This window comes from Scleropages formosus, chromosome 12, assembly GCF_900964775.1.
Source record: "Scleropages formosus chromosome 12, fSclFor1.1, whole genome shotgun sequence".
In the NCBI taxonomy this organism is placed as follows: domain Eukaryota; kingdom Metazoa; phylum Chordata; class Actinopteri; order Osteoglossiformes; family Osteoglossidae; genus Scleropages; species Scleropages formosus.
Window position 1 is genome coordinate 6,869,579 of NC_041817.1, and position 53,746 is coordinate 6,923,324.

The window sequence follows — 53,746 nt, forward strand, 5'->3', positions numbered from 1 at the left end:
CCGAAAATTAGTAAACATCCATCTATTCAGACTGCGATTCATCAGGGTAAATTCCCTGAGCTCTCGTTCATTTTCAGCTGTGGTTCATTTTTGTGCCTGTCGGCGTAGATCATTTGAAAAACTTAAAATAGTGAAGATAAACAGAAAAACAGAAGCATTTTGTTCTCTGGGAGCTGTTAAAGTTCTTGCGGTGAGAAGGTGGGGAAGGAGTCTTGCTGGATTCTGGCTCATTATGGGATGGCTGTGTGTGGCCCCTTGCTGGCCAGGGACACTGAGACCTGGCGGGAGACCCCAGTGGTAAAGCCCAGTCTCCGAGAACGGTTTCTTCTGTTCACTGCGGCGATGCTTCACCCAGGGCCTTTGTCAAGCTCATTCGACGAGTTCTGAATAACATTTAAAAGGACACAGCTTTCTGATATTCGCAAGAAAACGTTGGCTTAGCAGAACAGCCTGTTTTGTTGAGAAGCGTTTCCTCGGCATTTTGTCTAGTCTGTAGTATTCAAGCTTTCTAGAGTCCTGCGCACATGCATGATTTATCTATGACTAATAGTTGCACTTTCAACTAAAGAGCTAAATCATTAAAAGCATTTAAACACTAAATAATTTATTTTTACTGTCAGGCAGGAGAATGTAAGATGTCGTACGAACGTGACGTTTTACACTCTGACACACTGCGCTGCTTTAAAGCACTTTCAAGTGTAAAATCGAGAATTGCTCTTGATTTCTGTCACTTTCTAAAGAAAGCAATTTACTTGAATGATGATTTTCGGTCTGAAGAGCCCTTGCACTTAAATGCCTGTGTCAGGGCTCGCATCGCTTATGAATATAGTGCTCGGAATAATTCACACTTTGCAGGACTGTAATTTCTTGCTCAGCTCGAGAAACAGGCACTGCTTGTTTTGTCAGGTGGACTCTAGAAGTTAATTTCAAAGCATGCTTTCCTTGTCATATGTAACAGGCATTAAAAAAGCACGGAAACATTGATTTCATATTTCCCCCCGGGTGTGTGGTGTTTCTCCTTAATCGAAAATGCCACCCATTTCATTTTTTTCAGCGGCTGCACAAGGGAATGTGTTAAGCTGTAATATGACAGGACTATTTGGAGGGACTGCTTAGTAAGAAGTAACACTGCAGAAAACATTTTCAAGACAGGCATGTGCAGAAACAGCAGTCGCTGAAAGGCTGGAAAATTAAAAGACAATCAGTAACGCTGCATTTCGTAATATTTTGACGATTTCTTTTTCCTGCCATGTAAATATCCATTTTAATGTCGTGTCTAACATTGTTATAATTCCACACAGAGTGAGAGCTGCTGTGGCAAGTAGAACTCCTTGTCCTTATTAGTTTTCTCTCTATGGTAACTTTAAACCATTTCAGCTCAGAATATAGATGGCCTAAGAAGAAAAGCCATTGCAAGCATCATAACTGTGTCAACATTAGTGTGCCCGTGGATTCTTCTTTATCTGTCAGTTACCACAACAATAGTACAAGCAGGGAAAGTGAGGCAACAGGAGATATTTTTCACTAAATTTGTCTTACTATTGACAAGTCCTCGTCGCAACCATAATAATAACACGCTGTTCTCTAAAAATGTGTTTGCAGAAACATCGATTAGTGTGTTGTAAGTATACTGTCAGTATTCTTTCATTTTTTTTCCCAAGAGGTATGCCAAGCTGTGAGAAATTGTTTCACCGTGAATGTGTTTTCTCTTTGGTTCTTGTAAACGGTTTTTTGAAGGGTTTTAATTCCCATCAATACCACCCCAATCATCATGTTGCTAGGAGGATTGACCTGATTTTTGTATAACAGCGTTAATCCCACCTTCATTTCCGCAAAGCGGCATTGGCCTTCCTGGCTCTGACCATTATCACTTGGCTCATTGTTTAGTCTGTCACAGTGCTTCAGACCTCCATTTACTGGTATTGAGTCTAAAAAATCACTTGTGTTTTTCAGACATTTTTTATTTTAAACTGACAATTGTTTGTATGGGTATATGTCTATTGAGGCAAAGGCTTGAGAAACTTCAGGCATGTCATTTTTTATTTTGAAGGACTGTTTTGTCTGGCTATATTTTTTCCCCACACGTAACTTCCTTTATTGCATCCTCAGAACTCATTCCATTATTCTCTCCTCCATGCTGCTAACCTTTATTTCTCTTTCTACAGTGTTCCAGATAAAAATGATTTCTTTTATATTGTCTTCCGCTCAGTGTTTAGTCCACAGGATTATGCTGTCAAGATATACTCATTTAGACCTTTAGCTTGCGGTACTTGCTAGAATCTGCTATCTTATCCTACCAATGACTACTAAAAATACCGGGTAATCCACAGATTTTCATGGCCAGTCTTTGACTCTGTTATTGATCCATATTAACTTGGGTTCTTATTAGGGCTCAGGAGTACCTTCTTATGGATGTACAGCTGCTGTGAAAGACATGGTTCTTGAGAACATCTCTTGGTGTTTCTGCTGCAGTTTTTTTTCCACTGAGTCAGTTTTGCTGATGAGATGGTTTCACTGAAATTTGCTGTAAATTTGAATTTCAGATGAAGCATTATTGTTGAATGACTGTACAAACGTATTCATCATTTTAAAAGCAACCTATAAGTTTAATTTTAAACTTGAGGGATTGTGTTCGAAATTAAGAGATACAAATTAAGATGTGTGTGATAAATGCTTGGGGACGGTTGGTGGTGTCATGGATGGAGCGACTGCCTTTGGTTCCAAAGGTTGCCGGTTCCATCCGTGCCTTAGCAGTAGTGCCCTTGAGCAAGGTACTTGCCCTGCAATTGCTCCAGTGCCTTCGTCCAGCTGTGTGCCTGGCTAACTAGTTGTGTCCTTGTGATGAACTGGTGTCCCGTCCAGGGTGTGCCCCCCCTACCCCTTATGCCCAATGTCTCTGGGATAGGCTCCAGCTTGCTGCAATCTTCCTCAGGACAAGCGGTTGTTGAAGTTGGTTGGTTGGTAAATCCTTCATAAAACAATTTGAAGCATTCCCATGATCCATTAGGTACTGGCAGTGGAAAGATTGTATAAGTCCTTCTGTTAGAAGGAAGCCGGATTTAACTCTGATGTGGAGGATTCAGGTGTGTATTTGGATTCTTAAGGTGGAGTCTGTCCTGAGATACAGCAGCTTTCAAGTCCGTGAAAGTTAATGTTAATTCAGAGTGCTACACAATATGATTGAACAGTTAATTCAACATATTGTATTTTAAACTACTTGACAAACCAATTTCAAGATTTCCACTGAACACTATTTATTTCTCAGCTGATGCGTCCATCAGAAGTGACCCCCTTAGTTGACAATTTTACAGATGAATACTTTTGCTGATACAGTGTTGATTAACCACCCTTGCTCAAGGTCTCTGCAGGGACCTGAAGTGGCAACATTGTAAAATATCCAAGTCCCTAATGACTGTGCTACCTCCTGGCCTTTTTTTATTTTAAGATTTATGACTCCTCTGAAAGCTGTCTATAATATTCTCTTTCCTGAAATTTCTTTTCAAGTTAACCTGCTGTGACACAAATCCACTAAAGTGTCATACTGCACATACAGGGAGATGACTGCACATTTATGTCCCAGGAGGGACACTGCTGTCATAAATTTGAGTAAGATGAAACTGAATTGCTCCGGTAAAGCAGCAGCTGTAAGGAAAACAATAAGTTTTTAAAAAAGGTCACCCTGGGTAAGAAAATCTGCCAATGAAGTAATAGCAAGAACATTGTCCGTGAGCCCTGCGATAGAGCCTAGGGCTCATTTTTTTATACAGCACAGTTAGTAAAAGATTCATGTGTCTCACATCCAGTGAATCATGTCTAAACTGTTTTGTTGACTATTCTTTTATTGTCACTGGTGTTTTCCTTTTATAAAATCAAACAATCAATCAATCAATCAATCAATCAGTCAGTCAGTTTACCTATCTATCTATCTATCTATCTATCTATCTATCTATCTATCTATCTATCTATCTATCTATCTATCTATCTATCTATCTGTCAGACACCATTTTTGGGATGTACAGCCCCCTCTACATTTCCTGTTAGGAAGTGCATCAACAGAGCCCTGCTGGTCTGCCAGGGATCTTTACCTTCTGGATTACCTGCAGCCTCACAGTACACTGTCACGTTTGCCTAACCAGCACACATACTTGGACACAGTGTCTACTTGAGTACCCTTGGAATAATGCTCAAGGGTTAACTAACCATCTCAAAAAGTTAGTTTAGATCTAAATACAGAGTAAGGAAAATAAGGATGCTGTGTGAAAAGATCAGACCCTGAAACAAATTCATTGTTGGCAACTCTCCAAATTTTCTCTGGGTTTATGAAAAACAAAATATCATTTACTTGTATAAGGAATTTGTCTGATGCCCTTGACAACAAGCAGACATGCATATATACTAGTACACTGTCGGTTTTGCCTAACCTACAGACATTTCAGAACCGCTTGTCCCAGAGGGGGTCACGGGGGACCGGAGCCTACCCGGCAACAGAGGGCGTAAGGCCAGAGGGGGAGGGGACACACCCAGGACGGGACGCCAGTCCGCCTACAGACATAGTACATTCAATTCATTTTTCAATTCATTTTTATAGAGAGCTCTTCTCACACTGACACGGAGTGCTGAACAAAGGCAAAAGAGCAAAGAAACAAATACATCTGGCAAAGAAACAAAAATAACTGTTGTTTACAGACTAGAGTAACATTATCAATGCATTTATTAAAGCTATAAGTGTATAAGTAGCAGAGGGTGTGGTGGCGCAGTGGGTTGGACCACGGTCCTACTCTCCGGTGGGTCTGGGGTTCAAGTCCTGCTGGGGGTGCCTTCCGACGGACTGGCGTCCCGTCCTGGGTGTGTCCCCTCCCCCTCCGGCCTTACGCCCTGTGTTACCGGGTAGGCTCCGGTTCCCTGCGACCCCGTATGGGACAAGCGGTTCTGAGAATATGTGTGTGTGTATAAGTGTGCATACTGGCCATGGAGGAAAGGAATCAAAAAGACTCCCAACTGCAAGTCAAGGGAGGAAAAAAACTTCTGGTGGTCCAAGTGCCAGTGGCTGCCCACCCCTCCTGGGCATTCTACATTAAATAAGACTTCTAAGTTAGTTTACAGGTAATAATGGCATTGTTGTTGTATGCTGACTTGATTTCCAAGTTCACCAAGGTATGTCTTGTCCATCATGGCTGTTAGTCATCAGCATGGGGTGCTTCTGTAATGGCTGGCCTCCACAGGTCTTGTTGTAGGAAGACAATGCTCAACAAGAAGAAATTGTTAGTAATTTATAACTTAAAGAAATTAGACTGTTTAATACAGAGGGGAGAAAACAGAAACACAGCCAAGTGGAATGACATTTCTTTGTGCTATGCCCAAATGAACATGTAAGTCTTTAGTCTGAATTTGAAGGCTGAAAACAGATGGGGCATTTCTGACAGTAACTGGTAGACTATTCCACTGTTTAGGTGCTCTATAGCTGAGGCGTGGCCTCCTTCTGAGATCTTATTGCTCACGGGTACTTTAAGGTAACCCGCATCCAGTGAATGAAGATATCGCCCTGGAATGTAAGAATCAATAATTTCACAATGGTAAGATGGAGCAGTACCATGTGCTGCCTTATAGGTCAGAAGGAGGATTTTAAAATCAACTCTAAGTATAACCGGGAGCCAGTGCAGTGATTTAAGTATCGGTGTTATATGGTCGTACTCCCGAGTTCTAGTGACAATTCTTGCAGCAGCAATTTGTACCAACTGTAGCCTGGATGCAGTCTGGTACGGACAGCCCAATAATAGATCATTACAATAGTCCAGCCTACTTGAAACAAAAGCATGAACCACTTTCTCAGCATCTTGCCTACATAGGCATAATGCTTACAAACACCGTATCACAAACTGTACATACTCACAAACACTGTATCAGTACCAGAGCATCTTGGATATGGCAAATAAATACTAATCATTTACACATCCATTCATAACCTTTACTAATCATTGCAACTGGTTTTCACAATTATGAATGCATTTTGCAGAAAATTAGAGTGTTCAGAGTTAATGTTTAGGGGCTCTGTGAACCTGGTTCTAGTACTTATGAAGTTTTACAAATGATATTCCAATTATCACTTTAGCTTGTTTTCTCAATCTTCCATACAGGGTCAGCAGTCGCAGCCCAAACGGTGCTTCCCTATTTGGTCAAATCCATTACATGAAATAATTTCTGGAAACCTATTATCAGAGGATTTAGCAGAAGGTTGAATCCCACTTAAATCCTCTAAACCTTTGTCATAAGTCCACATCTTTCTCGCTATTATTCTGTGGCTTTCTTATGAATAGTAATAATACCGCTTTAACCCTTTCACCACACGTCCGTATCAAGTTGTTTTACTAAAATCTTGATCATAGTAATAGCATAAAAATAATTTGATCGGTATTTGTTGTTGTTTCACATTTAGTCGGTTCTCTTTTCGTTGCTCACAGTATAATTTTCGGTGTAAGCGGGATTTTCCTGAAAACAATAAATAAATAAATACAGAAACAGTGAGCCGCCGTAGCATTGTCAGTATAAATTTGTTCAACATGGTTTTGATAGCCAACAAAAATGTTGTTCATGTTTTTGGTCGACGTGCTCGTACATGTGTCTTCTAGGGGGGTAGGGGGGCAATAAGCCAGGGGAAAGGCAAGGGGCTCGTGGGCGGGGATCTCATCTTTCGCTCGTTTTTTTTTTTTTTGCTTCTCAATTGCCCTTTGACAAGCTACACACACACACACACACACACTCACTCACACTGGTACAGCGACACACGCACTGCAGGAGTGGGGCTTCCCGCACTGATCTGACTTTCCGAAGAGGCTCTCCAGCGCCGCGGACAGTCCGCGCGTGAATAGGGCTGTCCACGCATCGTCCCGCACAGCCCATCTGTGGCAGAGAAGGAGTGCGTGCGTGCGTGTGTCAGCGTGTGGGTGTGTGTGTTTTGTTTGGAAGTGTACTTCAAGTGCTCCTGCCCGCGTCTCACATTACAACGAGTGCGAGAGTGAATGGAGGAGAGTCGGGGCGCAGCGTAGCGTAGCGGCTCCGTAATTTCCCGCACGACGAGAGAGACGAGCGAGAGGCTGCAGACGGGAGAGCTGCGAGTTTCGGGGCCGTGAAGTCGCGCGCGGGGCTCCGCGCAGGGTCTCGCGCTCGCAACCGTCGCGTTCGCGGAGGATCCCGGTTGTCGAGGGGCCGTAACGAGTGAACTGCGGAGGAAGGTGAGTTTCCGAGCTCGTCGCAGGCTTTCGGTAACGGTCACTGACTGATGTTGTGGAGTTACCGCGTGAGTGACGGCTGTGTGTCCGGCCGACTTCAGCGGAACCGGGCTGTGTCCCAACTGTTGCCGGACCGTGAGGTCCTAAACTGAAAAAGATCCGCAAAATGAGACGCATTTCGCGTTTTACGCCCGTTCGGACTGTGTGTGCGCTGCAGCGGGGACGCGATGCGATGCGACTGCAGCGGCCGTTGCGTTGTGTGGAGACTCGAAAGTGACGGACGTTCTTTTACTGTCAAATACAGTTAAATGACGTTTAATCCCATGACTGTGCACTGTGACTCTGGTCACGGGCAAACGTTTTACTGCAAATTGCAAATTAAACTTCTTTTTATTTGTAGTTTTTTATCCGGGCTATTGGGAACTGCCAGAATTCGATAACTCCACTTCACACTTCGGATTCTGTTCTTCTTCTTGTTGTCGCGTTTTCACAGGCGTACTGTGGTAAACTAATGGAGATGTTGTTCAGTCGCCGAATGAATTATTATTTTATTTCCGTTTGCTGTCCTCCTACTTTCGTGAACCGGTTCTCAGTGAGAATCAGAATGTGGTCCACTTTGTTTTCAAAAATGGAACATCACGTTCACTTCAGTTGCTGTTTTTTCCCCAAACATTTGAATCAAATTTTGATGCTGGTCGCGAAGTTCAGGCCATAACTTAAGACAACAACAAGTTAGTACAGTAATCCTCATTCTGTGACTTTCACAACAGATACGGCCTGTTTTCCTCCTCCTTTCTCCTGCAAACGTTGATGAAATAAGTGCTAGCAGCAGCTGCCTCATTACAGTAATGGCAGCGCGAGCCGCCGGCGCGGGGAGGACGGGGGAGGGGGGAGGAGGGGGTACAGTGGCGGGACCTTGACTGGACCCGTGACTGTACCCTGATGAACCCCTTACTGTACCCTGATGAACCCCTTACTGTACGGTTAGGGTCCAAACGATGTGTTTCAGGAAGAACGGCTCTGTCGCACTCATGTGCCTTCAGTTCATAACTGTCTCCACTAGACTATTTACTGATGCAATAGGAGGTTTTCTTTTTTTTCAAGATGTTCACTTGTGTCCATGAATGGGTCATTGCTGTTGCTGCCTCTGTGTGATTTTGTGTGCTGGGGTAGCGGGTCACTGGAACCATGCTCAGCCTCAGCGCCTCTCCCCCCAGATGTTAAACTGTACATTGAGACTCAGATTGGATTCCTGCTGGGCTGATCTCTGCATTGTTGTTGGCACAATAGCGCTCATCCTGAGGTCCTCCCTGCCCTGCTATGCAGTGCTTCAGCATGCTGATTCACACACAGAGGGGCTTCTCGTGTGGAGCTCCACAGGGCCATTAGCACTGAATAACAGAGCTAAGTAACGGGTGTTACATGGGGAATTATATGGTAATTATATACAGCCAAGGTGCAATTGTGAAAAGCAAAAGTGTGATATGAGGTGAAGTCATCATTTCAGTGTCATGATGCTGCTGTTTTCTTCAAGGTGTATCATGCCTTAGCCTTCACTTGGAGTATAAGAGAATCTGTGTTCTTTTGCTAGTCCTAAAATGAGCGGCAGTTGGGGTTGTACTGGAAGCCGTTCTTTAAACAAGAAATCAGACCAGTACTTAAGTTTTTTTTTTTTTTTTTTTTTTTTTTTTTTTTGTTAATTCTATTTATATTTCATTGTGAAGATAGGACCATATGAAAAGAGTCCTTGTACAGAACGACTTACTTGCCACGTGGTATGATCCTGTTTCCATATGTGTAGCCACATAAATAAGCACAACAGAAATATGAGCTGGGCTGAGCCTTTGTTCTTGGCTCAGAAAATTGCTTTTCAGGGTAGTATTATCCTAGCATTGGTACGGTCTAACCCAGGCCGGGATTATCTCATAAATTCCTCCCCACAGATCAGAGATTGAAGGCAAAATATATCCTCATCAGTTTTCTTCCCTTACCTCCACCATTCTGCCTGTATTTCCATTCCCTCTGTCCCTTATCTGCTCCATTTCTGTCCATTTCCTCTGAATGTTTTTTTTCTTCTCCTAGTCCTCATGGATAATGAGCAAAATGACCCTCCATCATCTCTGCAGTAGGCCCACCAGCAGGGCTGAAGTCTCCATGTGGCACTAATGGTCCTGTTCAGTTAACCAGGCAAGAGAGATGAGGACTAGGCGCAGCCATTTGAGGTGACAAGGTAGGGGAGGGACGTCTAGGTTCACAGAATGACATTGGTAGGAGTGCAGCACAGGTACATTTTTGGCCTTGTGCAAAAGCCAACGGTTTTGATCTTCCTCTCTCAGAGTACATGGGTGCAGCTTGGGGGGAACACATCAATGCTTAGCTGTAAAGCGTGGTACCTGTGCAGAACTCCAGTCCTGGACCCAACCCCCGACTGAGAGTAACGGCTTTCCCGGCACCGTTTCTGTCCAGAGGGGTCTGCATTCTGATCTTTGGTTGTGGGGGAAGGAGCTGCGTTCGTTATGTTTCTGACGGCATTTGCTGTGGGCCATTTTCAGTCTTATGACTGTCATCATTGTAAGACACCCAGCTAAAGAGAGCGAGGAAGAGAAATATAAACAGAAATGAAGTAAAAGCAGAGGTGTGAGGAGCATCAGCCTTGTTTAAACTGAGCTGCAAGGCAGGATTCGCAATGAACAATTTTTTTTTTTTTTTTACCAGCTGACCAGTATTGACCATCTGCTGCTCTCTGTCCTCCCTGAAGGCTGTTAGTGATTTCTGAAGCGCTCTGTGTGTGTGTGTGAGTGAGTGAGAGAGAGAGGGTGGTCCCACTCTCCCTAGCATTAATGTATTTCTAAACCTACAGTAGATTTTTTTTTTCACTGCCTGCTGCACACTTGATATGACCACATACACATAAGCATAATCTGGCATAGATTGTAAATGCTGGACAGTTGCAACTAAACCAGTCAACTTGGAAACCACATTAAGAGAGGGTGTTTTAGAATGCAGTTGCCCAACTGTGTTTGCATCACAGATCTTAGTGTCTCTGAAGTGTCTTGTCCAGATGCTCCTTCAGCTTCTGCCGCACATGGTCTATTGAATCATCTCTCATCCTTTGTGTCTGATCCAGTGTTGTGTACACACAGCCTGTGGGGAAATTACAGACTATGGCCGTCTGTGCTGTAAGCATGACCCTCTCCTGTGCAAGTGACTTGGGTCGCACAGGCTCCCCATGCCTCCGGTGTTCCTGAGCTGGCTGTGCATAATTCATAACTGAGTGCTCCCAGCCTGTGGGTGCTCCGCTGTGCGTCGTGTTTGTAGGCCATTGGCAAAGGCGAACAGTGGGGGACAAGCACATTTTCTCCCATTTTGGGATCACAGTTTGTTTGTGTTAGTGCCTTTTTTGGCATTTGCTTTGTTCTGATACAGCGGGCCTTCCCGTGTGACCACACGACAGAACTGTTAGCAGCAGGAAGTGCTGCAAACAAGAAAAGTTTTTTTTTTTAAAAAAAGGGAAAAAACCCTGAGGACAAAACAAAACAAACATGCCCTCATAGCTGGGACGGAGGGGTACAGGGCTGATGCCACATCCCTGCGTGTTCCACTCAGGCTGGATCCACTTCTACCAGGACCAACCGAACCAATCCTTTTTCTGGGAGGAGCCCAAGACTGCTGAGAACCGAAACCCCATGCTGACGGCCATGGTGCCTGGCCCAGTGATCCCAGCTGCGCAAACTCCTGACCCCAGTACAATGGCGGGATTGTCAGGAGCGCCAGGCGAACTGCATCAGAACACTTCTGCATTTACCCCATGTCCCCGCTGCCTGCAGTGGCTGACCCCTGACCTTGGTTGGCTGCACTTGGTGGACCCCCTGCTGGTGCCTTCCAGCCCACTGCACCCTGTCTGTATGAGAAAGCAAGCAGCAGACAGAGGCGGCGGGAGGTGGCGGGCTGTGGGGGAGTTGGGAAAAGAGAGTAAGAGACTGCACACCTAAATCTCAACCTGAGAGGCAGAGATAAAGCTGAAGCAGCGGTCTACAATTACACCATCAATCTCCACCCTCTCCTTCTTTCTGTCTGTCCCCTGATATCCCACTAGCTCTCTTTTTCCGACAGCAGCGTGTTCGCTATCCATTCCTCTGCTCTCTCGCTCTCTTTCACCTCTCCCTCTGACCCTCTCCCACCACATATGGAACAGTTTATCTAGGAGCTTATTTTTTGCGCCTATTAAGCGGTCTTTTTTGTTTAAACAGCTTGAGAGAAGCAAACTCTATTATGGGTGTTTTTTTTGTTATTATTATTTTTTTAAAAAAACGTGCAGACCTGCCCAGTGCAGGAGAGATAGTGTGGTTGCTGGGAGTGAACTCCTTTGTCTTTGCCCCCTCCTAAGCTTTTAAACCTTGTGCTTTTTATGCATCAAAAAAATCAATAAAGCATCTCTTTAAAAGGTCTGGGAAATAATGGAATAAGACGGATAAGGGGAGAGGTAGAGATCCAGACGGATACATCCAATTGCTTTCATCTCTTTCCCTCTACCCCTCTTCCTCTCTCCATCCTCACTATACAAAGGGGGGGGGGGGGGGGGGGGTGTGTTCTGTAATGCTAATAAATTCACTTGGCTCCCTTTTAAAATTCGCAATCTTCCAGCTTTTTTGTGCCCTCTTTTTAAGTGCTGTGATTTATGTTTCTTGGAGTGAAACCCTCAGGGTCATATTCATTTTCACCTTCCTGGAAGCTTCTTCTGTTAGTCAATTGATTTTCTTCATTAAACTAGTTGTATAGATGTTTGCATCTGTTCATGTGCAAAGTATGCCACATCATGCAGAAGAGTGGATCTGAGCTGTTGTGCGCCACGTGTTTATTTTACTCAGCGGTGCGCTATATGCTAGTGTGGGCCAGTTGCATTTACATTTATTAATTTAGCTGATGCTTTTCTCCAAAGAAACTTACAGTTGTTTACCCATTTATACAGCTGGGTAATTTCACTGTAGCAATTTAGGGTAAGTACCGTGCTCTAGGGTACTGCAGCAGTAGGTGCGATTTGAACCAGCAACCGTAGGGTCCAAAGCACTACACTATCAGCTGCCTCCGGTTACCTACATTAGACTGTGCTTTTTGTGTTATGCTGAACCTCTCCAAACTGTTATATTTCAGCCTGAGTATGCCGCTGTTGCTTTTATGGTCTTCCTGTCGACTCGACACTGCGTGCGTGTCCTGTGCTGGATTTTATTGTGTTCTGGCATTGTTTGGAATGCATGCCTGTGCTGCAAAGTACTGCACTGTTCTGGGAGGGTTTTACACTCCAGGGTAGCGCAGCGCTCAACATTCGCTTCGTGACTGCAGTCCAGCTGCCAATACGGCACTATTGACGGATCTTTTTTTTTTTTTTTTTTTTACAATTTCTTTTTATTTATTTATTTTTTTGCTGTTTGTTTTTGTTTAAATTCAACAGTCTGAGAAGTGAAGTTACTGATTGAGTTACGCTGAGGGTGGGAAGTAGGATGTACCCCCCCACTACAATCACACCCCATTCTCCCTAGGCTTTCCGTGATTGACCTGGGGTGACGCTCCCCTGCAGCTGTGTAGCCCAAGCCAGCTGGCTTGCTGTGAACAGCGCGGTCTCTTCAGGGTGGTGGAGATGATCAGTGGACCGGTGCCCTCCTCCAATGGCCCACCTGGCTGCCACTGGAGATGGATTCACAGATTTACAGCATGGTGAGAGTGCACGCACTTGGCCTCTCCCTCTCTGCTCATTTGCTTAGTAGACTCTTCAGGTGGACCTCCCCTTCCCCCCCACCCTGTGCTCAGCTGTCCAGGTCCTCCTTTCAGCTTTTGGCTCCTCAAGCAGTGGTCCTAAACCATCCTTCCAGCCATTAAGCCCTGTTCATTAATGAATTTCTGAATTCACTAATGAACAGGGATCCCAGCCTGTAATATCAAAATATATGTTAATTTGAAGCCACCGAATGTAGTTTTTATATTCACCTCACATGCAAGCCTTGCCCACCAGCCCTTCTCATTGTCTTTTATTAAGTTGGTAGGAAACCGTTCATTTCAGGATCCAATTTTCACTGCTGTATTCCTTAATTCCATCATTGATCTATTTGCCAATTTAATGGAATAGAATTTAATAGCTGGAATTACATTTCGCAACGTCTCTAATTCCATTACTGTACCATGTTTTCTGGACTTGTATAAATGAATTAAGTTGCTCTCCACGTGTTGGAGCTAATGTTGAAACTACTGGAAACGCCACATTTCCAAACGTTGCCACTCGCAGGCCCATTACATTCAGGTCTCATCTTTGGCTTGTATCATACCTCCTCATTAACAGCCCTTCAGATCCTATCACACCCTCTGAAGTTCCTCGGTGGGTCCCATAAAGCCAGTCCACGCCACATTACCCAAACCAGGGCCGGAAAAATGTAATGGGACTTATTTGGGGAGTGTAATGGGGCACTCATAGATGGTAATTTCATTGCCGTTAGGTGCCCAGTGTGGTAGGCTGAGCAGTCTCTGTGCCTGTGAATTGCGCACCCTGATACCTTTCAGATTTTGTGATCGTCCGTCACTTGGCCTGTTTGTTGCTGTGATGATCAGACAGGCCCACCCATGACACCTGTTGATGCTCACCTCTTCCTATACTTCTGTGAGCCCACATGCTCAACAGGCTGTGCCCAGGAGGGATCCCCTGCTTGTTCTGCCTGGTCAAACACTAAGGAATAACCACCTCATCCAGTACAGCACTCAGGCATCTGTGTAATACAGGGGTTGTTGTTGTTATTGGCATTATTAATATAAATGACTTCATCGAGGTCCTTCGAGTGCGGGCGGGCATGCGCGCACACACACGTGTGAGCGCTCTGCAGTCTTCGTAACGAATAATGAGAACATATCCCTTGCCACCTTGCTGTTGAGCTAGTAATCTGTGTGATAATATCCTGAGAGACTGCTTTAAGGGCTCAAATCTGGAAAAATAGCATATTACTTAATTATCTAGGAGAGAACAGTATGGGATTATGTCAGCATGTCAATTGTCCAGAGGTTTGTCCTACTGTGACCAAGACTGTATAAACACATGAGATCACCTTTATTCAAGTGTCTTTATGTCCTTGTGTGTGTGATGGTTTGTGTGTGTCTGTGTGTGTCCGTGTGTGTCCATGCACTCACATGCATGTGTTGTTAAAAGATTTATACCTGGTTCGCATCATGCTACAAATGACTCACTGGACTGCACACATCCAGTGCTGCGTGCATAAAGAGGCAGTATGTGTGTCAGATATGTATGTGGTAGAACATTATTTCCCTGGTGAAGAGGAAAAGGGAACCGGAGAATATCTGATTCTTCCTGTCTAGGACAATAGTCTACTCAGCAATTGTAGAGAGGATGAAACGAGTATTGACCTTGAACATGTCGGATTTACACTAAATTTTCATCTTGCTGTAAACGTCTATACCATGCGAAGGACAGTCCTTGTAATCCTTCCAGCCAGAAAGTACTACTTTTTTTCAGGGTATATATTGGTCCTTTTGGAATTCATCATGTTGGACCCTGTTTCTTCGAGCTTTCCAGGAATGATGGCACAGGAGGGCGAGAGTAACTTTTCTCCTCCTTAGACTGGAGTACTGGAGAAGGCAAGGTGTTAATATTGGGGTGTTTTTATGCATCTGTTTGGGTTTACTGTTGTATATTTTTTTTAATCACAGGAAGAGTACAGATTAATGTCATGCAGCCTCAGGGTATGTTATGAAGAGGCTAATGCAGAAGCACCTGCATTAGCATAATATCTTCCAATTTATTCACACATAAACACACAGAGAGACTTGCACAGATATATACTTGTTTGTTTTAGTAAGGGTTTTACATTGAATTCAACTGACTGTAAATGATTTCTAACTTCGCTTCAGTGACAGTCAAAAATATATGAAAGTAACAAATAGCGTTTGCACTTTGGGTTTATAAAGCTGAAACGTTGGAAAGGCATTTTGTTTCGTCGCGATATCTGCACATCCGGCGTACTTTCATTGTGAGGACGTGGTTTTCAAAAATGTCCCCTCGAGATACAGGAAAAGAGAAACATAAGCAGGCATGTGTATACACACACACACACACACACACACACACACACACACACACACACACACGCAAACCTGCCCACCGTGCTCTCAGAAGACCGGAGCATTGTGAAGCAGTTAGGCTGGCCCAGCGGTGGGGTTTTGTACACATGCCAGCACTGACACCAGGTGCTGAATATTTCGTGCTTCTGTCTCCTCCATATCGGCGCAGGAATAACATCAACAGCCGTGAGCACTTGTACCCGGGTCTGGCCAGTGTCATTTAATGAAATGCTATGACTTTGCACATGAATCATTATTGGTGGCAATAAAAGCAATGGCACATATGGGGTTTCTGTGTCCGCACCACCAGGGACACCGAAAGCTTGTTTTGTGTGCTCTTCAGGGAGGATGATGGTCACAAACTGCCAGGGTGCTTTTGGAGCGTGCAGCCTGGGGTCCATCTGTGTTCAATAAACATGACTTGTCTGTTCCCGCAGATAGTTGTAAACACCCAGGTGCGAGAGAGGTTAGAAGTCACAACAAAAGACCTTTATAGTCACATCCCACCTCTTCGCCATGGTAACCAGAATCTTTTGTTGACCTGAAAGGATTATTGGATTTTTTTTTTTTTCCTTTTTAAATTTGACCTTAGAGAGGCTGCAACAGTGTTTGGTGTGATTGATTATTGTGCCTTCAGTGGAGGGTTCCCATGCATAGAAGACCCTGTTGTCAACCGACACCCTCAGTTTACTCTAAGGTTCTTCATCCTGGGTTTTTCAGAAATTCGGACTGATACCTGCAGTACAGTGATGTGTAAGAGTGACATGGCCTGTTTTACACTCCAGAAGGTATTTCATTTTTTGTTGTTGTTGTTGTTGTTGTTCTTGTTCTGACTATAAATGGAATGTGTTCGATTAGCTGTGCTGCATGACAGTACACCGAGCCCTCATACACAGCACATGAACAGCCTCTGGAAATGTACACCTGTTTTTATGAAAACTGCATCTTTGTAAGTGGTCTTTTTACTTCCACATCAGGTGTTTCATTAACTACCCGCTGTGTCGTGTGCTCTGCAAAGCACATGGACGCTGTGTTTCTTCCACTGCAAAGCCACTGCGGGAATTTCCTGTGACATTGACGGTCTCGACAAAGCAAAACCCTCAGTGAGGTAAATATAACATCCACTGAAACAGCACATTCAGTTCTATTTTTCCAATTTTCTAACACTTCTCCAAAGCAACTTCCAATATACAGTGGTTTTACTCATGTGTTGAGCAGGGTAGTTTTTACAGGAGAAATTTGATGAAATTAACTTGATCAAAAGTGCCACAGTAGGAGTGGGATTTGAACCTGGTTTCTCTAAGTCCTTAAGTGATGATTTTAAAAGAATTCAGAACTTAGTATTGAATTATAATGTGGATTTGACTCAAAGTAAGGGTATACTCTTAGTAGAAAAAAAACGATGAATCAAAGTAGGCCAAGTAGAAGTTTAATGTTCTTTCCAACTTTTGCCATTGTTGTAAGACTGACAGGTTGTACGTCAGTGGTAATGAAAGTGTATAAATTCCATCTTGCTTAAACACAGGGCACACTAAGGTTAACTCACGCTTAATGTCTTTTTTTTTTTTTTTTGCTACCGCATGCGAGAAAAGCAAGGTCATGAAAATTGGAGGAACTCAGGTGGTTTTTACATCCTTCTCCTTTAACATCCCCCTCCTTCTCCGTTCGCCACTGGTGTGTGTACTCAGAGTGGGGGTGGCATTTCTTCAGAGGAGGAAGGGGAGCAGGAGGGGAGAGAGGAGAGGAGAGGGTAGGGTAGGGGCGGCAGCGGCGGTGGCGGGGGGGTCTTGGATGTGCTGTTTGTTTAGGAAAATCCTCCCTGAGCGCAATAGCACATGTGCTGTGGCTGTAAGGGAGTGTGTGCATGTGTGTCGATGTAGTAAAGCTGTAGCTCATGTTTTTGCTCACTTAAAAATACATTAGATTCACCACACACAGTACGTTCTCAACACAGCTGCGGTGTGTTTGGACGGGGGATCGACGGTGCGCACACAGGTGGGATACCTGATGAATGCTTCAACGTACTTCCAGAGCAGCGCAAGCTCTTCCCCGATTGTTTAGTACCACTGGGCCTGGATCTTTAGAATAAGTTCATTGGTGTGTGACCTACTGGTTCTCCTGTTTCCACTAAGCTTCATGTTTTCTTGGGCTCTTCGATTGGATACAGGTTTAAACACCGTTCAGCCCGTGTGGAGTTTGTTTGTTCTCCCTCTGCTCGTGTGGCTTTCCCCCGAGTGTTCCAGTTTCATCCCGCTGACCGAAGATGCGTTTCAGGTGCACTGCTGCCTCTTATATTGCCCTGTGTGTGTGTGTGTGGGTGGGTGTGTGTTGCGTTGCTCTGCTGTATAAATGGATGAATGATCGTAGCGAGTTCAATGCTGTGTACGTAGAATTGAAAGTCACCTTGACTAAACGCGTCAGCAAAAAAGTCGTTAATGATATTTTATGTCCCTTTGGAGAAAAGTATGTGCAAAATGAATAAATGTATACGTTGTCTTGCAGTTACAATTTGGACTTGGCAGTATCTGACACGAAGGGATCTATTTTGCAGTTGCATCAGGACAGCAATGGGCACATGAAACCCTTCCTTTCCTGAGACTGGAGTGTCAGTGAGCACTGAGGCCGGTCGAGAGAGAGAGCGCTTGTCACAGGAAATCGGGCCTTTGCTCCTTTTTTCTTCGTGAGTGTCAAGAGTGTGCACGCACACGTGTGTGTGATCTGTCTTTTGAGCAGGATATTAATCTGATTGAAAGCAGATCGCCCTCTCTGCCAGCACCTCCTCCAAAAAGCCCTCTGCCACGAGGGCCCCACCCCCGAACAGCTGAATGTGACCTTCATTTGGGCTCATTGAGTCCGACTCCCGAAGGAAGTCTTAAAGCAAAAAAGAGAGCCATTTCACAGGCGAGAGCGAGAGGCTTCCCCTAAGAAAGGGGGCATTTTCTGGAAGGAGGAAATGAGGGCGGAGAATAGGTGGAATGAAAAGAAGAGCGAGAGAAAGAGATGGAAGGACGGGTATCGGAGGGGAGAGGAAAGAGTGGGAGCGATCTTGTAGAGATTTTGCACATCATCGGAACAGAAACAATACATCATAATAATTGGTTTTGCAAGCCAAACTGGAGAGGTGATGAGTCCATTATTATTTTTCTCAGCACGTGTTGTTATTAGAGAAGGTTGTAAGGAAAGTTGTGATCAGAGTGCATAGTTACTGAGCAGACAATTATGGATTCAGGGCCGCTGTGCTATTTCCGTGTGCTTTAATTGCAGGGATACAAGATGTTTCAATAGGTTCCTGATCTTGTAGATTGCTGTAGATGACAGGGACAGGCAAACAAACCAAATAATTTGTATCCTCAGCACCTCCTGAATACAAAGACAAAAGTATTGGAACACAGCTGGGGAGGAGGAGCCTGAGGCAAAAAAAAAAACGTGACCAATTGTGTGTCTGTACCTGTGTGTGTGTGTGTGTGTGTGTGTGTGTGTGTGTGTGTGTGTGTTAGGGTTTGCATTGGGGGACAAGACTGTACTTAACACAAGAATAGTGGGTGCTGGTCATAAATAGCTCCGTGTTGTCTGGACGCTAAGAAGGGGTTGGGGGAGGGGTGCATGGAAAGGAAATGAGCATGGGGCAGAAAGAGGAGAGACCAGGAAGGGAGAGGAGAGATAAGGGAGATTTGGAGGAGAGGAGTCGGAAATGAGGAGGGTTAGAGGGGGGAGGTGGGGGGGAAGGGGTGCGTGACACGGGCCAGTTTTTCCTTTTGCTGGCTGGCAATGTGGAACAGCGGCCCCCACTTGGCTGCCCCGTGGTCACACCTGTCCGTGGTGCCGAAGGGTAATCTGACCCGCAGCTCCAAGGCAGTCGCCAGATAATCTCATTCTTGTTATCTGGCACAGACTTCCCACAGTAGTCTTTCAGCTGTATTGATCGGAGCATATTTTAAAGGGAAGGAAGGGTGGTTTACATCTTGTAAAAGTAATGTCGTGGGAGTGCTGGAAAAGTGGGGGAAGGTGCGGGAAAGCACAGGTGTAATCCAACAGGATTAGATGAGAATGCGTAATGTGAATTGTCAGCAGGGCGAGGGGAGAAGCCGTGACTTCACCGCGCTGCTCGCTGCTCCTTCCTCTGGGGGAGTGTGGGCACTGGGGGCAGGGAGAAGGAACCTTCGTCTCATTACCTTCGTATGGCCCCAGTCACCTCGCACTGGACTGCCTGAGCAGCAGCAAGAAGGCCGAGGTGTGTAGGAGGGGGTTTAGGGCCATTAGCGCCCCCTCCAAGGAGACTAGTGGGCGAGCATCTTTTCTTCCATCAGATCACTGTTCAGTATTTGAAAAATAAGATGAATGCAAACATACACACAGGTCACCCCATGCAGCACATGCGCACGGGTGTAACGTGTTGCTGCCTGTGATGTGGATGTGGCAGCAGTGAGCACTATGGGAGTGGCAGTATGAAAGCACCAGCAGAGCCCCCTGCTACATCCTGGGTCAGAAAGAGGCACACAGAAATGCACACACTGCTTGTGAAATAAATATGAACATGTAGATGAGTTCTTGTCACACCGGAGTTGGATCTCTTTCAGGTGTAAGGAATTGCTGCCTTGGGGCTGATGAACAACAGTTGCGGCCTTGATGGCACCGATGTGTCTCCACGTGAGCGAGCGGGGCCATGGTCGGTCTGCTCCCTGGGACTGGGGCAGCATGTGGGCCCGCTGGGGGATGGAAGGCTGGTTAGCTTCGTTCTAGCGTCTGCCTTTCTTCTCTCAGGTGTTTTTTCCATAGCAGCCTGCAGCTGATTAAACTCCATTTGACTATCACCCCGATGCTGATTGTTCCACAAACAGCACAGCCTGCCAACACACACACACACACACACACACACGGAATAACCCAGCTGGTGACAGTGCTGCGGAACACATCACGCGAGCACCAGTGGCCCTGCCGCTGCCTCAAAACATCAGCTGTGGAAGGTTAGCTGGGCCCCCACCCTTTCATCCAGCCATGAAAGCTGGGATGAGAGACACATGGTCGGGGGTGGGGTGGGGTAGCACCCCCTCTTCCTGCAGGGCTGTCTCTTGGACCAGACAGGGCTGCGCTCCTGTGATTAGAGGCCAGGTCTCTAAGGGGCACAGCTGCCACCGTACCCCCCCAGCCGTCAGTCCAGGGTCGGATGTGATGGATAGGTGGGTCCGCTTTGAGTTGGACCAGTGTGTTCCTGGAGCTCGGTCATGTGTTTGTGCTGGACAGGAAACCTGGAAACCAGTGCTGCATTGACCAGGTGGGAACATTCTGTTAGTATTGATTTCAAAAGAGCATAATTTGATTAGATCGCTTTCCCATCCCCCATTTCTGTTACTGGTGTGTGTGTGTGTGTGTGTGTGTTCGTTCGTTCGTTCTGAGGGAGGTGACTAAAGAGTCAGCCTGTCACTGCCCGCATTCGACTTCCCTTTGGCCAGACACCTGTGACCTTTGAAAGGTTAGGAGATCAGAAGCAGGAAGGGTACTGCGCGCCCTTCAAACGGGTGCGTCAACAAATGGGCCTTGACTGGAGGAGGGAGGAAGAAAGAGGCCGAGGTGGAAGGCAGCAGGCAGACAACGTGGGAGTGCAGAGAGGCAAGAAAAGAAGCACAGAAAATTGGGCCGGTCGGTACTCTATCTCTGACCTTTCACGGGAGTACTGTTAAAACAGGATGCAGTTTCGAATCACCATGTATTTAAGATCTGCCATGTTGAAGAAGTGTGTGTGTGTGTGTTCATTATCATGCACCTTCACGACTTGTGTTAAAGTGCACGCAAGGAACCCAGAAATATCACACCGGTCTGTTTTGTGTGCTTTCGTTGTCTGTCTTCTCTCCACTCGTAATCTTTGCTGTTGACAGTGTCCACCTACTTGTTCCACTAAAAGGGAGAAGCGGTTCCTATTTTGCGGCGGAGGGCATTCTGTTTGCCTCAGATAAGGTCCGGTCTGCTCCAGGTGCGCAGGTTCGGGTAGCTCCGGACTCGTATGGTGTTTCCAAGCAGGCCGTTTTTTGTGTGTTTGCCAGAGGCACTCGATTGATCCAATAAAGCGGAGTGCCAGCTGTGAGTCATCAGACCCCTGTATGAAAGCCAACTCATTTTGACAAAATTGCAGTGATGCTAGGCTCCAGAGCTCTCCTCCTTTTTACAAACAGAACTGGCTGATGTGAATACTCTCTGTCTCAGACGCTGTCTCAGATGAGCAATGAGTAGGCTTTTAGCTGCACCGCTGCAAAATACGGCTTTGTTGATGTGGGCAACGAGGAAAAAGGTAATGCAAAGTCAGGATGGACATTCGCGCCTCATAAATACATTTAGAGTGCATGTCCCAGTGCCATTCAATTAATTTAAGTGAATTTTCCTTGGTTTTTGAAAAAAGACTGTTGCAGAAATACAAAGACCAAGAGCAGTAAGACAAGAGTACTTCCACAGTATTTTAAAACGCTCTTGAGCATATAAAACATTAACCAAACATTAACCATCTTCATGTGTTTTCAAGTTGCCATGAAACATAAAAATGGCTTAAGTTTGTTTTTTATGCATGTGTATCCTTCATCAATATATTTATTAGAAAAATTATGCACATGCTCCTTTTATCTCTTTTTAGTAAGAGATGTTTAAATATTTTAATAAACAAAAATGCTGAACCAAAATGTTATAAACAAACTAGATAAAATAGCACAGAAGGAAAGGAACATTTTGGAAAAGTTCTGAGGAGGAAAAAATACGGAAGAATGTATACATACAAGAATACACGTCTTAGCCGTTAAATGCAAAAATGAATCGGAATCTTGTTCAACCCAGTGCGTTTTTAAGATTGTGTAGAACCATTTCAGTCCAGAAACCAGCGCTGGACCGAGCTTCTCTGTCTTAGTATGAATTGTCACAACCACAGCAGACCACATACTGTACTCTAGCCTGTTCAGTGAACACACGGAAGGGGTAGAGGAGGTTCCTTGAAGGGGTTAACTTGGCATAGTTCAAGGAAAGCTCTGTTCTCCACCATGAGGAGAATTTTGGGGCTTTAAGACAAAGACTGATATTTTTCAGTGACACGAGCTGCCTTCCTGGTTTGAACTCTAGCAGCTGATGGTGATGCTCACAGCAGGAGCGCGTGTGTGTACGTGGACAGCAGATGACCGTGTGACAGCTGAGCGAGTGGTTCTTACCTGCTGTCATCCAGAGAGCGCATTATACACTGCCTGGCACTGTTCTTCTTCAGACTGTGATCTACATACACTGCATAATGTGTATGCTCATGTTGCCGAGGCCTCTGCATGGTGGCATGTTAGTGAGGCTAGAGTTAGTACTAGTTACAAATTCTAGTTAATTAGAGTGGAATGGGTAACAGTTACTTGGACTGGATTCAATGACATTGGTGGTTTTGAAACCATGATTTATGTTTGGATATATGGAAATATGCCAGTTAAGAGTTTTTTTTTTTTTTCTCAGGGATCTGATAAAACAGCTTTGTAAGTGTCATGAAACACATGGCCAATCTTTTTTAATTGGGCATATGCTCAGTTATCTGTAACAATTCACTGTAAACCTGAAGCAGATTGTCAGTGGTCGACCAACCATATTGTGAATTAACTGTTTTTCTGAGTGTGTGTGTGTGTGTGTGTGTTTTTCAGCATGATTAATTTTGGTGGGAAATGATGGGGAAAGCTACTGTATGAAAGGGTAGCTTCCTATTGCCCATTTTTTGTTATGTCTTGGTGTTTCTTGAGCAGGCTGTGTTTGTAAAAACTGTCCATATTCAAAGGGTCATTTTTCTTCCCTTTTTCCAGATTGCCAGTGAACCCGGGTCCCAGGGGTGGACCCAGCATCTGTCTCGCCTGCATCTTCTTCTGTAATCATCTGAAGTCTTACTGGGTAGAGTTTGGACCAATGGCAGACACCAGGGTCTTGCTGCTGCTGCTCCTGATTGGCTGGGAGAAGGTCATGTGTTTGAACTGGAACCCAATCCCACGCAAGACTGTCCTCCATAGTGGTGGGTCACCATGCCTTCGGCAACTTTTCAGTCTTTTACTGGTCTCACTGGGACCTGGTCCTTATCAACGAAAATGGTGCCGCCTGTTCCTTTATTCTTTCTCCTTTTTTTCCTTAATTTTCTTTTCGTGATGGAATTGTTCCCTTTCTTATCCATTTTTATTTATTCCATTATTTTAAAGGTCTTTTCTGTTTTCAGAGATTGCATTTCCTTTATGCGAATTTAGTTTTACTCCATAGCTTTGTTTTCCCCTCTCTCGCTCTCTCACTCTCCCCACTTGCCTCGGTTCTGTCCCGCCCTCACTCTACGATGGTGAAGGGCAGGGAAATGGAAAGGGAAAAAATATACTGACACGCAGTCAGTGGTGGACGGGAAAAACATACGCTCCAGATCTGTTACTCCTACCGCAGCGGAAACATACAGTCAAGCACAGACACTGACTGCACACTCGTGACCAATGAGTGCATCTCACACACTACATTTTACACACACACACGGACATTAACTCTTGCAGATGCGCGCACACGCATTATGTACCGTTCTCTTGTTGTGAATAGCAGTGTGTGAGAAGCAGGACACCAACTGCCTTAGAAGGGCAGGGAACAGATCCAGAGTGAAGATGGAGAAGTGGAAGAGGCGAAAGAACAAGGAGAGACCGTCCTGTATGCAGTCCTTACTTCCGTGTTCCGCTCACTATTCCAAATGTGTTCATCAGCCGTATAAGCCATAGCCGTGGATGCGTGTGAGTGTGTGTGTGTCTGTGCTACAGTGTGTGTGAGAAAGAAAAAGACTGCACTGTGTGTATAATGCTTAGACTTGCAGTCTGAGGGATTTAGTGCTTTTGGTCCATTGGGGGTGGGGGAGATGGGAGTGTAGATAATATTTACTCCCCCAAAAGCCCCCTGCGCAGGCTCCGCCTCTATAATTATGTGTGGCTTAAAGTAATTTGGGCTGTGAAGGGGCGAAACAAAAACATGTTTAACTACTTCCTTCTCTCTGTCTTTTTCACTCACCATTTCCTCCTCTCTGTGCTGTTCTTTCTTTTGCTCACTGTCTGCAAAAAGTTATGACAAATAGCCTCAGTGAGTATGCAGTTCTTTTTCCAAATGCTTTCTTTGGAGGGGAAAAAGTGAAAGGCTTTTAGGTGAGCTTCACTAACTCATCATGAAGGGTTAAAATGTAGCAGGACCTCCCTCTTTCTTGCCCCTCCACACCACCTCCTCACTGTCAACAGCCAAAAACACGGTTCCAGGCCTTAGGAGCTCTTCGGGGCCGTGGTTGCTCTGCAAAGGACAGAGAGAATTGGGGGGGAGAAAACTTTTATTTTGTTTTGGACTAAACAAAAATGTTTCCTTAAGTACACATTTGTGCTTTGATCTGGAGAGCAGGGCAGTGGATGAGAGAAACAGTCGAAGGAGGACTTGGAAGGACAGCGAGGCCTAGATTGAAAAGGGGAGAGTAACATGAGCCCGAGAGAGCACACAGCAAACTTAATAAGGAGGGAAGGATGGAAACAGAGGCCTAGCGGCTCTGTACCCCATCATTACCATAATGACTGGTTGGCAGGAAAGGGCGTGGCCGCTGGGGGCGGGGCCAGGAGGACATGACACGTCCGTGGAAATAAGCAAGTGTTTTGGGTACCCCTGCAAACCCATGCTCTCCACATCATCTTGTTTTATTTGGACCTATTTCCTGGGTGATTCCCTTACCTAGATGGCTGATCTCTAGACCCTTCAGGCCTAAAAAGTATTTACACAGCTGGGTTTTAATCAGAAACTCTTTTTGCATTTCAAAAGCTGCCACACCTGCCATTTGAGCCCAGGAGCCAGAAGAGACCCTACTCTGCCCCTTACATTTCTGTGAAGAAATCATTCATGCAATAAATCGATTTTTCTTTTTCATTGTGTTTGAACTGGGAAGCGTCTCTGACTCATTTTATTATGTCTCTGTCCATGCCTGTTGTCTTGCAGTTGCTGTCTCAGTACCATTCTCTCACAGCAAGCCTAGTTTATTAGCCATCCATTGTTGGTTCTGTTTTTAACCTTTTCCTCTCTGTACCTCCTTTGCCATTTCATCTCTTTCTCACACACCCCCTCCAGCTCCCACCGTGTCTATTCATCTGTCTGTCTGTACCTCGCCTATTCTAGAACTGTCTCAGCCTTTCAGCACTGACTGATGTCTTCTCACTGATACGCTTTAAAGTTGTCCCAAATGCAGCAGTGTCAGTTTTTGTTCATCTTTATCTCTCTGTATTCGTGTCTTCTCTGTGCCTGTCTGTGGGTGGATGCATGGATGGGGTTTGTGTTTGGGAGTGAGTGACATTGTACAGTGTGTGTATGTATGATCTGGAATGTGTGTGTGTGTGTATGTGAAGGAGTGTTACCCAAATCTGCTAGATTTTGTGTCTCGCTTGCTCTATTGCTGCTTCAAAGGGCTTAAAATAGCTGTTTAATTACAGTGCCGTGTGTGAGCTCCACCGTGGCTGTGAGCTATAAGGAGAGCCCAGCTGTATTTATAGTTGAACGTCTCAGAACGGTGCAGTAAAATGGCCCAAATTGTACCCAGGCTGGGACATCAGAGCAGCTAAAAACACGATCTGCTCGCCCTGCTGCCCACTTATTTTGAGAGCCGTGACCCCGGTTTTCTGCAGCCCTCGAGGTTTCCGGGAGGAACTTTTTCAGAGATTTTAGCCGATTCCTGAAACGTATCGGGGCAGGGAACTCGTCCGTTTTTGATCAATGCAGTTAAAAGGAGGTGCAGCCCAGCTGATTTTTTTTTTTTTTTTCCTATTGTGCCGCAGCCTTTGCCACAGGGCCCGGCCACTCGCTGGCTATGGGAGCAGCGGCTGAGTGAATAAAATGTCACTGAATTCCTCCCTTTGTTCTCCTGGTTTTGTTCAGCTCTGCCTGTCATCAGATTTCTTTTTAGGATTTTCCTCTTTTTTTCCTATACTGTTTCTAATCCCTTTCATCATTATATCATATTTCAGTGTTCTGTTTCAGCAGGTCTCTGTATAGTTTTACCTCCGCATTTTCTGGACAGAATGAAGAGCGTGATTGGAGAGACAAAGGGGGTAAAGTGATCTCACTGCTGCCTCCATGTGGATATGGATGGTGTATCTGTCTCTTTGTCTCAAATTTACAACCACATCTTAACGCCAGTTTCAAAATGCCGTGCTCATGCCACAAATGCTGGTACGCGGGCTTTTTATCCCCGGTTCCAGAGAAACGCTCTGTTTGTGGGCAGGTGCCCAATGGGGCTGATGGGGAGAGTGTAGCGTGTGCCTGTTTGTCTGACTCATCTGGCAGAGTGGAAGCGAACAGATGTGCGTCCTCCTCCCCGAGGGCCTTCTTTCCTCTGCATATTCAAAACTGTTAACACATGCAAGCGTTAATCTTCATCTTTTTAAATAGTGTATAATTCGAGAATGGCACCTAGAAGTCATGGGGGGAAAAATCTTTTTGTTCAAATCTTTTGTTCCCACCACTGGTTCCCCAGAAAACTTAAAAAAAAAAAAAAATAAATAAATAAATAAACAAAATAATTCTGACAAAATGAGTGCAGAAAACGTTCCCCTTTCTGGGTTTCTACACTGTTTGTGTCTTCCACCCACTCATTGTCTCTTTATCTTTGAAGCACACACTGAAAAAACCAGCAGTGTTTATGTTATGGGCAAACCTTGGCAATGTCTGATTCCTTGGGCTGCCTAGCTTTCTCCAGTACCTTTCCCCTGCATTTTACGTCATTTAAACCCTACCTTGCATCTCTATCGCACGGAGTGTAAAACTTGACAGTGTACAGCAAAGTAAAACCGTTGATGGAATGATAGATTAACAAATCACAGTCATTGCTGGGCATAACAACCATCTAGCTTGTTAAATAAAAAGCTTGTTTGGTGTATCCTGTTGACGAGTAAAAGCAGCAAGCGCAACAGCTGGCTTCGCCCAGGTTTATAACATAGCTGGAGATGGGTGTCTAACATTGCACCAAAAATAATGCAAACAGTTGGTATCCACAATGGAAGACTTGAGCAAAGACTAACGGTGCAGCGGCACGAAAGCAGCATGTGGGAAGTTGGGTACTGCTGGGAACCTGTGACCATGCAAAATTGATAGTGGTCATCATTGACTTGTCCTGATCAAACAGCGTTGCTAGTCCTGTGAACAAAACTTCAACTGTCCTCCAGCTGCGACCATTCGCTCTCATTAGTCTGACACGCAGTACGGCTCGACGCACGCTACGGTGTACAGCGTACTCTTCGTTTCCTACTGCATTTATTCCTTTCATTCTCTGCCTTTTCCTTCTTCTCTCTTTCTAGCCTCTCCGTTTTTCCCACCACAGACGTTTCTCTTTGAGTCACTTCTTTGCCCAGCCTCTTTAATCCCTTATCCTTTCTCTTAAATGTACTGCGTTAGTTGTTTTGCTCAGGAAAACTGCAGTCTAAGTCACACATTAAATAATGAACACAGAAGATCAGTGAAGTACAGCAATATAAATTATGTATTCTGTGTACTGAGCCGGCAGGGAATGTTCCCCTGTTAGTGGGGCAGCAAAATAGAGTAGTTCTTAGGGCTGCCGCCCCTAACTCTGTAAGGATCCAGGTTCAAATCCCACCTCCTTCTCTAGTTCCTTTGAGCACGTGCTTAAATACTTACCCTAGTCTGATACAGTTTAAAAAAAAAAAAGTGTTCAGCTGTATAAAAGGGTAAATACTTGTCCGAGTTTATTATTGCCATGTTGCCTTTACATTTACATTTATTCATTTAGCAGATGCTTTTCTCCAAAGCGATGTATTTTCTCTGAGATGTACAATCTGTGCATTACATTAGAAGAAAGAGAGACATAGTTATAGACATGTTATTCTTAGTAAACCTAGTTTGTTGCTTTCAACTTTATGCACCGACCTCCCCCTCTGGCCTTACGGGTGTTACCGGGTTGGCTCCGGCTCCCCGCGACCCCGTATGGGACAAGCGGTTCTGAAAATGTGTGTGTGGGTGTGGGTGTGTGTGTGTGTGTGTGTACTTGTAAGTTGCATTGGAGAAAATTGTCAGCTAAATAAATCAGTGTAAATGTTGTGCCAGAGAGTGGACAATGGGGACCAGTGTTTAAGTAGCCTTTGTCTCTGTCTGGTGTGTGTCAGAAATGTATGACAGCGTGGCCAGGTTCCGGGCCGTGGGGGTGTGGAACTACACCATGCTGACCCTGGCTGAGCACGAGAGGGTTCTGTACGTGGGAGCCAGAGAAGCACTCTTCGCCCTGGACCCGAGCAACATCAGCAAGCAGCTCAAACCACAGGTACCAGCATTCGGCAGGGGAGCACGACACCTGTCTATACAACACTACATCCTGTGGCAAAGCTCTCCTTCACTGTTTTTTCGTTTCTGGAAATAGATGAAGTTACATCTTGCGAATCGGAGGGGAAAAAGTTCCATTTTTCTTCTATTTCTGGGTACACTCTTATGGGAACGTTGTATGCATAATACATAGGTGGCTCCTCTGACTGTCTGTCCCCTCCCCCATCAGATTGAGTGGCAAGCTCCCTCAGAAAAGAAGAAGGAATGTGTTTCAAAGGGCAAGAACAACCAGGTACCGTACATGTGTGTTTGTGGCAGCGAATCTGTATAATTGCGCACCTTGGAGGTTGCGCGAGCCACATTGCGCTTCCTCTGGGGACGGCTGCAGCTTTCCTCAAAGCCTTTGTCCTTCACAGACCGAGTGCTTCAACTACATCCGCTTCCTGCAGAGCTACAACCACACGCACCTGTACACCTGCGGCACCTACGCTTTCCAGCCCAAGTGTACCTATATAGTGAGTGTTGGCTTCGGACTCCACCTCACGCACCACCAATGTTCCACAGCCCAGGATGCTCCGCAGCTGAGCTCACTGTCTGTCTTCATCTCCCAGAATGCAGAGCTCTTCACTCTGAACAGCGCAGCCCTGGAAGATGGAAAGGGGAAGTGCCCCTACGACCCGGCCAAGGGCCACACAGGGTTGATTGTTGGTAAGCGTTTGTCTATTTCTGCATCTGTATCTGGCTGCTGTGTTCGCTGTTTTGCTTTCGTGCGTAGAAGGGAGGAGAGGCGACATACAGAGCACCCTTTTCTCACCTTCTCTCTGTCCCTCAGACAAGGAGCTGTACTCGGCTACGCTCAATAACTTTCTGGGTACGGAGCCGGTGATCCTGCGCAACCTGGGACAGCAGCACTACAGCATGAAGAGCGAGTACCTGACTGCTTGGCTCAATGGTGAGGGGGCGAGAGAGGGTGGGCGCACAGGGGGCGTTTCAGAGCTGGGGAGGCAGTGCGGTGCTGTCCCTGCCCACCTTGGTCTCTCACAGCCTCCTTTGTGTCCCTCACAGAGCCTGACTTTGTGGGCTCAGCCCTTGTGAGGGAGAGCAGCGGGAGTCCAGAAGGGGATGATGACAAGATCTACTTCTTCTTCAGCGAGCGGGCGCTGGAACTGGATTGTGACAGCGAGCTCATTGTGGCCCGAGTGGCACGTGTTTGCAAGGTGAGAGCACATGCGCTTACATACGCTATTCTCAGTTTCGCTCTCATTTTAATGTAATGCATCGCGTCCAGCTGATTCCAAAAAGAAATTGGGAAAACGTAGCTGCTTATAATTCTCAAAGAAGCAATCTTAAAATAAAAACTATTTTTTTTGTTCGCAGGAAAGTGCATTTTTAGGAAAAACACAGAAATTGTAATAGATTTCTGTACAGAGGAAAGTGTGCAAATATAATGTATCGTCTCACATGCGCAGTCATTGAAATGTTGACAAGACAGGCTCAAGAACACACCCAGCCAGTGTAACTTGATGACCACACACCTGTCCTGTCAGGGGGATCTCGGTGGAACAAGGACCCTCCAGAAGAAATGGACCACGTTCCAGAAGGCCCGGCTCGTCTGCTCCCTCCCAGAGCGCCATGTGAGCTTCAACAACCTGCGGGCCGTCTTCACGCTGCCCGAAGCTGATTGGAGGACCACTGCTTTCTACGGCATCTTCCACGCCCAGTGGTAAGCGGGATATTGACGGCGGCCCCCACCTCTCCTTCTTGTACCCACAAGGAGCGGCATATGACTGACCTGCTCTTTATCCGTCTTTCCAACAGGGGAGACGTGGACGTGTCAGCGGTGTGCCGGTACCAGATTGACGAGGTGAAGAACGTGTTTGACGGGCCTTATAAAGAGTACAGGGACCCCTCCCAGCGGTGGGGACGCTATGTGGGCACTGTGCCAAGTCCCCGCCCAGGAGCGGTAAGTTAGGCATGGTGCGGGGGGTGTTGGGCAGCAGGGGGCTTAATACCCACAGGCAGGGCGTGCATCTGCTGAATGGCCATGACTAACACCAGCCCACCTTGTTTCTCCCTTTGTGCGTGGTTGTGTGGGTACGTGGGTGTGTGCACATCTGTCTATCAGTGTATCACCCGCTGGCACAAGGAGAATGGTTATAACAGTTCACTGCAGCTGCCCGATGCCACGTTGAACTTCGCAAAGAAGCACCCGCTGATGGACGAGCAGGCACAAGCTCGCCCTCTGCTGCTCAAAAAAGGTGTCAACTTCACCCAACTGGCGGTTGACCGTGTCAGCGCACTCGACCAGAGGGCCTACAGTGTGCTCTTCATTGGCACAGGTATCATGACCCTCTTACCTCACCATCTTTAGTGCCTGGAGGTAGCATTCGCACTAGCAGCACACACCTCTGCTTCTCAGGCAACACACCCACACACTACAGTACTTCTCCAGCGCTCCATGTGGACCTGCACCTTCTGCCCCCAGCAGTCCCACCAGGCCACGTGGGTGCGGTACTGTAGAAATAGTAGTGCCTCACCAAATATGAAAACATTTGTGAAACACATGGAGTATTTCTATGATACACACCCCTTCTTATTACATTTAAAATATGACAAATGTATGCTGTATTATAATTGAAGGTCACTTGTGATGAATTATTTATATTAACAGAAGATATCAAGCTTCTTTGTTCCCACTGGCATAGAGAAATTTCCACATGGCGTAGTAATGGTCATTTATGTAATCGTTATGTAGACATGTTTTATTATAATATTATAATATTATAAATATTCTCTTTCATGAACATGATTACATCAGTGTACCTAATTTAATAACCTTGCTTGTGATGGTGACCTAAATAACTATGATACTATTAGTAGTACTGATTTCATTTTTAGCTGCTTGGTTCAGGTCTTATCGTTTGTGTTGGACATCTTTCTTGTGGGTCCTCCTTAGCATATATAAATCAGTGTTATATTTGTATTTTTGTCCTGCTTTGGGTACCAGTGCCTGTGTTTGTTTTAAATCATTTTAGGTTAAATAGCTTTTTTCAGTGCTTTTCCTTTATACTAATTAGTGACAGGTTATTGGGTGACATTGTAGTAATTTGTGCAGTGAGTTGCATGGAAGCGTTGACTCTTTCTGACGGTTTAGACCCCACGGGCCCTCAAGGGAGCACCAGGCATTGCCTCTTTTGTCAGTTTAATTAGCCAGTAACTGCAGGGAAGGCACTGATGAGGGAGACCACATTATTATTTTTTGATGGCTTCTCAAAAGTTATGGGATTGCCAAAATGAGCTGGGCTGGAAGCTGGCTCTCTTTGTCTGTGGCATTATCTTCTTAAGCACTCGTGGGTCTCTGCTCGTTCTGCTCCCTCGTTCCCACTGGACAAAGCTAGCCGGTCTTACTGGTTTCACTGTGTCAATGTCGAACATCAAGGCAACAACGTGTGTTTCTGTAACAGTGTCCACAAGGACTTCAGAACTTTATTTAGCAGTAAGAACACTGACTGCACACTTACTAATTATCTAGAAAATTGTTTCCACAATAAAGCAGGTGTTCATTAATAATCTGGAGCTTGCACAAACTTTGTGCTAACCTTTGGCGCTGTCTGCTGTCCTCTCTGCTCTTGCACAGCGAACGGATGGCTGCAGAGAGTGGTCATCCTGGGCTCGGAGGCCCATGTAATCGAGGAGCTCCAGCTTTTTGACACGCAGCAGCCTGTGGACAGCCTCACTATATCCCACTCCAAGGCAAGCCCTCCTTCCGAAGACTGAGGTGTCTGAATGCTGCTGACCACATCCCTCATCACGGTTACTCGCCTTCTTTGCAGAAGTTCCTGTACGCTGGCTCTCGCACCGAGGTTCTCCAGCTACCACTGGCCAACTGCAGCCGCTATCAGTCCAACCCAGACTGCCTTCTGTCCCGCGACCCCTACTGCGCGTGGGACAGCGAAGGCCGGGCCTGTGTCCGCGTCGACCTACACCGCGGGTGAGCTGCACCCCTGTCCCCTCACCCACAACTGCATTCCAGAACCAGCAGTTCCTAAAGGCTCATGCTGTATATCTAGAGTGGTCTACAAATGACCTGGGCCTCAGGCACAGTAACAGTTCCTCCTCCTGCTTCTTTGTAGGTCCACTTCTACACTCACTCAAGACCTCATGCTGGACAGGTTCAACTGGGGCAAGTTTCCTGTGCCCATCCCAAGCCCTGGTGAGTCACTGTGGTATGGAGCACAGTGTATAGAGCTCAAATAAAGACTTTAATGCAGTAAACATGAAGTCAATATACTTTTTGTGTTATAAATGCATGCAAACTTGAAAAAAAAAAATAGTTGTGCTGATGAATTAATGAATACTCTGCCTTTTCTGTTCAGAACACTCCCCACTGCGGAACATGACAGTGGTGGTGGGATCCGACTTGGTTTTGCCTTGCCAACTGGTGTCCAACCTGGCTCAACCATCATGGCTTCTAAATGACCGAGAGCTGGTCCTGGGTCCAGAGGGGAGTACAGGGGCCCGTTTCGACAGAGCTCTGCGCGCTCTAGTTATCCCAGGAGCTGGCGCTGCGCAGGCCGGTCGCTACACATGTTACTCGGAGGAGCAGGGTGTCCGCTTCCAGACAGAGCGCTACCAAGTGATGGTGGTGGCCAGCGCCCCCGTGTTGATGAAGACTCATGCCCCTGATGGGAACATGGGCCTCTTCTGGGTCCTGGTGATCACCCTGGGGGCTGCTTGCCTCCTGCTGATGGGTGTCTCTCTATACCTGCGCCGCCGCCTAAAGCTGGCATTGGGCAAGGGGGCAGAAATGAAGCCCTTGGAGAGCACCTTGGTGTACCCCATCACCTTGCCAAAGGAGCCTCCCACCTTTGTACCCAGTAAGATGTCCAGCGATGAGGACCGATTCTGGGAAACAGGAGCCAATTACTACTATTCTGATGGCTCCCTGAAGATTGTTCCAGGCCACGCCCTGTGCCCCAGCGGCAGCTCAGCCTCACCCAGCACCATCCCTGGCCAGCCAATCCACTCCCCGAGCCGCCTCAGCTTGACCAACATCCGTGGTTCGGGCAGCAACGGCTACATCCGCCTCAATCTGAGCACGGCCGGGGAGGAGAGGGGCGTCGGGAGTGGTGGTGGGGGGCATGCTGGAGGTGGGGTTGGGAATGACTACTCCAGCCCCTTCAAGGAGGAGCTGCGTAGGACCCTGCAGCAGAGGAGTGTGCTGCCAGACGCCAACCCAGAGGAGTCGTCTGTGTAGCCGCCCCCGCCAGAGACTGCGGGTAATTGCAACTTGACTCACCTACCTCCCTCCTTGTGCGGAGGCCTCTGTCCACAGCCCACTCTCTCGCCAATCCTTGTCTTGTTCTCTCTCGCTCAGACTTCCATCGATCACCTTGCGACGCTACTTCTCTGAAGAGTTTGCACAAGGCTGGTTATGCGCTACTGTGCTTAAGCACCTTTTGAAATTTCCAAGCATCGCGGTAATTTTCCTCAACAGTCTCACATGACGCTGTACATTTTGTATTTAAAAATGAGTATTTATCCTGGAGGACAACATCCGAAGCATGGCAGTCAAACAAATGGAAGCTTGAACACTGAGATGGTCTGGTACTACTTTGCACTAGGACTGGAGTGTCTAAGAGCCAAACATGAAAAAAACTGGCACCAGTACGCTGACTGCATGGGAATGGGCCATTTGCCCATGTGCTGAGGTTCATTCTTCTTGCACTTGAAAGATCGTTTCGACGTGCAGGTTCTTTTGTGAGAGAGACAAATGCTGAGAATGAGTGAGAAATACAGTCAAGACATAAACAAACAAAAAAAATGAAACGACAATCACATTCCTTTTTCCTGGTGTGAGCCAGTGGAGGAGCAGAATGTTGGAGAGGACCCAAAAAAAGAGTTCCATGTGAAAGATACTGAGATGTTTTTTTTTTTTTTTTTAAATTTTATTTTAAATGAAGGACATACATTTTACAGACTCAGAAGTTTAGTTTGTACTTTTTCATGCTGTCTTCCCTGCAAGATCTTCTATAGCCTTGTGAAAAATAATATATTGTGATTATGGAGATTGTGATTTATTTTTTTTTTTTTTTGGACAAACTGCTCTTTCACTCATCTATAGAACAGAGGCAGTAAAACTCTTAATGGCTTTAAAGTGCTGTCATTCTGTATGAGCATGTGGTGGCGTTTATCCCACGACTCCTGCCAGAAAAGCCTGTTGTTAACCTGCCCCAGAGAAACTATTGTTTTGTATTGACAAAAGTCATATTGATGAAAGGTGGGATGGGGGAACAATATGCAGAGACCAACCAAAATTACTGAAAACATTACACAGTGACTGTGCTGGATGTATCGGTAAGGGGCTTTTCCATGCATTAGTTGTCAGGGGTGAAGGTTTATGTTGCCAAAAATACATAAGCGCTGTTTCCAGACTGCCATGGATACCATGCCAAATTATGCAGCCACAGGGTGGCCAGAATGGACAACCTTGTATTGCGGTTTGCACAGCCCTGCCCCCCCCCCACTCATGTGATGCCAGCCTCCAAAGTGATTAAGTTGATGGAATACACCTTGGACCAAAGAGGAACAGAAGTATGCTCTTCAAAGGGGGCAACTGGAGACCTGCCTGGATTGATATAGGATGGACTCTCCGGCAAGGATCATGTGGTTGCAGGTACTGCTCTTTCATCAGTTGTGGGTCCTCTCCGTGGTCAAAGTGATGCATGGTGATTGGTTAAAGGAGCAGTCGTTCGGGTTACTTCACAGTACTTGCTACGCTAACCCCTGTCCTGCTTCTTCCTTGACATCCCCTGTCCCTTTATTGTCTTACAGAAGCAGAAGTTTACCACTACAGATCCAAGAGCAGCAAAGTGTTGCAGTGACATGTTTCCATTAATTTTTCTTCATGAAGAAGTTATGAAATTATGATAGAATATTCAACCGATCCCAGGTGAAGAGGTACATAGGTGATCACCATTATTTTGACTGTGTGTCACAATACGGTGTTTATTGTAACAGTAACAACTATAGTTAATCTTCCATGGTTAGAATTTCAGAAGCATGCCAAGTTTTAGCTAAGGTGGGATACATTTACTCAAAAGACAGAACATCGATTTCATGCTTTTTAAAACATTAAATATGTTCTACTTTGTTTACTTCTGCTGTACCTCTTCACCAGGGGATAAGCCAAAGAAGACTGCACATGTTTTGTTCTTTCTTTTGTCATACTTTGTTTCCTGCTTATTTTTTTCATTTGAGTCTGAAAAGTCCGTCCAGAAAGTAACTATTTTAACACCTTATAACTTGCTTGTTTACCACTGCGCTCTGTCTACGGTTAAATTCTGTTCAGCAACAGTATAAAATATAGCATGTTTTTGAATCTTCAGTTCAACGCTTTCTATTTCATAAACAGTATAAAAAGAAGTTTCCAGTCCCAAATTCGGTGTTCTGATTTAAAGGTAAAAGGTTTGAGGTCAGAGAGATGAATTTGATCTCTTGTCTCCTGCACAACTGTCTGGTCGTTCCCTGTTTTAATGAAATTGAGAATTCTCAGGGTTAACAGTCTTAAGAGAATCACAAAGTATTGAAAACATATGTTTCATCTAAAGAGTTCACTTTTAGTGCAAAAGTATTTTGTATGCAGGGTTATTTACTTTAAAGTAAATGGTCTTTTAAAAAGCTATCCATTTGACGTGAAGATGGCTTCAAACATGGACAGATGTTTGGTGGAAGCCATACACTTCCTCGACCTGAAGTGTAAATGGTCCAATGTGAGACTAAGTTTAAACACTGCGCTGGTTTAAATAATGCCTCATGCATTTTCCTTATTAATTTTTTTCCCTTCTCACAGCTTTAATTTTTCGTTTTTGTAATAATTTCAGTGTGTTCCCAAGATGACGCTTCTTTTGTCTGGTTTAAGCTTTTGTTCTTTAAAGGATTATGTTGTTTAGTAACTTATTTTGCCTGTATAAAATGTTGATATTTATTGTCACTGTAAATATGTCCTTATTTTTATATATATGTGAATAAAGGTAGAGATCACTTCCATGCCTGTGTATGGATCTCATAATACCAGGGCTGTGGAATTGGAACACAAAACTTTCCACTCTGACTCCAGTGACCCAATAATTGCTTCCAACTCCAACTCCACAGCACACGTTATTTTGGGGGTCGACTTATCCGGCGACTATAGGCCTAAACCTATATTACACCTCTAATTTTTGCAGGTCGATTTATACGCTGGATCAACTGATACGCTGTATATGGTACATTTAGTCGGATTCGGTACGGTTTTTACCGATTCCAACTCCAGTAATCCAATAAGTGCTTCTGACTCCACAGCACTGCATAATATGCAAGTCTTTTTGAAAATTACTGGAAACTACATAAACACTGCTTAAATATACATGTACCCCCTGTTACCAGGTCCTAACTGATTCCTGAAAACAGAATGAATTTCAAAAAATGAGACAAAGGAATTACTTCTCCAAGATTTTTTCTGGAAGAAATTCTAATTTGTTCCAAGACCATCCCCTAAATGGTGTCTAATATCATAAGGATAAAGTTGTGTAACACATTAAAGAATTGATGTCATATATGAAACTTTAAATGATTTCATGAAGTAAACTTAACCATGTTTAGCATTCTAACCATGGTCTGTGTCACACAGGTGAGAAGAGTGCTGCATAAAAATAAATTGAACTACCGTGAGTGAGTGGACTGGCTTCAGATAACAAAGGTTGCATGTCATATTTAAATTGGTAATTAAAGCACAAGGAGGCAGAACCAAGGACGCAAACACAAATCTCACTATGCAAGCGAGGATGTAGTGTCAGAAAGCTACTGAGACTGTGGGTACATGGTTCCCACAATCCAGTGCATCTGTCTCTCACAGATGCTTGATATAATGTGAATGGTCTCGGTCAAACTGATTGTCACAGACTGGAAAAATGAAAATCCAAACAGATTAATAAGTGCTAATCACAGACCAAATGAGTAAAAAACCAAATATCAAGCGATATCAGGAGACCAAATAATGGAAGTTAAGTATCTGAAGTATTGCGCAATGATGAATATACCACTGAAGGTTTGACATTAAATACTGTAGTTCCATGATGTAACATTTTTTCATTGTTGATTTCACAGCTGTTTTTCTGATGACCACAGCTAAAAATATATATTATATATATGTATATATATATATAGGGAAGGGGGTGCGGTGGCGCAGTGGGTTGGACTGGGTCCTGCTCTCCGGTGGGTCTGGGATTCGAGTCCCACTTGGGGTGCCTTGCGACGGACTGGCATCCCGTCTTGGGTGTGTCCCCTTATGCCCTATGTTGCCGGGTTAGGCTCCGGTTCCCCGCGACCCTGTATGGGATAAGTGGTTCAGAAAATGTGTGTGTGTGTGTGTGTGTGTGTGTGTGTGTGTGTGTGTGTGTGTATATATATAGGGAGTTTTCACTGAAAGTTGTGTTTGTGTTATTTCTACGTAATATTTAGTTTTCAGTTGCCTCTGATAGTTATAATTCCAACGCAGAGGCCGAAATGTGTATTATATTACAGCTAATACGGTTTCTCCCCATGTAGCCCAATGTCCATGCAATATATCTCTGTTTGTCACTAGCTCCAGTGCCGCTGTAGTGGCTTGCGCTGGCTGTCTTCTCAGGGGCACACTGTTTGACTGTGCAGTCACAGCCTGTTCCACATGGCATCAGTGCAGCAGCCCCAGCTGTGTGTGTGTGCATCCTGCTGCGCTCAGCACAATGTCGCAGTGTGCACAGCTGGGCCACCACCACAGTGCCAAGCCCTCCTTTTATAGGTCAGTAATCATCTCCATCTATCCCCACCCTTGGCTGCAGGAAGGGTGGGGTTGGGGGTCTCATCTGGGGATGGGGATAAAGAGCTAGTTATGCGAGCTGATACAAGCACATTGGAGGGGGAGGCAGGTTATGAAATAGAGAAAGGGTCAGGTCACTGTAAACAAGCGTTTCCGCACACAATGCTCTCCCCCAGCCTCTGCGGGGATATAAAAAAGACTTGTGTGGTTAACATAACCTCTTCGCCTGACACAGCACAAGACTGGAAATCACTGTGTAGCCTGTGGAGGTTATGCTGAAGAGAGGGCAGGAAGGTCGGAAACAAGAGTACACTCTCTACCTTGCTCACCCTTTGCTCCGTCCACTCCTGGAGTTTCCAGAGTCCCCGTGAGGATCTGACTTACAATGCAAGTGTTTTTTCTAAGGGTGGAGGAGCACAACTGCTGTCCATTTATTTTCCCTTGACTTTTTTTTATTGCAAGCTCTAAAAACAATTTTGCTTTATGATGCTGGAAATGTTAAAATTATAAAGACGCAATTGGATCGTGTCTGCATAAAAATAGAAAAATTTTTCTAAGAGTTTAATTAAACATTTTAAATGTTTAATTAAACACTACAGTAAAAATATCTTTGTTTTGAATTTCTGTTTGGCTCTTAAAACCTTCTTCAGAAAAGAGCTTGCAAAACAAGAGGTTGCTCAGCCACTGACAGCGCTTGCATCATTCCAGTTCAACGCATCCACAGATCGGGCTGTTGTAGTACCTTATAAGAAATTAAATTTTCTGGCCATGCAGAATGCTGTGATGAATCTGTTATTCATGGGACCATTTTATTTTAATTGTGGAATATGATACTGAGCAGTCTCATAAATATGAGGGGGTAGAGCTGGCAAAAAAAAGGAAAAAAAAATCTGTGCTCTGCATTGGAAACCTTTACTTTGACTCATTGCAGATTTTGCAGTCATCTGGTACAGCACTGGCCACATGAGCCGGTTCATACGATTTTTTCCACCTCCTCTTGTTCCCACCTGGAACTCTGCATCCTTTCATCCTGACTGAGGATGATGAGGTCATGGCTCTACGAGGGGAACTAATAACAATGGACAGCTGGCTGCAGAGGGGACCCTGGGACCAGCATCGGTAATGAAGTGATTATAGCACTGGAACACTCACTTTAACATATATATACTTTGGTGGTAGACAACTGCTCATTATAAAACCACATAAAGCATCAGGAGGAAAAGTAAACAATACACTGCACATAAGAAGTCTGAGAACTACATAAATCTGTAATAATTTCACTCTGGGAATTTTTGGTCTATGTTAAAATTGTGTTGACATATGCAACAAATCAGAAGTCAAATATTCAACAGTGGGATATTTTTTGTTCTCAAATTGGATACCGGCAAACTAAAAACTACCCTACCTATAATAACCAAGGAACGGTGGACATGTGTTGGACAGAAATGTATGCTTTTTTTTAAAAAAAAAAGTGTTATTCTTTGTAAACATACATGGGTCACCAGATTTAGTGTTTTAAAAATATTACTTCCACTGAGGATGACAACAAAGAATCACTGTTACTTTTAGAAAAATATGGAAGGATTATATAAATTTTTGGATATAATCTAACCACTGAACGCCCCCAAAATATGCCTATTTAATTTTCTAGACTTGAAGCTTTGACCTGTTTGAGGGCAAGGCCACCTACTACTTTCCTGGCTTCATCCCATTCTATGAGGGGCACGGAATAACCTTTTTTCTTGGCACTTTTCGGAGGGTCTCTTTAATGAGATCAGCAGCTGATGAGAGAATACGCCAGCGTTTGCAGGGTACCAGATGTGGATCCAGAATCCCTTGCGTACACAGTGGTTTGCTGTCCTTGTTGGGAAATTGCTCAGATGGCTGCCCTCTATTTCCCTTTTCACAGTGTGAGATTTGCAGTATCCAGGCTTGCTAACTTTGCTGTTAATTTGTCTTTTGTCTTCTTCATGTTTCTGCCAGGTATCATAAATGCATTTTCTGTGATGGGAATGGCCACCAGTATGCCCTGGGCAAAACCCCCTGGTTGTGTAATACAGCTGTGACAGCATCACTAGCTCTGCTCACCACTTCTGGACATTTCTGCTCTCCTGCCTTGTTTTTTATGATGATGTTTTGATGAGGGCTTGACTATTCCTCCCATGACTCCTTACCTAGGAGTCCTTGAAACTGGTTCAACAGTCCAGAAACTGAAAAGTCACAATAAGCATTGTGTCCAAAGGAAGAATTTCTTGTACCGGACATTTTTAAGATGTTTTGGTACTTGTGACAACCTAAAATTCTGGTGGATTTGTAGGTTTCTTTTGTAATGTACAAAATACTCTTTACACTTTTGCTATAAGAAAAAATAGTGGTGCAGACTGAGAGACTAATTCAAAGAAAAATGATTAATTAGAAAAAATATTCAGTGTCTTTGAAGAATAAAACAACGGAAAACAAAAAGCTTTAAAAAATAGCTTTGGGAGAAAGTTGTGATAAAAGCACAAAGCATGAGCAGGATATTGAAAAAAATTCCAAAGCTACCAAATAATCCTTGCTTCGTGGTCAAGGTCACTCACCCACTCATTGTCCTTAACCACTTATTCAAGTCAGGATCACTGTGGGCTGGAGCCTATCCCAGAAGCACGGGGCCCATGGATAAATAGGGTATGCCCTGGATGGAATGTCATACGGTCAAGCTGGTTTATGTACTGTATGTACGTGGTACACTTGGTACACTGAGATTCAGCTAAGAGCAGGGCTCATAGAAGCACTGAGAAGGCCAGTGGTAGACTCTGGAAGCCCTGCAGGTTTTAGTGTCTGAGGGAAAGCTGCCCATCTACTAAATAGCTCCACTGCTCTGTAAATCTGGCCTACATGAACGAGTGGAAAGAGCGGAGTTGCTACTGTGAAAAAGTCAATGTTCTGCAATGAATTCCACTTGGAAAGGTTTAACTGTACACTTGGAAATTGTAAGAAAGGCATGCAGAATACTGAGAAATCATCATCATCATCAATGCCTTCCACCCCTCCTGGGGCATAGGCTGCCAAGAAGGGTTCTCCAGGCATTTCTGTCCAAGAGCTGAGATGTCTTGAAGTTTCCTTGTTGGCGTTTCTGTAGCTGGCAAGATTTTTACAGTGTGGGGTAGTTAGTCCCACACCCAACCCTCCTCCTTTCTCAGCTAGGCTTGGGGAATACTGAGAAAAGGTGTGGGAAAATATGTTATATATCCAAATTCAGTTAACTGTGCAGTGAGTTCTGTCGGGCACAGGCTCCACAGCAGGACATTAGAGAGCACGTGGCGGCGGGAAGGTGATGCTGTACTTTTAATCGGCAGTGGCTGGACAGTTGCTTTGGACGAAATGCTTTGTAAAAAAGGCAACTCTTTGAGGAACACCTAACTGGATAAGCGAAAGGCCTGAGATCCAGGCAAAGATCCAAAGAGACACAAGAAGAGCTTAGCAGCAGGAGAGTGGAGCTCCAACAGTCAAAACTGAAATCTGAATAAGGCTGAGAATTTGTGGCAATTGCTGTAAATTTGTGAATCGTCCCCATCCAGCAAAGAAATAGCAAGCACTAAACATCTTCACTGAAATTACGTGCAAATGGTGGCACAGTGGGTAACACTGTGGCTTTGGATGACGGTTTGAATCCATGCTCCAGTTCTTTCTGCAGTCTGAAGACATGTATTTCAGGTATATTGGAGGCCCAAAATTGCCCTTGAAGTGTGTGTGTGTGTGTGTGTGTGTGTGTGTGTGTGTGTGTGTGTGTGTATGAGTGAATGACTAAGTGTTTGTAATTGTCCTGCAATGAATTGCAAACCGACCTGTATGTTCTCTACCTCATGCCTTATGCTTCTTTGACAGGCTCCAGATCACCATGACCCTGCATTTGACAAGCGGTTATTGATGATGGATGGATGGATCATCTGCAAACTGATCTGTTAATCCCAAATTATTCACAGCTGTCACTACTACCAAGGGCGGTTGCGCTGAGCATTATTTCAGGGTTAGGACTATTCGTTATTCAAAAATTTCCTTTCATTGACTGTTTCAATGTAAGAAATGATAACGCAACTGAATCTATTTAATAAATTCTATCCATTCTATGAGGGGCGCGGTGGGTTTGGCCGGGTCCTGCCTTCTAGCGGGTCTGGGGTTCGATTCCCGCTTGGGGTGCCTTGTGGCGGACTGGCGTCCCGTCCTGGGTGTGTCCCCTCTCCCTCCAGTATCACACCCTGTGTTGCCGGGTTAGGCTCCGGTTTGCCGAAACCCAGTTCAGGATGAGCAATTTCAGAAAGTGTGTGTATTCTATTCAATTTAAATTAATCAAAACTGCATGTGCTGACATAAGGTGGTCTTCAAGAGGTTCTTTAGATAATTGCAATAAATATCCTATTCCTGTTTTCTATATCCAGTATCTTATGTAAGTGTCGGTGGCCATCAGTGTATAAGTAAAATAACCTTGCAAATTCAATGACACGCTTTCCAAATATAAACACCTGGATGACTGTTTTATTAACCATTTTGAAATCCCAAACCAAGTATAGTACGTTTTATATCTGTCAAACAAATAAACACTGCACGAGAATATGTGAAAGTAAGTAGCATCAGTTTGCCAAATGACACAGGAATTATTTATAGTTATCTCGTTAAACAGTCGTTAATGAAGAGAAATATTAAAATTATATGTGAATATTTACACAAGTTAATTTGTGCCCTGGGAAAATCTTTTTGGTTTTCATCCATTCAACATGGCATCATGGCGGCAAATTCCTGTATGTTTATGTCAATGAATCACCGTGGTTACTGTAAATCTAAGTTACTTTAACTGACCGAAACCTGGCGAAATGAATATTGTACATTCTTGGTTGTTATGTGTTCGGAGCGCTGTTTAGTCTCCAGAGGAAAATGGAAATTAACATGTCTGAAACTTCCAGCATATCAAACTCCTACGGCTTGCTTTGGATGACCCACGCGCCTTCACAAAATCCTACTACCAGCCTATTTCTCACTGTATCTTCTATAAATATATCAGTTATTACGGTAAAGAAACTCTTCCAGGAACAAAATAGGCACAAATGCATTGGACCTTTTAACGCACGTGACTCACGATGAAGACTCCTATTGGTTAATTCATATTCGAAGAGGAAGACTTTTTGAAGAAAGGTTGAGGAAAGAAGTAGATCCTCAGTTTACGTTCATATTTTCTAAGTATTCTATCGAATACTTAAATGATTATAAAATAAGAGCACTGAAGATTCTTTACTTGTTTATTTTTAAGTGGTTATTTTTCTTTTTCACTGTGATTTTAGTTTAGCTTTTTGCCACAGGTTTCAGTCGCGGAGTGATACGGCTCTTCACGCTGTCTCTCCAGCTTTGCTCGGCGCGCGTAGTTTGATTTTTATTGTGGTGCGTTGTCGCTCCGTCGTCGGGCGCCCTGTTTTAACGTCTAGGCACATCTGTTTAATTTCCAAATATAGTGCTTTAAATGTTATATTTTATACCTTTTTTTGTCTAGTACAGCTCTTAACAGGTAAGACTTTTATACCAGGTCTGAGTCCGATTACCTCGCCTCTCTCAGTCACGTTGTAATTTTATTTTCAATTTTGTACCCGGCGGCGTCACGCATCGACGTTGTAGTCGGTTAGCTAGCTGCTATGCTAGTTAACTATCATGACATGTAAACAGTTAACTAATTTCCGTGTGCGCTCCATAGCTATAATTTCACAATGTGTCATTTGTCACTCATACCTTAACTTTTTAACGGTACTACCAGTGTATAAGTTATAAAAAATTATTAAATATGCTAGATGTGTCAGCATGAAAAAATTGGCCGTTTTTTTTCAGCAGAAAGGGTAAAATTACCAACAAAAAAAAAATCCACGTGATTTTAGATCTGGGGCTGCAGTTCTGTCGTTATAACATCATCATGTCATTGCATTGTTAGTCAGGCAAGTTGTCGAATCATTTTTCATTTATAATTAATAATATATAATGAAGCTCTCTTTCCCGGACCCTGGGCCAGGGGGTAACTGGGTTTTCACACTAGTAGCTTACATTACAATTATTTTTTCACTTAGCTGGGTAATTTTTACAGTATCAATTCAGGGTAGCTAGATTATACTATCAGATTACTGCAACAGAAAGTGAATAAGAGCCTTCAGGTGAAAGGTAACAGCTAGCTTACACCGTACATGAGCTGGAGAGATCTTGGGCGAAATGGGCCCGGAAAAGGTGAGTTTTCAGACCCTTCTTGAACGCAGACAGAGTTTCCGCAGTTCTGAGTGAGAGAGGAAGGTCCACCGCCACGACGGAGCCAGAACCGAGAAGCTCCGTGCTTTACCTTTTGTGCGCGGGACCACCAAGGGAGCAGAAGTAGATGAGCGAACGGGTCTGGCTGGGGTGTAGCGGTTGATCAAGACCTGTAAATAACTGGGAGCAGTTCTATTGATGGATGCATTTAAACAGTTGGGTGATTTTACTGGTGCAATTTAGGGTAAGTACCTTACCTTACTCAAGGGTACAACAGCTGGTGGTGGTGGTGGGGGGGCGGGTTTCAAACCTGCAAGCTTTGGGTCCAAAGGCAGCAGCTCTAACCACTACACTACCAGCTGCTCTTTAGCTGTGATTTTGTGTTGGTATTGATCCCTAGGTTGTCAGCATGGACAGTACTGTTGCTGAGGAGATGCAAGGTGTCATTACTTCTGTTGTGACACCTGAAAAAAATGCCACGCTGGATTTCTCTCAAGTCAGCTGCTCCCAGCTTGGAATCTCCCCACAGAGCTTTGTTCTCTCCGCTAAGGCAAAAGGTGAGGTTATGCTCCGAGGTAGGGCGGTCTCCAGTGCCCACATGTTCCTTCAGGGGTCTTTTTTTTTTTGTCCATCACACTTTACTTGTTCTTATGCACTCTGTATCATCGACTCTGGTTGAGGACATTGAATTATAAATTGCTTTGCATTCAGAGTACTCTGTACTGAAATCCCCTCCTGCCCCACAGATAAGTCCCGTTTGTCAAAGCTGAAGGTGAGACGGAGGTCATCGGTTGGGGTTCGGGGGTCCCCAGAAACCAATGCTCTGATCCGCTTCATCGCTCAAAAAAGGCGTCAGACTCCTCCAAGCACACCCCAAGTAAGCGTACCATGAACCTTTAACACTTGTAGTGATTTCCGTCTGAAGTCATGCATTTGAGCTTGTTTATGCCTTTCCACAGAATCTGCAAATCGGTTCCTTTGTTCAGCGCAGCTTCTCTACTCTGAAGCAGAAAATGGTGTCTTTCCAGAGCCTACTTGAAGTGGATGATGAAATGCCAAGGGAGGAAAACCAGAAAGAAGGTCTAAGACAAGAGATTATGTACCTTTGACAGATGAGCAACAAATATCACTCAATTATTGAGTAACTAAAGTTTGATGTAATATTTCCTGTATAAATGAAACAGGCTGGTGATAGTATATGTTTATATACCTGTTTTAGTATTGTATTGGAATGCTAAGCTTTGTCCAGTGACATCTGCTAAGCAGCTGAAATTACATTTTTCTCTCAGGTGATGGGAGTGCTGTGGCTACAAAGGAGAATGTGGATCCCCTTGGTTGTCTGGAATATGCCAGGCCCCCTCCCTCTAAGAAGTACTGTTTGGAGAGTGTTCAATGCAAAAAAGTCCCTTCGATGTTAACGGCATGCAACTCTTCACTGACACTCAGTACTGCAAGGCTCAAGCAGCTGGAAGTTACTAAAGTGAGTTGCAGGTTGAAGGTATATTAAAAATGTTATCTAAATGTATCTTTAGAGTATTGTACTGCTGTAATGTAGCATTTTCCCCTTTACAGTGTAATTTTGATGATACTGTTTCTTAAACATCCTCCTGTTTTTCTGCCTCCTTGACACGTTTCTCTCCCTTCCGTTGTAACAACTCCAGTGACCTCTGTTTTCAGGAGCTGAGCAGTGAATGTACAGAGCTGGACGATGCAATATACCAGTCTTCTGCTGACTCTCCTATGCTATCAACAAGCTCGGACTCCGGTCAGACGCAGTGCCAACCTGCAACAGAGCAGCAGGTTAGATCTATGAGGCTTGGATTTTAGGGTTCTGACTTGAGTTGACAGCTCTTGCTAACAGTATATTTACCTTGCACTTTTGTTAACAGAGTTGTATGTCACTTTGGCGACAACCATCTGGTAAATGTACATTTATTTAGATCATGGTTATTATTACAAAACGACTTAGTGTTGCGATTCAGAATACTTTTATACAGCAGGGTCATTTTTGCTGCATCAGTTGAGGGCGAGTACCTTGCTTAAGGGTTCTACAACAGGAGGTGGGATTTGAACCTTGGTCTTTGAGTTGCAAGGTGTTCTTTAACCATTATGCTCACTTCTGCCCTATATTTTTCCCAAACTACAGGTTTGCCCCTCAGGAGTCCAAAACTACGAATCTAGCAGTGTACCGCTGCACAGTGCCCCAGATGCATCTGACATTCAGCCCGTTTTATTCATCTCACCTCTGGCCAAACACCCTACAGGTAAGGATGCTCTCAGTAGGAATATTGTGTGCTTAAACTGTTTTGTTTTGGCCAAAAAGTTTTAAGCTTCTTTTGAAAGTCACCAACCAAGTACACTCAGCCATTATACGTATAATAGGGTCCTTAACAACAAAAGACCACTACAACTTATGAAAATAGTTTTTACCTTTTCATACAATGGCCTTATTCTGTACAGCAGCATTTTTGCTTATGTAGTTTTTGTAAAAGTAAAATTACTATTTGTCTGTACAGCAGCATTGCTGATTATATCAGATGTTTTAGGACATGATAAATACTTAGTGTTTCAAATCCAAAAGCTTTTTGTACTGTAGTGGTGTCAGTCTGGCTAAATATAGTGTTTTCCTTCAAGTGACTGGAAACCACTAATGTCCGAGTACAGGTAATCCTCCACTTACAACGGGGTTCCAATATGATGACCTTGTAAGTCAACTTTATCATAGTCCGCAAACCCCTTATACAGTTACAGGTAGTGAACGCACCAGTGAGAATTTAATCCACTGTCTCACACTTGTTCTGTCCTTGTATTTTGCTCCCAGCTAACTGGACATAGGTGGTGATTAAAAAAAAAAAAAAAATATATAAAAAAAGTTTCTGTATTTTTATCTTTGAAAATTTGATTTGAACATTTGTAACATGACAACCCAGTGTTGGTCATTTTTTCCCCGTCCCACCCCCACATAAGAAGTGATGATTTGATCTCCTCACAATGGAAATTTACATAAAGGATTTTCGTGGAACAAATGAACTGCATAATGATTATGTGAAAGTATACATGTTTTATAGAAATCTTATGTAGAGTTTTGGTGAATATTGATGATACACATACTTCTCAAATCAAAGCAGTTTTGATTTTTCTAAAATTTATCTCAGTAATGGAGCAAATGTAAGTTGTTTTTTACCCAACAAGCTGGTACATAGATGTCAGTAAAACACTCAAACAGAACAGGAGTGTTGGTCAGCCTTAAACTTGCTGTTCCTAGTTTTTGCCGCTGGTGTCTCGAGTTCACCTAATGCCAGTAAGAAAAGTCTTCTGTTACTGTGGAGATGATAGATAATGATAAGTGACAAGTTTTAGCTTTAATGCAGCACAAAGTTATTAAAGTTTTCCACAGTTTTTTTTTTTTTTAAAGAATTTACCATGGTTGTATCAGAATTTTTTAGAACCTAATTAAATTCATGGGCAAATATTAATTTTATGGTGATTTAGTGGTAAAAGTCACTTGAGTTTGAAACAAATGAGTAATGAGCAGGTTTCTGTTGGGACTGTTAAGATGAGGAGTAAGTGTATATCTAGGTTCACAGTTTAGGAAAAAAGGTCTTCAAATCAAAAGTTCAGATTGTTTTATGATACTAACCAAAGTGTCTTTTCTCAGTTCTCATTCACTATAGTAGTATACTTAGTTTCATTTTTTTTTTTTTTTTTTTTTTTTTTAATTCCCCCCCGCCCCCTTTCCGTGTGTGTCATCTGCAGATGAGGTGGCATGTTCTGGGGACCCATCGAGGAACAAAAAACGTGTACGTTTTGGAGCACCACTGTCTCCAGAGTTCTTTGACAAAAACTTGCCCCCAAGCACCCCACTGCAAAAGGGGGGAACGCCAGCACATGCAAGTACGTCAGCAGGGCCCCAGCTTCGCCCATTGCTGAAAACGCCACAGAGGTCCACATCTCATTTCCCTCAGCCGGACTTCACGAGTCCTGTGATGGGAGACTTGCCAACATCCTCTGAGGGCCCTGGCTGTGCTGAAGCGCAGTTTGACCCAGGGGAGCACCAGGATGAGAATGGGCAAGAGGTATGTTTGCCCTAGTGGCTGTTGTGAAGTTATACTGAAAAGGGACCACATTTTCTGTTGGAGGAAGTCACAAGGACAGAGATGGTATGTTATGCACAAGTGACATCCACTAAGTCTTCAAAGGCTTTATAGGCCCTTATTAAATTTTTTTGTGAGCACAGTACCTCGATGTGGTGTTTTACCACCATGTAAACCAAGCACTTTTGTTCACAGATGACTCTGCCTGTTGCAACTGAAAAGACTTACGACAAGATACTTACAAGTACAGGTAATTCCCACAAGCATGAGTTGTTCTTGAAGGAAAAAACTTGATGCCAAACAGTGCTCCTCATTATTACTTTTCCTGCTGTGTTTCAAAGGGTTATTTTTTCCCCCCTACCAGACATGGCCTCTCAGGTGTGCATAGACAGCAATGTCCAGTGCACATCTGAGCCTCTTGAGACACATCCTTCTCCCCTACATGACAGCCTCAGTGGAATAGAAACAGGTTTGTTCTCTGCACTCTGTATAGTTGTTACTCTTGTCATGAAGTCTCTCTTTTCTGATGGGCTGCATGTCATCTTACTACTTTGCAGCCTTTTTTATGTCTTTCACTACCTTCTGTTTTGACCCCATTATCCTCAACTCACATCAGTGATTAAACAAGAAACAAGCACGTTGTCAAAGACATGTTCTGTTTGTTTCAGAGACAGTACCTCCCTGTGCCCTTGAGCCACTTCTCTGCACAGCTGCTCCAGCTGCAGTTCCTACATGCAGCAGGAAGAGAAAGGTAGGTCAGGCACTCTGGTTTTGGAAGGAGGGGATGTCATTTCTGTGAAGATGTCCATCCAGCTTCTTGCACAAGATTTGGGAGGACCTAAGATTTAGAGCTGTGTCCATCTGGTCCATCTTTGGAAGATTTTCATTGAATCCTTCTCATTTGCAGGCATCTACAAATGTTGTGGTCAAGAAGAGGACAAGCCGTAATGCTGCTATTTCAGCAGCTAAGAAGTTGTGCAAGAAGGTATGCAGCTTTTTCTCCATTCCATAGGTGCAGTCATTTTTATTCTGCTGGTTCCTGACCTTCAGTACCACAGTAAACAAGTTTAATTGAAATTGTGTGAACATATTTTTAATCTAATACATTAATATTCAGACATCAAAATCATTTTTATGTATTCTGAAAACACCAGAAATTTCCCTGATTAATGTGAAACTGAATATGACTAGTGTGGAGATTTAAATTTTTTCCAGGTTCGTGGATATAAAGAATTTTTTATATGTACCTTATATATACATTTCCATGTCTTTTCTTTACATCTATTTATTTAGCAGACGCTTTTGTCCAAAGCGATGTAGATCTCAGCAAAAGTACAATTTATACATTACGTTGAGAGAAGGGGACGTAGCTGCAGACACGAAAGTCTCAAGCAAACCTAGTTTGTTCCCTACCACTTGCTACACCGAGGTTCATCGTTCAAGTAGGTGCATAAGACACAGATAAATCCTGATACCCACACCAATTTTTTATTAGTATTATAAGATACACAAATGAGCAGTACAATACCAGAGTAATGGCTGAATAAAGGTTGTATGTGGGGATGCTTCTGGAGTTACGATGCGTGAACGGTTACGCCATAGGTGATCTGAAGAGATCTTGGGCGAAGCGGATCTGGAAAAGGTGGGTTTCCAGACCCTTCTTGAAAACAGAGTTTCCGCAGTTCTGAGTGACGGGGGAAGGTCATTCCGCCGCATCGGACAGAGAACCTCCGAGCTCCGCCTTTCGTGCGCGGGACCACCAAGCGAATAGAAGTAGATGAGCGAAGGGGCCTGGCTGGGGTGTACCGGTTGATCGAGTCCTGTAAATAGCCGGGAGCAGTTCTCTTGATGCATTTGTACACAGTGACCGGGGTTTTGAATTTGATACGGGCAGCTATAGGAAGCCAGTGCAGAAAGATGAGTAGAGGAGATGCATGGGAGCGCTTTGGCAAATCAAACAGAACTCGTGCAGCAACATTCTGTAGAAGCTGCAGAGGTTTAGTTTTTAGACGTTTAGTTTTTCTAGCCTAATGTATTCTGCTAATTTGAACATTACCATTCTTAGTATGTTAGGAAGAAGCCCCTCCCTCTGTTTTATGGTTCATAATCCAGTGTCCCATGATTTTTTTGCCACTATGAATAGAATTTTGTTGATGATAAGGCATTATCTCTGGGGGGGGGTGACTGAGGCTAAAAAGTTTCCAAACTTGGAAAGAAGTTTAAGCATGTTTTCAGAGTTGAATCTGATCAATGTTAGATTGAGGAACAAAATATTTCTATATAATATATTATTTGGAAAATATTTTTCAAGAAAAAAGATCTAACATCCTTTTCTGTTCTGTGTTCCTTCAGCAATGCCAACATTTCTTTATTGTATTGCATTTTGAAAAAAGTGTTTACGGTTTTTCTTACTGCATTAATAGAGATTACTGAAATGTGATTGTGCTCAAACATGGTCAACAGACCTTATCTAAATACCTCAGAACTGAGTTCGGTGTGTGTCAGCTGTGTGCAGGACATGCAGGGTTTTAAAATAAGTCTGTGACTTGTAATACTGCTCTTATGGGTACTGCCTAATACAGAAGGGTGTTACAACATTCACAAGAAAACTTTTTAGAACAGGCGTGGACAGGAAGATCTGTTCTAATAAAGTAGCTACAGTTCATCCATACATGATCAAATCTTGGATGACTGGATATTGGAATGACCAGTGCATCACAATACTTTAAGTACATCTTCCACAGTTTTTCAAAAAAGAAAATCTAGTGGGGGGGGGGAAATGGCAAAGTGGAGCACAACTTGAGGAAAACATAATTTCAGTATTTGTACTGATTTAGTTGTGTAAACCTTGATGACATGATCTTAAGTAACTTTCCCCTTGAATGCCTGGTTAAACTCATTGTGTCTTTTAAACTATTTGTGTTAAAATGATATTGAAAATTTGTATATGATGCATTTTAATGACCAGTGGATCCCTAAAAAGCAAACTAAATTACCCTCCCTTAATCCAATCGAGGATGAACTATATTGTAAAAGGCAATGCTCTACATTTGAGCTTCAGCCTTAACAGAAGTCCATGCTAAATGTCAAGATAACTACAAAGCTAAGAATGGATTCAGTACTTTTCTTATTTTTTAATGTCATAGGCCAAATGTGTGTGTTCACGTGTGTGTCAGGCTGTCCCAGAAAGAAGTGGCACAATAATAAATGCTGTCTGTGAGGGTACAGATGTGGCATGGAATTCTATCTTGCACCATTCTTAGAGCCTGATAAAGCCTTTGTTCATGAGTCTCAGCTCTACTTGTGTGATCCGAGACAGACATCTTAGGTTGGCCTCAGCTCTGTCATATGATATCAGTAATGTAGTTATACTTTTCTTAGAAATTGCCACCTTACAATGAGAATGTCACCTTAAACTTTGTTTGTAATGGATAAATTTGGCAAAAGCTGTTCTAATCCCAATTTAGCGTTCAGTGCACGTGACCCCCAAGATTCCGGTTGTTGCTGTTTTGAGCTAAAATGCAATTCTGTACTTTTAAATGGGTTTTGAAGTTTTACCTTTAGAGAAATGTAATATAAAAGTTTCAGAATGCCTACATACCTGGGAATAATTTTCATTGTTAAATGGTTTGGAATCCTGTCTATGGGGTCCCGAGAGGGACCAGATCTTGCTCTGTGTGGGCGGACCTGTGCTGAGGGGACTGTGTGTTACTGCAGAGCTCCTCAGGCAAGAAACGGTGGGGCAACAAGGAGGTGGATCGCTCGCTGTATGGGAAGAGAGACTACGCCTCAAAGAATCCTGCACTGAGTCCCATCACAGAGGCCCTTTCGTCTGCAAGCCGCTCCCCCACACCACAGCGCCATCACAGCGGTAACAGGCTCTTAGGTACTGCTGCCTCACTAAGATACAAATGATGACACAACTGTAGCAATGTCACTTGACCATGGTAAATATATATGCATTCTTCCTCAGAAGACGACATCTGTGCAGTGGCGGAGGCTCCCCGGACAACTCTCAAAAAGGCGACTTGTACCAATTTCACATCTGCGGCAGTTGCAGCTGCTGCTCAGTGGCGCCAGCGCTTCTGCCTCCTATCTGTAAAGAGTTCTGCACAGGGTCAGTTAACTGAAACGCCACAGGAAGCTGACCATCCTGAAAGCATGGCAGACCGACCCCAAGAAGTAGAGACTTTGTTACAAAAACACAAAGTAGTCCAGCTGCCTGGGACAGAGCAGCAGGACAAGAGAAGTGGCAGTGGTGGGAGGCGAAGGGGAAGAGGAAGAGGGAAGGCCCGTGGGGGCTTGCAAAGGTCCAGTTTACCTGCTGTTGGTGATGGAGAGAAAAATGAGAAAGCTGATGAACACAGCAGTGGCGACCTTGTGGACCATAGTGGTATAAGAGCAGGCCCATCACTTTGCAGGCCACCCATTCCTTCTCTTTCTCCTGGCAACAGTCCTAAGCACGTTGCAGACAGCTCCCCAGCTCCCCCGTCGTGTGTGGAATGTACAGACGAAGGTATGAAGGCTGCCTCTGATCTTAGCAGAGAGCGAGGTGGTCATACACGTACCCCCACTGACCACAATAGTCTCGCGCGTTGTGAGCCGAACGCAAAGGTAGCTTGCGAAAGTGATGTAGAATTCTCTTTGCAGTCAGCTAGTGAAGGGGAGCTCATGGCCAGTGTGGATGAGAAGACAATTCCCAATAAGAAGAGTGGGGCGCAGGGCAGAGTGCGTGGCCGCAGGAGCTCTCGAGTGCAACCGAGTTTAATCTTGGATGAGGCTGTTGTGCTGGGAACCCAGGTGGACGCTTCAGCTGCAGAACTTGTGAATAGCGTGGAACCAAAAGGACCAGAGGATCCAAATGTTTTAGGGAGAGAGATGAGGAAGGAGGGGTTGCTGGCACAGGGCTGTGATCTTGA

General features: G+C 44.4%; 2 protein-coding genes across 5 annotated transcripts in view; both read left to right on the forward strand.

Moving 5' to 3' along the window:
* Positions 1-6,770: 6,770 nt before the first annotated feature.
* Positions 6,771-34,434, forward strand: sema4c (sema domain, immunoglobulin domain (Ig), transmembrane domain (TM) and short cytoplasmic domain, (semaphorin) 4C). Of its 2 annotated transcripts, none has more exons than XM_018762549.2 (15): positions 6,771-7,229; positions 23,144-23,346; positions 28,487-28,641; positions 28,870-28,932; positions 29,057-29,155; positions 29,252-29,348; positions 29,473-29,592; positions 29,706-29,857; positions 30,188-30,363; positions 30,459-30,603; positions 30,766-30,979; positions 32,278-32,393; positions 32,474-32,631; positions 32,774-32,853; positions 33,017-34,434. In XM_018762549.2, the coding sequence occupies exons 2-15, from the start codon at positions 23,244-23,246 to the stop codon at positions 33,895-33,897; spliced, it is 2,559 nt and encodes an 852-aa protein (XP_018618065.2). In that variant the 5' UTR covers positions 6,771-7,229; positions 23,144-23,243; the 3' UTR covers positions 33,898-34,434. The 2 variants fall into 2 exon arrangements, with proteins under 2 accessions (XP_018618065.2, XP_018618066.2); XM_018762550.2 differs by lacking the exon at positions 6,771-7,229 and adding an exon at positions 16,268-16,449.
* Positions 34,435-43,834: 9,400 nt separating this feature from the next.
* cdca2 (cell division cycle associated 2) overlaps positions 43,835-53,746 on the forward strand; it is a 10,273-nt gene continuing 361 nt past the window's right edge. Inside the window, exons 1-14 of one of the 3 annotated variants that reach the window (XM_018762490.2) lie at positions 43,835-44,014; positions 45,134-45,290; positions 45,480-45,610; positions 45,693-45,813; positions 46,023-46,213; positions 46,411-46,533; positions 46,880-46,997; positions 48,490-48,809; positions 49,023-49,077; positions 49,192-49,296; positions 49,496-49,578; positions 49,735-49,812; positions 52,545-52,713; positions 52,801-53,746. The exon at positions 52,801-53,746 is cut by the window's right edge and continues 361 nt beyond it. In XM_018762490.2, coding sequence (XP_018618006.2) covers positions 45,143-45,290; positions 45,480-45,610; positions 45,693-45,813; positions 46,023-46,213; positions 46,411-46,533; positions 46,880-46,997; positions 48,490-48,809; positions 49,023-49,077; positions 49,192-49,296; positions 49,496-49,578; positions 49,735-49,812; positions 52,545-52,713; positions 52,801-53,746 — 2,588 coding nt within the window. In that variant the 5' untranslated portion in view covers positions 43,835-44,014; positions 45,134-45,142. The remainder of the gene's footprint in view (positions 44,015-45,133; positions 45,291-45,479; positions 45,611-45,692; positions 45,814-46,022; positions 46,214-46,410; positions 46,534-46,879; positions 46,998-48,489; positions 48,810-49,022; positions 49,078-49,191; positions 49,297-49,495; positions 49,579-49,734; positions 49,813-52,544; positions 52,714-52,800) is intronic. The other 2 variants (XM_018762491.2, XM_018762492.2) reach the window with 2 other exon arrangements.

Coding starts and splice junctions, on each gene's coding strand:
- sema4c (XM_018762549.2), top strand. CDS start 23,244: ATGGCAGACACCAGGGTCTTGCTGCTGCTGCTCCTGATTGGCTGGGAG. Junction 28,933..29,056: donor CAAAGGGCAAGAACAACCAG/GTACCGTACATG, acceptor TGTCCTTCACAG/ACCGAGTGCTTCAACTACAT. Junction 29,593..29,705: donor CCTGACTGCTTGGCTCAATG/GTGAGGGGGCGA, acceptor TGTCCCTCACAG/AGCCTGACTTTGTGGGCTCA.